The sequence below is a fragment of the Gordionus sp. m RMFG-2023 genome, chromosome 1 (genome assembly GCF_954871325.1).
Source record: "Gordionus sp. m RMFG-2023 chromosome 1, tfGorSpeb1-WG-v2, whole genome shotgun sequence".
Classification (NCBI taxonomy): Eukaryota; Metazoa; Nematomorpha; class Gordioida; order Chordodea; family Parachordodidae; genus Gordionus; species Gordionus sp. m RMFG-2023.
In genome coordinates this window covers 74,792,873-74,844,416 of record NC_088775.1, presented here as the reverse complement: position 1 = coordinate 74,844,416, position 51,544 = coordinate 74,792,873, and the positions used below count along the sequence as shown (strand labels likewise).

At 26.3% G+C, this 51,544-nt stretch overlaps 1 protein-coding gene and 1 long non-coding RNA gene across 5 annotated transcripts; both read right to left on the bottom strand.

The window, feature by feature from the left end:
- Positions 1–13,001: 13,001 nt before the first annotated feature.
- Positions 13,002–17,259, bottom strand: LOC135922699 (uncharacterized). The gene is made up of 3 exons (XR_010571005.1): positions 17,146–17,259; positions 17,018–17,097; positions 13,002–13,182 (listed from the first exon to the last, which is right to left on the bottom strand). It is a non-coding gene; the product is annotated as an uncharacterized LOC135922699 (long non-coding RNA).
- Positions 17,260–24,889: 7,630 nt separating this feature from the next.
- LOC135931118 (zinc finger protein 280C-like) lies at positions 24,890–45,068 on the bottom strand. Of its 4 annotated transcripts, XM_065468002.1 has the most exons (18): positions 44,599–45,068; positions 44,481–44,557; positions 44,326–44,440; positions 44,248–44,286; positions 44,146–44,202; positions 41,393–41,484; positions 40,969–41,133; positions 40,347–40,562; positions 38,481–38,622; positions 38,139–38,297; positions 37,437–37,541; positions 36,356–36,454; positions 34,422–34,525; positions 33,721–33,917; positions 32,574–32,749; positions 26,579–26,733; positions 25,572–25,704; positions 24,890–25,119 (listed from the first exon to the last, which is right to left on the bottom strand). In XM_065468002.1, exons 1-18 carry the CDS (start codon positions 45,011–45,013, stop codon positions 25,019–25,021), a joined length of 2,547 nt encoding a protein of 848 aa, XP_065324074.1. In that variant the 5' UTR covers positions 45,014–45,068; the 3' UTR covers positions 24,890–25,018. The 4 variants fall into 4 exon arrangements, with proteins under 4 accessions (XP_065324074.1, XP_065324071.1, XP_065324073.1 ...); XM_065467999.1 differs by having other exon boundaries at positions 44,146–44,286; XM_065468001.1 differs by having other exon boundaries at positions 44,146–44,286; positions 44,481–44,527.
- Between the last annotated feature and the right edge of the window lie 6,476 nt (positions 45,069–51,544).

The window sequence follows — 51,544 nt, the reverse complement described above, 5'->3', positions numbered from 1 at the left end:
CTTTTAATATAAAGAGTTTAACAATTTGCAACGTTAACAAATAAAATACTATGAGAATTGTAAACAAACCAAAGATGCAGCTATACATATATCTTGTATGCCGTACAAAAATTTATTAATCCGGTTTTTCCTTTTTTTTTTAAAACCCTTTCTTTTTCTTTTTATGTTTCCTTATTAGTATAACTTCCGGTTTTCCTTTTTTTTTAAAACCTTTACAATGTTTCCTTATTATTATAAATTCCGGTTTTCCTTTTTTTCTTTTAAACTGTTCACTATGTTTCCTTATTCTTATAATTTCAGGCTTCCTTCTTTTTTTTAAACCGTTTGCTATGTTTCCTTATTCTTATAATTTCAGGTTTCCTTTTTTTTTAAACCGTTTATTATGTTTCCTTATTCTTATAACTTCAGGTTTCTTTCTTTTTTAAACCGTTTATTATGTTTCCTTATTCTTATAATTTCAGGTTTCTTTCTTTTTTAAACCGTTTATTATGTTTCCTTATTCTTATAACTTCAGGTTTCTTTATTTTTAAACCGTTTATTATGTTTCCTTATTCTTATAACTTCAGGTTTCTTTCTTTTTTAAACCTTTTACTATTTTCTTATTTAAAATAAACTTTTTCCCGCAAAATGTCGGGGTCACCACTATTTAAATCGTCTTAATTCTCCTATATTGAAATGGTTTCTTACTATTATCCTTTTTGTTTTATATATATAAATATATTTTGTTTTTTTTTTATTTTTACTTACGGTAGGTTTTTTATTTCCTTTTTTATTCAATCAATAACATATATCACAAAAAAGAAATATAATATAACAAAAAAACATATAATAATCAAAAAAACATATCATTGCTTCCATTATATATTCACTTTCTACCCCCTCATCGTTATTCATCACAAAACGAAAATCAAAATAACAATAATAATAATAATAAACAATTTTTCCCCTTTTCGATAAAAACCATAATAATAATAATTCTTTCCTTTTCGATAAAAAAAACAATAATAATAATAATTGATATAACTTTCATAATGTTCCTAAATAATGTTCCTCGTTATTTCTTTAATAATGTTCCTCGATACTGTTCCTCGATATTGTTCCTCGACAGGTGGTAATATTATTAAGATAGTAGATAAAATTAAATACTTAGGCATATTGTTAGACAACAAAGGCTGCTGTAAAGAAGAATTGAAAATTAGAATACAAAAAGTGAGAGGGGGCGTTTTATAAATATATGAAAATTTGGAAAACGAAAGAGATTTCAAACCAGATTAAGAATTTTCAATTCTATTATAATTCCTATATTATTATTTGGCAGAGATTTATGGGAAATTAATAAAACAGAAAATAGAAGATTACAATCCTTTATAAATAACTGCCTCCGTACTATAAATGGTATCTTCTACCCAAAAATAATGTATAATAATAATTTATGGAGAATATCAAAACACACTCCAATTCATATTACATTAAAAAAACGCCGCATTCAATTCCTAGCTCACATTATAAGGAACTCAGATCAAAATCTAGTTCATGACGCCATTACATGGCTCTACACTTATAATAGGAAAGAATACACAAAATATAAATCCTTATAGTATTATAAAACTATAAAAGATATTATGGAACTAAATTTAAACATGAAACAATTTATCAAGTTAAATAACTGCAAAAATTCCATAAAGAAGCTTTTCAAAAACAAAGACAAATATTTTAAATAAAAAATATCTGGACTTAATTTTATAATGAACTAGTATTTTCCAAACTTTTTCAGGACATCAGGACAAACCAAAATGAAATTGGTATGCTCAATTTTTTTTTTATCATGAATTTTACAGCTTTAATTATAAAAAAAAAATTAAATTTAAAATCAGCCTCAACCCACCTTTAAAGTAATTAACTAATACTGCAGTTCTTGGGCATAGGCTCTTTTTTTGCCCCGCTCTTTTTCTTAAAGCCTATGGATGTCTGTAACCTTTTTCGAAATGTTGCGCGTACAACCCACAAACGTGTAGAGGGCTCCTCATATTTTTTTAAACTTTCTCCCAAATTAACTTATGTTCCAACTAGATGGAAATGAGGAATACCTAGCGTAGCTCTATTGTTTATTCAACGCCAGAGGGCATATGCGCTATATATCACGGATCACGGAATTTTTTATAATTTTTAGATAATTTGAATATGATTTTGATATACATGAAGATTTTTTACATAATAAAATTTGATACACAATTAAACATTTAATATACAATAAAAGAATGATACACAATAAAAGGTGATACTAATTATTGTAATATATTTTATTTATATATATTGTTTTATATACATGTCACGGTGCCTTATGACAAAAAACAAGGGAATCAAACCAGGAATGCGAACCTGGCAAAATTTTTGCCCGAGTTCGGTTCGGTTTCGGATTAAGGTTAAAAAAATAGGTGGGTTCTGTTCAGCGAAATATTTTTGAACCCGCGTTCAGCTCGGGTTTTAAGAATTTTTGAATTGATAAAATTCTATATTTAAATCATAATTAAAAAACTAGACATAAATTTGGTATAAAAAATGTTTTTTTATTTTAGTTATAGGCAAAATATAGTTAAAAATACAAAGCATAGTAATGTATAGAAAAAAAATTTATTTAGACGTATTTCTTTAAATTAACAATATCCAATATAATAATTTTTAATTTGACTTGTTCACTTTCATTTTCCTTTAATTAATAATCTTTGAGAATAAGTTAAAAATTAAAAATAAATGGCGTAAATGAATTTAATTGTTTAAAATTTATTATCTTTGAAAATAAATTTAAAAAAATTTAAAATTTAATTGGAAATTTGAAAATATTATAAAATGTAAAAGTAAATTATTAATATTTGTATTTACAATTATACAAATATCTTATATTAATTTAAAAAATACACTGTACCCGGTTGAACCCGGGTTCAAATAAAATTCTCGGGTTCGGTTTACGGTTTTGAAAATTTTATAAGCGGAGTTCATGCTCGGTTTGGGTTCAAATTCTTTCCTAAAAACCCAGGTTTTCTTCTCTGGGTTCGGGTTCGGTTCGAACCCTAGAATAAAACACTAACAATTCAAACTAGTGTTGTTAAACGGCTCATTTTGAGCCGATTTTTTAAAACGGCTAACTCAATATTTTAGCCAGAAAAATTATGCCTAAACCTCGAGATTTTGTCAATATATGTCTAGACCTTTGTTCCTTCTATGAGCAAAATCTTCATGTTTGCGTAATATTTTTCTGGTTGGAATATTGAGTTAGCCGTCTTTAGAAATCGGCTCAAAACGAGCTGTTTAACAACACTAGTTCAAACACCGGGGTGTGCGGCACAACAATAGAAGAGGTAATGATGATTAATGGAAGTGGTAAGAGTAAAAAGAGAAATATGAAGACATAATAGGTAAAATTATGATATGTACAAATCTGTGTTAATGAAATTTAACTATTAATTTTGATTTTTATAAATATATAATTTATATATGATATAGGATGGAAATATCAATAGTAAGATTATAGGGAAATTGATTTATTGGAAAATTAGAACCTAATACGGATTAGGAGGAAGGGAATAAAGAAGTTAAGAAATAAAAATATAAGGAGTTAATAAAAGGTTTACAAGACAAAGAAGTTTATCTATAATACATCGGTTGAACTAGAATAAATTTCATAGGCGTACGTCATAGTACACTAAGCCTACATTAGAATTAAGGTAAAGGAAGGAGATTATTTTATTTGATTCAGGCTGATTAATTTTTATAGGCATGCACCAGAGAACAGATACGCCTACATTACTATAATTGTTCTGGTAAAACAATGGAATATGTGTACATCATAGTAAAGATAAGCTTAAATAATCGGAGATAAATTTAGAAGAACACAAAATTTCCAATGTAAGGAAAATGGTAAGGATTTTATATACTTAAATTTAGTAACTTTTAACTTTTAAAAGAAGATTAAGAGGGAAGATAACTTAATTAAGATTAAATTTTCTTATATAAAATTGAATAATAAAGTGTAATAAGAAGTGAAAATCAAAATAATGGATTTTGATAGAATGATCACAATTAAAGAATAATGATTTTAAATTGAGAATTCAAATAAAGGGTTATGAAGGAAGTATATAGATGTAAGGTGAATTTATATAGAATAGGAATATTTTTAGAAATTATGAGAATATGTGAATGTGGTGTTGTGGGAGGGTTAGTTGGATTTTGGGTTATTAATTATTTAGAGAGAGACAAGGGTATGAAGCAAAGAGAGACAAAGCAATAAAAAAGAGAGAAGAAAGTAAGAAAAGATATTAAAGGGATTAATAAGGGGCAACATATAAAGGCTGATAAGAAAAGATCGATAAATTACTTAGTTCACTGAAGATAATACAAGTCGAAGCGAATGACAAAGATTAGAACGTAATTATATTTTATCTATTTTATATTTAAAATCTCCTTTTACTACATCTTAATTAATTAGTTATAATTATTTATAATTTTAAATCATATTTTCACTAGCATTAAAATTTTACAATCATTCTCATAATCAGAGAATAATAAATTATATCCAGTGATTAGGAATTTTTAGTTATATTTTCACTATCTGGTTATTGATTAATTTATTATTTCATTTTTTTACTCATAAATTTTTGTAATGCGGAAAAAATAAAATATAGTAATAATTCTATATACATACACACCAGATAACGTATTTTTAGATACGCAAACAAATTCCTAATATTGTATAATAGATGCACACTATAAAACATATTATTTGTAAAATGAACAAACACAAATAGTTACTTTATTGTAACAATAAGCACAATAAAACAATCCTTAAGGCGACATATCACTATTTACGTATACAAAGGGAAATAACCGGATTAAAGGAGGAGTGAGAGTATATAATGAAAGACAAGAATGGACGCGAAACGAAGGAAGGAGACGTTAAAGTACGAAAAGATGGGAATGAAGTTAAAAAGGGGAAAAAAGGAAATGATAACAATGAACACTAAAATAAATGGTGATGGTGGAACAAATGAATTGTTTTAGTCGTAATACGATGAATGACGAAAGAATCAGAGCATTAATTTACTAGTACATCAGATGCTGAGAGTATTGAAAAAATAAGGAAACAATTGATTACAAAGATTGAATTTGTGTTGTAGGGAATTTGATACTGAGAGAATAGAATGAAGAAAATATGAAAGCTATGAAGGTAACTGATCGAAAAGAAGATGAATCAAGGATCGGAGACAAAACGAAATAAAAAGGGGAGATGTCATATATGAAGATATATTAGGTGATAAATAGAAAGAAAAAAAGAAAGATCGTACAAAAACATTCATTCATTTTTTTGAATTTGGATATTCTTAATTTTTTTTATTAATTTTAGTTAATTTGAATATGATTTTGATATACATGAAAAGTTTTTACACAATAAAGGATTTGATACACAATAAAAGATTTGATACTCAATAAAAGAATTACACAATAAAAGGTGATACTAATTATTGTAAAATATTTTTATATATTTATTGTTTTATATACGTGAAAAATTTGTTAACAAATACAGTAAGATTTGGTGTCAACAGACTTCTTCTAAACTCTTATCATATATTTATAATTTGGCTGAAAAACAATTTATCTTAAATTTAGATAATGTGACAAGCCAATGATTGCCACCGATATCTAGACAGGGTTCAATTAATTATCTTACCTCCCAATAACATTCATTACATAGATAATAAATTGGCCATGATAATTTTTTCCTTCCTGATCGAATTCCATCACCCACATAAGGGTGAGGATCTTAGGGAAATTTTAAACCATTCTTACAGAATTTGTAATAGAAAATACAAGCCATAGCTATAGCTTATGAAAACGCCCGTCACATAATATTAGCTGCCGAATTTATGAAAGAACATTTTATTACAAAATATAATAAAAAATTTATAACAATAGGTGCTTAGCACATACAATTAATTTGATTGTGAGAGAAGATCTGGATTAATTTCAATCAAAATTAGAATAAATTGTTATATTTGTAAAAAAGCTATATAGAAGCCCTAAACCTATGCAAGAATACATGCTTATAAATGGTGGAACTAGAATTCCATTGGACGTTGCAACGAAATGGAATAGTAAATTTTGCATATTCTTTTGTTGATTTCATAATATGTATTTTTTTTTATTTCTAGAATATAGAGGCCATAAACATATATAGAAAATGTTCAGTTAAATTATTATAAACAACGAAGATTCAAAATTCTTAAAGGAACTAGAGGCGTTCCTACATCCCTTTTACAAGATCATTTATGAGATTAGCTCGGAATCTTTTACAACTATAGGATTAGCTGTATATAATGAAAGTATTTCCAAAACTATAGAGCGTACTATGATATCCTCTCGAGTGACATGTTAATATAAAATATATGCAGGTTTTAAATTTTTATTCTGCTTTTCATATTAATTTTAATAACTAATTTGAATTCATTTTTATATTTATAATATTACACAGATCACATAAATACATTCTCAAACTATGTATGTAGTATCTTGGACCCATGTATCAAAAAAATATGTACCCTCTTTTGTTAATCTATCGACATATTATGACTAAAATTATTAAATAACTAATTAGTAATAACCCGTCAAGAATGACGGGGTTGAGGGGTAATTGTTTGTGAATTAATTCTTGGGATATAAATATTTTAACATTAACGGAGAATATCGTTATTATAACATACAATTTTATTTTATATTACTCTTATAATGTTGAAATAAAAATTAAATTTATACTCTTTTTAATTTTAGTTACAATATATATTACATACTTAAACCACATTAAACAGTAACTAATTTTCTAATTCCATATTTAGTTTAAAAATTTAATATTATAAAGCTAATTCTCTTTACTTTATGTTAACTATAAAAAATACACCTATAAATAGTAGTTTTGTGTTGTGAATTTTAATTTAAAATAAATAAATAGAGCATTTTTACCTCTTTTAAAATACTTTTTTTATTGTACTGTTTGTGATTTTTCCCCTTTATGTTTTTAATTAAAAATTTACTACAGATTTTCCAAGATTTTAAGAGGCATTATTGTATTCTCCAAATAAAACCAATCTTGGAAAATTGATGATTTAGGCAGTATTGTTAAACTGCTCGATTTGAGCCGATTTTCAAAAACGGTAACTCAATATTTTATCCAGATAATTATTACGCTAGCGATCATAAAAGGTACAAAAGTTTGGACATTCTATTAACGAAATCTCGAGGTTTAGGTAATATTTTTCTGGTTAAAATATTGAGTTGGCCCTTTTAGAGCCTTTTAACAAAGGTTAATAATATTTATAGATCTGAACCGAAACTAATGTTTGTTCGGGTAGAAATAATAGTACAGGTTTACACTTTGGGGAGTTATAAGATATTAGGATTAGAGTATAGCCAATCTGGATATATATATATTATGTTTGTTTAACACATGCGATAACATGGCTTTACATAGAAAGGGAAACCGAAACAGTATACGAAATACAAATCACTATGGTACTACAAAACTATAAAGGATGTGATGAAACTAAATATTAATATTAAACAATTTATAAAACTAAACAACTGTAAGAAATCTATAAAAAAAAACTATTTCGCATTAAAGAGAGATATTTAAAATGAAAGCTCGCAATCCAAACTTCGCTCAATCAAAAGAAAAAATATTATTATCAAACACATCCCTAGTCAGTTTTACTTACTAAGTCAATTTACTATATAGATTTAGATTTCAAAGGTTGTGATATATTTAAATTCTGGATTTTTATGGCATTAATTTCTTTATTTTTTCAAGAAATCTTCTCAAAACCATTTTTGAAATAATCTAGTACTTACACAGAAATATATTAAACTTAAAATTTATCCACCCTCCCACTCTCGGGTATAGGCTATTTTTTTGCCCCACTTCTTTTTATTAAGCCTATAGACGTTTAAGCAACTTTTTTCGGAATGTTCTGCTTGCCCACAAACGTGTGGAGGGCTCCTAATATTTTTACTTTTACACCCAAATATTAGTTCCAATCAGATTTAAATGAGAAAAGCCTAGAGTAGTTCTGTTGAACTTTCAAAGCTAGAGGGCAAAAGAGCTATATATCACGTATCACAATACATATTAAATAAATATATTTTTTAAAGAAAAACAATATTTTTTTAATAATTTTATAATATTGAAGGCTGAATGAAATTTTGTTTAATATCAATCAGAGACCTGCAGACCCGGCCAGGCACGGGCAGGGCCGGGCCTTATTTAAAATTTTTTAAATATACCCGGGCCGGGCCTAAAAAAATTTTTTTTAAACATATCCGGGCCGGGCCTAAAAAATTTTTTTTTAATATATCCGGGCCGGGCCTAAGATTGTTAAACCCGGGCCGGGCCGGGCCTTAATATTTTTTATAAAAATTTTAACATTATGAGTTAATAGTTATAAGATTATATTATATTATAGTTATGATTAATATAATATTGGGTGATGGTTACCACTACCTAACAACCCACAGATCGATCTAATTATTAATTTTCTGCAAATTTATTCAAAGTATTAATATATATTTTTTATAATTCATATCTAAATTTTTACAACATATTTTACCAAAACAATCAAATAAAGGAATATCTTAAATAAGCACCAATATTCAAGTATTATTAATATATTTTTTTATAATTCATATCTAAATTTTTAGAATATATTTTACCAAAACAATCAAATAAAGGAATATCACTTCTTAAAGTTTGTAATACCTTTCAAAGCGAAAAGGAGAAATAAAATTGATTTTACTTAATATAAAGCATTTTTTAATTGAAAAATTTGTTTTACACAAGTATCATTTTATTTCTCTTTTTCTCTGTCCCAAATTCAAGCAATTATGTAGTCAGGGACAGATCGCAAAATGACGGAAAACTATATAAAAGATTATATTAAATTACAAGAGGCTCAGGAAGTAAATGAAATACCATCGGCCAGTCAAATTACGACTGTTGTTAAACAAACTGAATCGTTTTATGACAAATGGGGCGATGGTAATTCTGGTAATATGTCAATACCCGATGATGAATATTATAATTACATAAATAATAGATAAAACATTTAAGGTGGATAATTTGTTAGAGTGGTGGGCGGCTCATCAAAGCGAATTTCCAATTTTAGCAAAATTGGCAATTCCTGCTTTAAGTGCAAGCTGTGAGCGGAATTTTTCCACTACTGGGAGAATTCTTGAAGAAAGAAGAAGTAATCTCCTGAAAAGGTAGATATGCTACTCTTTCTTCATGATAATTTGTGAATTTTTAATATCTTTCTTGAGTATAGGGTTTCGTCAATCATGCTGGTTTTTTACTTTGCAAACTGTCAAATATTTATTGCATTTATTATATTTACCTTGAGTCATGAAAGTTTTTAATCCAACATTTTTCACTATTTTTTTTTACAATATTATATAATACAATTTTCTTCTTTTGTTAAAAAATTATATTATAAAATAAATTATATTAATATTGTGCAATTAGATTATATTTTCAAAATACTATTTATTATACATGCATTTTTTTAAATAGCGATTTATTTTTATTTTATAAATTAAATAGTAAATTAAATACAATATATTATATTCTCAAAATATTTTCCATTTTTATAAATTAAATATTAGTTTTATTTTTTTTAAATGTAATATAAAATATAGTATATGACAAATATTATTACCATTTTTTTGAATATTAGTTTTATTTATATAAATGCAATATAAAATATAGTATATGCTCAAAATATCCATTTTTATAAATAACAGTTTTATAATTTTTATAAATTCAATATAATATTCTCAAAATATTAGCTTTTTACAAGTATTTTTTAAATAATAAGCGATAATACTCGCTGAAAAATATGGTAAAATACCTCATAGGTAAATTTTGTATATACCAGGTCGAATATAATTTAAAAAAATTCCGAGCCGGGCCTGAAATTTTTAAATCCGGGCCAGGCCGTAAAAATTTTTTTTTAAAAATATCCGGGCTGGGCCTAAAAAATTTAAAACCGGACCGGGCCGGGCCGTGCAAATGGTACCTCTGCAGGTCTCTGATATCAATAAAAGACGCCATTTATTTAATTATTAATTTTAATAAAATAATAATCTTATTTTTGGAAAAAAAAGGAAGGGGGAATGGAAATAAATGTATTTTTTAATCTGGAAAAATAATTTTAAATAAAAAAAAACTGAACAAAAAAAACTTAACGGACTAAGACCTTTCGTAAACGTGCCTCACCCAATTAAAATATTATATCCAGCTTGCAAAAGGCGGAGTTAGAAATTTTTCCTATCGATTTCGATAGAAGCGCTGTATTTGCTTTCTGAATTATTACTAAAAAATAATTTTTATTACTATATTATATATCAATCAGAGACCTGCAGGCCCGGCCCTAAGCCCGGATACATAGGCCGGACCGTATTTTAATTTTTTTAAATATACCCGGGCCGGGCCTGAATTTTATTTTTAAAATACCTGGGCGGGGCCATATTTTTTAAACTTAATATTTTAAATCACCCTTATTACCAAGAAATAATAAAAATAAATATAATATATTTAAAAATCCAGGCCTGAAATTCTTTTTTTTATAGATGTGGTGATAGATGGCACAAGAGTTCGGACATCTATCAGTTAAATGTTGAGGTTCAGATAGTAATAATAATAATAATAGCATTATTCTCAAAATAATACACATAAATCATTCCGATTTAAAAATATTTAAATTCCCGAACCAAAGTGGCTAAATTTTTTTAATATTTTTATCGTGGAGTAAATAATAATAGCAGGCCGATTCAAAATAAAATTTAGCCGACTCATCGAGTCAACTCATGCGAATGAGTTTTGCCACTCCAACTTTAGTTCAGAGTCAAAACTCGACTATTTAACAACACTAACTAGAACCATAAATATTCAATATTTTGCCCTAGATTTGCTCAATTTTTTAATTTTTAAGCCCAAGATTGGCCTGAATTTTTATTCATAAGCCTGAGCTCGATCCAATTTATTATTTTAAATTTAGGCCCAATTTGCGACTTATTTCTATCCATTTGCAGGGCTCTATTGAAAATATATGTTAAAAGTAATTTTTAGCCATTATTTTCCAATCAATAGCCAATTTTTTAGCCATTATTTTTCAATCATTAGCCCTATAAATCCAAAAATTTCGAATTCAGGTATTCCCAAATCAGTGGTATCGTTAGGGTCCCCCAGAATTCTTGCTAATCTCTACTCCAATGTTGGTTAACTTCCTTCCAATTTTTTGAATTATATGCATTATTGCTATTTTTATTAAGTTTTTTAACTATTTACCAGAATTCTCGAGTGAGGATTTGAAATAATAATTTAAATTATCTATAAAGATGATTTTTAAAAATTTTTTATAATCTTATTATAGCAGAAAGATATTTTACCATGCTTTACCTTTTATATTTTTTTAAATTTATATAAATTAGATATAATATATGTCCCACAGGGATTAAAATTTTTAACTGATTGGCAACAATATCGAGATCCCCAATTAATTTTTCTGTTATATGTAAATTATGAATCGTTCAAAACTTCACGGTCATCTAAAATTTATTAAATAGTATTTTACTTATCCTGGAATCCATTTCCGGATTTGGATTTTCTTAAATTTAACCGTGATGGTAAATGATCTAAAATTGGAAGATTTTGAATTCTCACGTGAGGAATTCAGATAAGTCGTTGTTTCAGAAAAAAAAAATTTTTAATTATTGTTTTTTTTGTAACTTAGGAAAAAATTTCCTTTTCTAAACGAACTTTCCCAGTTTAAAAGTATCGTTATGCCACTATAAAAAATAGGTAAAATAGGCGAGAATGCTTGAGAATTAAAGAATCGATTATTATAAAATATCTTTTGAAATAATTGATTTGGGGTAATTTAATATCATTGGTATTTGCATTTTTTTAAAAAATATTACTTTAAAGCAGGGATTTGAAATAGAACTTTGAGTACATTTATAAAACGTGCATTTCCAAACCAATTCCGGGGCGTTTCGAATTATAATTTAAAAATCTTAATGAATTTATTATAAAATTAATAATAATTAATGTATTTATCATGACTCGACTTATAATATCTCTTTGTTTTTTTTAATTATAACTTGTTTCACATAACAATCTGCTTGTTTAGTATTATAGTAAAAACTTTGTATCAAATTCAAAATCTAAAAAATAATTCTGTTCAAATTTATAATAATACCGTATAATCACTCAAATATAAATGATAAACTTGTAAAAATATATTAGAACCCCGCATTGGACCTAATTCAGGCCCGTCTAGATCCTAAAATATTTCACTATCCTACAGATCTAATCCAAATATATATTTTTTAAAGATCTAAATACGATCCAATCCGAAATTTAATTTAGAAATGGGTATAGCCCCATCTATTCCAAATTTTGTTCTATTGGACAGTTGATAATACGATATTTCAATAAAAGCGGAAAAATATTAATGGCTTTAGGAAAATAAAAAATAATTTGTGCTTTTCTTGAAATGAATATTTATAAAAGCTCCAAGGAAACAAAAATAAGTTTAAATTTTGTCAAGATCCAAGTTTGAGTCAATGTTGTTAGTTTAGGTTTTAACACATAAAAAAATTTACACCCCCTCCCTCCCCCTTTTAATAGATTCGCCTCCTTCTCCCGACAATTTTGGCTTATGCTACTCATAGTAGAATATATTATATACTAATAATTAAATTAATTAAGATAATTTTATTAGCTGCTGCATAGATAAACAGCTTTATTATTTTATTGTCCATACATTTTATTTAACATATAGTATATTTGTAATATATTATATTAAACTAATTAATCATTGTTTGTATGACCCATTATCCCTAATTTGTTTAAATTATTTAAAATAATATTTGTAAAAGTATTTTAGAAAAAACCCTCCTTTTGAAATTTTATTTATTTATAATAGATAATATCGGGATATATCATGAAGAACATCCATTGATTTTTGGGATATGTCGCATTAAAATGTTGACTTTGTTTTTATCCAAATTAGATGTAGCATTTTTAAAGTCTATAGTAACGTTACTTCCACAAATTATTAAAACTCTTTTATTATCTCTCATCTATATAAAAAAAAAATAGAATATTTAGTATAGTATATACAATAAGTTATATGAATAATTAAAGTTATAATTTTAAAAAAATTTAAATTCCCTTAAAATTATTTATAAAAAGAGATTTTTTATCTCTAATACGTTGGATTACCAAAAATAAAATAGAAATAATTTGTATGATTAAAAAATTAGTTATGATAATGATTGATGTTATTATTTTGACTTGTTTAATACACTTTTCCCATAAATTTTAAAATGGAGTGTCACCATCTGATTTATTGTTCAATGTCTCTTAGGTATTATATGTATTAAAGAGATCACATGTTTGAAAAAAGACACTGTGACCAAAAGGCTTATTGTTACATGTTTTTGATCAGGCCATATGATAATATCTTATAAAATTGTTTGAAATTTATAGGGCAGATATTTTACACGTGCCTATAATACATTCCCGGTAAAGAGGACATTTTACATTAAAAAAGGAGTTAAATAAATGATTATGGAATGTAGCAAAATAATTTGTTGAGCGAGTTTTTTTGACGACCTACAGGAGTATAAGTTAAGTACCTATCCTATAAATCAGATAACTTTGTCAAAATTTTTTGCTCTTTTTAATTTATATACTAAAATTACACTAATATTGCATGGATTGACTTAGATATTAAGGCTATAAGTTTTTCCTGATGAGGTATATTGCCGGTAATATATACATGTAATGACCAAAATTGAAAATCTGTCATTATAAAACACTTTTCAAAAGATTATTAAAAAAAGACTGAGTTTCAATTCTGACAAAATCTTCAAGAAAGAAACAAGGAGAGAAGAACAATAGTTACAATATGGTCGTATGAATAAAAGTTTGGGGTATAGGCAATTTTTAATAAAACAAAAATACTAAAATGAGTTATGCAATAAAATCTTTAAAATAAAGCTAATGATATATTTGGTTAAATATTTTTTAATAGATAGCCAATTCGCGGTCAAGGACATATAGGGTCCAGGAGGCCATTATACTCCTCTAAGCTACTGATGTTAAATACACTTCTAGAGTACCTTTCAATCTTTATACAGCATGATTATAAAATTTTATACCAGAGTTTTGTACCCGGGTTCTGGTTCCAAAATTAAATTGTTTTATTGAGAGAATTTGGTAAAAATTTTTATAATTATTGATTTTCCATTATGGGTCCGAATTCGCCCCAGTTTTATATTATACCGGGTTTGTATGGTTGTCAAAAAAATTGGTCCCTGTTTGTTCATGTTCAAAAATTTATAACAAAAAATTTTAAAATTTCTGAATCCTAAAATGGAACTCTGCTTGAGACCTATCGATATCGACTCATATCAATAAGTCAATTTTTTACACTACACATTATGGGGTTATAGTATATTTTTTTCACAAGAAATAAAAAAATTATTTTAGCAATAAATATGAGGCAAATAGAATAATTCAATAATAATGTAATAGCCAAAAAAAGATGTCAGTAATAACTAATTAATAGCTATGAAGGAAGAGTTTCTTCTTAACTCAGCTTATTTCTAGAGATAGGGGTGGCTCTTAAAATAGAATATTGACAAAGTGCTTAATTTTTCAAATATCTCGGGAAATAATTAAGCTAGTGAACAATTATTTAAATTTTATATTAGCTTGGTAATAAATAAATAAGCGTTAAAGTTTAAAATATAAAAATTAGAAGTAAACGATATGGTGTAAGAACTATTAATTTATTCCATTGAAGGCATCCGAATCATGTTGGTAACAAGAAAATAAATATAATAAATTTTTAATTCACTGATTTTAATAAGTCGTTAGATTCACTAGATAACAGGGTAATCAAATTGCTTTTCTTAGGCATATTTTTAATAATTATATCTTTGAGAAATCAAATTTTCCTTCATAATTTCATTCACGCTTATAATGTAAAATTATGCACCACCGTGTTAAATTGAGACTTGAATGCTCTTATGTTTTCGTCATTTAGCAAAAGCGTAAATGTTCCGTAACATAAAGATCTTTAAAAAATTATACCAAAAAAATTTTTCCTAATAGTGTTCCCTCCTTTGGGAAAATCCTGGATACGTCTATGTTCTCGTTCAGCCAAATAATTTGGTATTTAGGTCAAATAAAAATAGTTTTTTTATAATTCATAACTTCAAATTATACATGTAAAAGGAAATTTTATCTCAAATAAAATATAATTTTATATAAAATTTAGGTTGAGTTTTATCCTACTTATTGTTTTAATTGAATATTTCAAATAACATCTGATAACCATAATTTATTAATAATTTAAGTAAAGTATCTTGGACATGATTAATTGAACTAAAACGTAGTAAATATAATAAATTTTTTCATTGTGAAAATTTTAAACATAATAATGTGTTTTTATCGAATTGGTTATTAAGGGAATAGATAAGATTTAAGTTGTAAGGAGATTTGGGAAAGGGTTTTAAATAATTTTACTAATAGAAATAATTAATGTCTGATTTTTAGTCACCAATATGTAAGTAAATTCAACCTATCAGACATGCTTGGATCTATATTTTAGTCTTGAATCAGATTTCTTTTTAGAAAATAATTATTTTTAAGCCCGGCTCGGGAATTTTTTTAAAATTTTTGGCCCGATATAATTTAAATTTGAAATATTTTCCTACCCAACTTTTTGAAATAATCTTGGCTATATTTTTCAAATTATATAAAAGAATTGAAGATATGAGCAATATAAATAAATATTAAATTCTCATTAATATGATTTTCCAACTGATTAATGGATATAAGTTAAAATAATTTAGGCCCGAACCATTTTAGGTCAAACTATTTTTGGCCGAACTGGGCCAGGTTTTAAGCCAAGTGTAGAGGTCTCTGATATATAGATAATAAAATTCGATATTTGGGAAAATTGGTAGGGGAGACCGGGGATAGTGTGTTCCCGGGGTAGGTATTTCCTTTTCGAATAATTTAAAAATTAATAAAGTTTAAGTTTTGAAATTTAAGCCAAATATGTATTTTAATAAGGTGCTTAATCCAATTTTTCGGACAAAATTGCTCATGAAAAATTTTAAATGCAAATTTAAATTTTAACATACCAAAAGAAACTTTTTAAAATTTTAAATTTTCACTAATAACTTTTTTATAAACGTTGTTTAGACTTAATATTAATTCTATATGATAAAGAAATATATATTTTATCATATATGATAATATTGACACAATTTATTTTAATTTAATATCTTAAAATTAAATTTTAATTAATTGTGAAGACCTGGGGCAAGTTTTGGCGGGGTACGTATTAGCCATTTTTAAGCAGGGATTATTTTGAATTAAAAAAAATCCAACTAAATTTATAAAAACATTAAAAGTCACTAGTTTGTCTAGACCACTAATGACATATGAAGATGATTGACTTATTTTTTGTAATTATATGACAGATTTAAGTGACAACAAGTACTTCCGGGTGTTATATGTGATATAGATGAACCCTAATAAATTTAACATATTTGACAATTTATTTTTATTTATATACTTAGAATCAACACTTTTATATAAAAAAAATTTTAAATCTAAAAATAAAAAAGCGCTATGACACGCACGTAACGTGAAAGGATAATAGATACCCCGGGTGTTTTTCATAAAGCTTAAATTTTCATTTATTTAAATTTTACATTAATTAAAAACTAAATGATTTTTTTCTTAAATATTAATTTCTACCGTAGAGATATATGTAAAGAATAAAATTACATTCAAACATTTTAGAAAAATTGCTTTGTCTATTTTTTCTTGCACTTCAATTTTTTATGGACAAACTGTCCCCGGTCTCCCCTATTTAATATTTTTTTATATCACTTCATGTCCTGGGGATATGGCTAATGTTACCAAAAAATTTTCCTGTTGCTCCATTATTCTACCATAGGCCATTTCCCTATCTATAAAAATATAGTATTATATATAGCTTTTTATAAAATATATATAACCTTTATCTTTATTTCTCGTTTCCCATTCAAATACAATGAAATTACTGTCATTATAATTTTTGATTATCGTTTTTTTATCTTGTTTCAAACTAAATATTTTAGAATATAACAAAAATCTTTAAAGTTGCTATTCTAATATTTATTGTTAAGACTCATTCTACTACTTAATTACTTAATAATCCCTGTAGGTAGACTAGTCGTTAGCTAGGTGCTATATGTGAGGGGCTTTTATAAAAAATTAGTACCAATTTTAAAAATGTATTAACACCTCATTCATTTTTTTAAAATTTAGCACTATTTTTTTTTTAAAAAAGTAATTCCTTCATTTAGAAGAATCTATGATTAATCTAATTAAATTTTTTTTTTAAATACGTTAATTTTATAAAATATATTTAAAATTTAAGACTTCATCGCGGCGTGATAAATCATTTTGGTAATAATTATAATCTCCTTTCTATTTTTGTCAGCAGTCAATTGGTATAGTAAAATATAATAAAAACAGTTAACATAAATTAAAAGATATTATCTTATTTTAAAAAGGTTGGAGAGGGCATAACTTTTTGCTAAATCGTCTATGATTTCCATAGCCTTTATATCTAAGGAAGTATAAATCAATAGATACCATATACTATTGATTAATGAGGTGTATCACAATTTATATAAATATTAGCATTATTTTGTAAAAGTGTTGATTCTGCCCAACATGCCACTACCTTTAGTTTAGTCAAACCACCTTACCTTGACTTCATGGTTAGCTCGGATTTGCGGCGAAGTATACAAAATATCATATATATATATATAATCATTTTACATTCATTTTTGTATCCTTCGGCGATTTAGTGATGACTGTGAATGTAAAGTTACGAGCTTTCTAAATCATCAAAAGATTTCCCGCCTTATAATGAACATAAATACCATCTTTAATTTTTAAGCCCACAAGTCACCTTTTAATCTGTTCAGCATGTTTCCAGCAATTTTTTTAAATTTCTAAACAGACGATTAAATTTTGTCGAAATAATTTTTTGCATAATATAAATTTGCCACCATTAAATTGTTAATAAAAATCTTTATTAACGATTAAATACTGTAAATTTATTTTGGCGATGCTCATGCTATTTTTAGAAAATTTTTTTTTAATTAATAAAACTTTCTTTAGAAGTAAAAATAATAATAATTAAAACGTGCCTATGAAACCGCTTTAAAAAAACGAATTGTTTGTAAGTGGCCTAATTAATATTTATAGAATAATTTTAACATTTTATTTTTTAAATTATAACTATACAATCAAATTTAGCCAAAATATTTAGTATAATATATAATTTTGATAATTTTATAAACATTTTACATTTTTTTATAATATCTTATTAAATTTGAAATAAGTAATTCATAAAATAACGAAAAATTTAAAATTTTATTTTATAATGATGTATTAGTGGTTCATATTATCCTGATTTAGCTAGCCCGCTTCAGCACTAACTTTACTAATTACGATTAAAATATCTGAATACTATAAATGTTTATAAAACTTTTTCAAATGATAAAAGTAAGTACACACTAGAGATCTGCAAAAATGCAGGTAACTCTAACAAGTTATATTTTAAGAGTATAACTTGTAATTATTTATTTTTCACTATTAACTTAAACAACACTACACATTATAAATGACAAATTATTATTTTATTTTATGTACTTGATAGAACATTTCTTGATATAAAATTTTAAAATGATATATTTTTATTAATTAATATATATAAGTTTATTTTATCATTTTAATACATTATATTTAAAGTATCTAATGACTTTAATTTAGGGGCGGACTGGCTAGTAAGCTTAGTGGGAAAATCTCCCATGGGCCTCGAGATTTTACTAATTTAGGGGCCTCTCCTTAGCAAATTACAAATTTGGGGGCCTCCTTAGTAAAGAAAAAAAAATTTTTCTAAATTAAATTGCCAAAAATCTAAATATGTTTTAATACAAATTATTTTTAAAATATTAGAAATTGAAATAATTATAAATTATTGATTTAATTATCTGGTGAAATAAGCACTATAAAAAATCATTCATTCATTCATTTTATTTAAAGTTTATGTTTATGTATAGAAAACACATAATTATTATAGAAATGGACCGAAATGAAAATAATAAATAACACAAGCTAAACCAAACCTCATAAAAATAATTATATTATTTTTAAATATAAAATATATATGTTTATGTATGATTTATATAAGATAAGATGGATTTTTAATATAAAAAAAATGAAGTTCCTTTCATATTCATTTTATCTAATTATCTTAAAAATGAAATTAACTATTCTAACCCAGAACTAAATATAAGAATTATGAAAATTTATAATACCCCCCCCCCTTCCTCCCCCAACTAAAATAAGCAATGTTTGTTTCACAAACAAAATCCAATGTAAATATTTAAGGATTTTTCTGGGCTAGAGTGGAATCTTTACTTAATATATATTAATTATTAATGATCTTATCATTCAAACATAAGATCAACATTTTATCTTAAATCATTAAATATAAAGAAAAAATATATAGATAACCTTGATAGCTATTTTATTAAATATAAATTCTAATTTTAAATTAAAATCTATACTTTTATATTATCCTGCATAATAATTTATATTAAAAAAAAGGAAATACAAAAGTGGAGCAGATAAACTTCATGATAAATCTTATAAAGAACTTAAGATAGAAAATCCAAAACAAAAAAAGTTATCTTTTTCATTATAACAACTACAAACTTAAAAAATCACCTTCATTTCTAGAAACTTCTTTAGACTCTCCTTTATGCTCCAAAAAAAGTAATAATACAACGTTGCCTGGACATTGAAATTCATATCATAAAAAGTCCACATAAATCACATATTAAAAAAAACATCTATCTTTATGTTTATTACAAGTATTTTCACCCATTATAAATTTTGGTTCATGTTCTAATATAATATCTGATTCTTCTCAAGCTCAAACCACAAATTTAAATTAATTAGCATATTTAACAACAAGAGATATATCCTCTACATCAATTACATCAACAATATGCTCAGCAGATTCTTTACATTTACATGATAATACTTTTAGCAATATAAAAAGAAAAATTATTTTCATTTTGCTTCATTCCTATACTTCAATTTTTAAATACCAAACCTTTTCTGGCCGACGCGAGATTTAGTCAAATGCTATCGATTTTGAGCCATGAGCAACTATATATTATTATTGCATCAAGCTCACTATCAGCAGACCATTGCATTATCAACAGTTTAAATATACTTTTTTTAAAAAATACATTACATTTTTATATTTCGTTTATTATAAAAATATTCCAGAGCTTTTATTTAATTTTTATCAATATTTTATATTTTTATTCTATAAATATTTTGTTAACTGATTTTTTTTCTCAGCCTTCCATATAAATAAAAAATAAAAATATATATAGAACAATTCAGATTTAGTAAATATATTACAAGAAATTCTATGAATTATGATATAAAATTAATTCTAATATATAAAAAATATAGGTTGATCATATTAAATCATTTATTTATTATGGGTTGGCTTGTTATCAGCCAGCCATTAATTGAATGAAATACTATATGTAATAATCACAAAAATTCATATTTTAACGAAGAATAATGCGGTCCACTCAAAGGAGGAGTAATTCTTTTAATGGATAATACATAAATATTAAAAAGAAAAATTATTTTAAATTTTAATAAAGTGTAATAGATTTCAAATAAAATTTTATAATTCTCGGCCGCAGGCAAAGCGGGCCCGCCCGCAAGGGGGTTTGTGGGCGAAGCCCCCCAACTATGGGGCTTCTCTTAATCTCCCACGGAGTCGGTCTTTAGTCTACCAGTCCGCCCCTGCTTTAATTGTCAAGTCTATCACAGAAATAAATTAGTCAACGGTCCAAGTTAGGCCTTAGTCCCAAATTAGAAAAATAAAATTTGTCCACTGAGCTTCTAGAAATCGTGCTTATTCAAAAAAATACATAATATAAAAAAATATATATTGATGAATTAGTTAATTGTTTAGGAAAAATATATATATCTAGTTTTGAACTAATTTATATTTTTAAATAGATTAAAGTATGTTATCTCAAATTCTATTAAAGTAGATCATAGTACAAGATAGTTGATAAAACTAATTTGCAAAATAGAAAAATTTGTTATATACTATCAATAAAAACATGAGTAAAATAGACAGTTAGTATTAGTTAATAGGGTGAGTAAATTGGCTAAGCCTAATTAGATGCAGCCATTTTTTTCACCTAACACTTAGCTGGGCCATTTGGATGCTATAAGTCGACTACACAACATTAGATACAGTTATACTATAATAACGTTTCCTATGAGGAACCAACCAGATATTTAAAATCATGGATCCAAACCGAAACGAATATCGGTTCGGTTCGGATAAAAATAACGTTTCAATGTTCAGGTTCGGTTCGTAAAAAATTAAAATATCGGTTCGGTTAGAAACTCTAAGAACCGGTTTGAATGTATCCAAACCTACATTCGAATTATGTATAGGAAATTTTTTTTTTTTATTATGATTAATTTTAAAAACACATGTAAAAAATCTTCATTTTTATTAATTGCACATTATAAAATAATATTTAATTTATAAATATAAAAATAAGAATATATATCAATGATTAATTTTAATATGAACAATATTTTACTTTTACTTAAAATTTTTTTGTTAAGCCGCACAATTAATATATTTTCAAATTGGTCTCACTCAAATTACACTAAGAGGAGATAGTGTAAATTTAATTGTGAAAAGCATCTTTCCACACTGAATGTGTCATTTATATAATATTTTGGATTTAATTTTTCTCTAAGCATTATAATTTACAAGCTTAAAATATTTTAAAAAAATGTTGTAAAATGACAATATACTAAAGTTTATAAAAATTATAACCGACATCAAATGTTATTGATGATAGTCTTTAAAATAATTTGAATGTAATTGAAATTTTTTCAATATACTAATAATAATTTACATATTGTTTTATAACCATAAAATCATGAGGCTTGAACCGGTTCAGAGACATTATAGAGGTTTGGTTCAGGTTCGGCTAGAATTTTTTTAGCGGTTTAGGTTCGGTTCAAGTTCGATAAAAAATACCGGGTTTTAGCGGTTAAACGGTTCGGTTCAGGTTCGGATCCCTGTTTAAAACCATATAGAAAACCCGGAATATTATAAACATTATATAATGATATAATTATTAACTTACATACACTCCATTATTTAAAATTTGGCAATCTTGAAACAAAAAAAAGTAATGAGGTATATAGAAATAAATTTATGATCTAACAAAGGTAATAGTTATAGAGCAGAGTTGTTAACTTAGTGTCTAGGTATAAAAATGTGTTATCTGTATCTAGATACTATTTTAAAAATATCTTATTTATAGATACATTTTGATATAATTTTATTCACGTTTTTTATATTAAACCGAGTTTATTACATTAAAAAAACTAATCAGACAAATTTTATTTTAAGCAATACATGACAACATGGTAAATTATATATTATAATTTATTTTATTTTTTGTCATAATTATTAGATAAATATTTAGGCATGACCTCATTTGATCGAATATTGGTCCATTTTCGGTCAAAATTCACGATATCATTATTTATAAAAATTTATTAATATGCAATAATTATATGATTTATGCATTTATTAATATATTATATAATTCTAAGTAATTATTTAACATTATTTAAGATATAATCGTAATTTACAGTTATTAACTAAGCCAATCAGAAAAGTAGACGAATTTACGATCAAATGACTTTACGAAAAGTTAGGTAAATCAATATTTCTGAACAATCTGAGAAAAGATTTCCAATAATTTAATATTCGATTTTTTGAAAACCTCTTAAATGATATAAGTAATGCTAACACATCAAATTTTGAATAATTTTTTTAAAAACGAGTGTCGATTCTAATACATTTAATGATTATACCGATATAAAATTGGTATTTATTAAATATAACAACTACTCGCAGTTAATTGTTCCGGAAAAGAGTTTTATATGGCTAAAAATTTAGAGATAAAAGGGAGTGTATAAAAATTTTGGGAATGATTTATTATTACAATCCAACAATTATTTCTAGTCAATTATATATTTTGTACATACGAAATTTGAATTTTAACAACAGAATCCTTAATTAAGCGCACATCTTACATATGTATAAAAAAAATTCTATCTGCATCTATATACATTCGTAAAAATGCATCGGTATCTAGATGCGTTTTAGACGATGTATCTGTACTGAGATATTCATTTGAAAAGTATCTTAGAGCAAGAATTTATTATCGTGAATAGACGGTTTATAAACTAATAATATTTTTATCTCTGCCCTTAATTAATATGAAATTTTAAGCTTTTATAAATCTTCGTAATATAATACTTCTAAAAAAAATTAAGTTTTAAAATCTCATATATTGTTCGGAGTAATGATGTACTCGTCAAACTTAAAACAATCTTTTCTATTTATATAAATGTTAAAAATAAAAAAGCATTGTATCTCAAATAGGGATAGGTTCTAAATCGCTAAAAATTGGGAACCTGGCTTATATCTCCTAGAAAATTTTTAAAGTAAATTTGAAATTAATATTAATAGATACTAGGGGATTAAATACTTGTATTTAAACATTTTAGCCTTTTTTTAAATTTTCAATTTAAATACAAGTATTTAATCCCCTAGTATCTATTAATATTAATTTCAAATTTACTTTAAAAATTTTCTAGGAGATATAAGCCAGGTTCCCAATTTTTAGCGATTTAGAACGGGAACCCTCAAATATTATATAATTAATCATTTGCTTCAAACTAGAATTATAAATAAAAAATACAAATGGAAGAACTTATTTATTTTTCTTACTATTGTGCTGGCCTTGAGTTAGGGACATCAATAAGCAGGAGAACAATATAATCCAAAAAGCATTCATGTTGAAATTAATTTTGTCAAAAATTTTTTCTATAATAAAATTAAGTACTATTTTATGTAAAAATATTAAATAATTTGGTGTTGGCAAACTCAACATACACGTGTATGATTTTGATTTGAACATTATAAGATAACAATAACAAATATGTATTTTTTTAAATATTATTTCAAAATAAATTTTTGCTGTAATAAGCATTTTACATTTAAATTTATATAAGTTGAAAATAAGAAAAATTAAGAAATGGATTTTTTTTCTAATATAATAACTAGCTTTACCCTATAAAATGTACCTAAAGGCATTTATGTTGATGATACAATAATATTAATTATCCTTATAGTTTAGTAATTTCTTCGAAATTATATCATTTTCGAGACTTGTTTTCATTCATTAAACATATTTTTGTTTTCATATATTATTGGCTTCCTTTTTATTGAAATTTTTTCTTAGAAACTGAAAGGGAAAAGAAACTGAATTTTTAGCGGTTATGAAATTGATCGGCGCTTTAAATGAAGGAGAAACTCGACACGTCAAAAAAAAATTTAGAAATGGAGGAAATAGACTTTATAGTGGCAAACTATAAATAAAAACGGGGGTTATAACCTGGGGGTTGTCCAAAATATTAGAATGTGATGAAAAGGAAAAAAAACATACCAAACTACATTAAAGGTTTTTAAACTATTTAGTTGTATTATTATTTATTACAAACAAATTGTTTTTTTTTAAATGAATAAAGAGGATATAATGATATATTTAAATCTATGTGGTAACTGGTAACAATACAAAATAATATAAAATTTGATAAATTATAAATGTAATTAGGAAAATATCTACAGAAAATATCATTTTTTTTACTAATAAAAAAAAATTGTATAAATAAAAAATAAATAATTCATGTGTTTTTAGTCGAAACTGTGTTAGTTGTTAAAGTAATTACATCCCCAGTCACTGGGGCAATCATATGAATTTTATCTTCGTAAATCGATGAGTTTTCTAGATTATGATAAAAAAAAATATTAAAATAATTTCATAATATTCATAAGCTTTTACAAAAAGTAGTCTTATCTGCGTGTATTAGTTTTTTTAGGTAATAAATTAGATCGAGCAAATTTCTATGCATTCTTATTAAAATAGTCAGAGTAGAATTTTCTACTCTGCCAAACGGGTTTGTAATAGAATTTTCATTCTGGTCAGCAAAACGATTTTGTTTTTTTAAATGCCTATATAAATATTTATCTACCAGAAAAGTTAAAAATTATTTCCTGAATTTAAAAAAAATAAAATAAAACAATACTTAAGTTTTTCATCAATTTTTTTTGGATTGGACTTATTTCAAAAAATAATGCGGACAAAAAATAACAAATTTTTTGAATTCAAGCGGTATATATTATTAAGTCTGATGAGGGGCTTTAATTTGTATTTTTCATTTTAAAAAAATCACTGACCTGTGTTAATGTCGGCATTTGTGGTAAAAATGATATCATTTTCAGTTAGAGGAGAAAATTCCGTAATTATTGGTTTAGTTAGGTCTGAACTTTCTTCATTGAATGGGATCGTTTGTTCCAAATTAAATTCAACCTTTTTAATTAAAAAAATTTATATTTGAGATATAAAAGGTTTGTGAACTTGGGTGTAGAATATAAATATTTTAACGAAAATCATATATTTTCTGAAAAAAATCTTAAAATTCTAATCGTAAAGAGTACTTCATATTATATTAGATTTAAAATATTTAAACAATTTCTACTTATTCCCGAATATTATATTGAACAGGATTCGAACATTATTCGAATAATATTTTTAAATTGTTAATATTTTATGTAAAATTGTAGTTTTAAGTGATTTTTTTAAATTTCGGCAATATTATTTATTTTTATATTTCATGATTGAACATGTAAAGTATTAAATTATAAGTATATTTTAATTTTAATATTGTTTAATTGTTTTCAAGGAGAGATAAAATAGTTGATAAATTTATTTTTTATGTGTCTGTGTGCAATGTTTATATATAACTTGGGTGCAATTTATATTTTCATATATAATATTTTTTTTGTACAAATTTATATAAAATGTAGTTTAGTTTATTATTAATGTTAGAATACAATTAAATATTTTCGAGTATAAGTTCATTCTACTAGTAATTCAAAATTCTAGGCGTTATAATTTTTTTTATTTATCTAGTATAATGGAACCAAAAATTTTAAAATTATGAGGATATTTATATGAAAGAATCGAAAAGTCATATCCGAATTTACATTAGCGAATATTATACTAATAAATGAAATATTTTATTCATCTATTGGAGCACACAATAGGATTATCGGCTAAAAATATTCATCCTATAATGCAATAAATAAATACGTTTAATAAATTGACCAAATTGTATTTAATCCTTAAAAAATGTGTTAATATAATGATCAATTTTAAAAGATTATATTGATAAAATAAAAACTCTCAATTTTTTGTTGTAAGGGTGACAAGGTTTTTTGAGAATCGATGGAGGAGTTTCAATTGATGTATCAAGTCTCCTTTTCTTCGATTTTTGCTCATCAACGAGTCTAACGCTACCAATGAGCCTGCAAGGTGGGTTAGAGGCAAAATGGTACACTTAAATATTGTATGTATAAAAAAAAATGGAATATAGAACATAATTCAATAGCCATATTGAATCTTAAAACAATCAAATAGGAAATCAAAATATATATTAAATTTATCATTTAAAAAAAAGGAAAAATATATATATAATGCTAATAATAGTTTCTACCTTCATGTGTACAAGTAACAATTAAACCAATATCAGTTAGCATTCTTTGCTGTCACACCCCATATACATTTAGAGACATAAAGCAGAGCTAGACTTGATCAAAATTTTAGGCCATGACCAGTCAGGATTTGAAAAAAATAAATATTCTCAAGCCCTGCCTGGGCTTTTGATCTTTTGGCCCGGCTCGGAATTTCTAAAATTTTTGGGGTATTATGCAAACTCTTTAGACGGGCAATTGAAAATATGAACAGTAAATGAATAATAAACGTTCTATTATATGATTTTCAACTGATTAATTGATTTTAAAATAAATTAGCCTAAGTATTTTATTATACGACTTTTTCTCAGATATATATTGTATAGTGAAATATCGTTTCTTAACTTAAGTCATGTTAAATAACGATTTGTAATGCTCATAATCTACATGCAGGTTTGGGCAGTAACGCGAATATTTGTATAAAATACAAATACTTTTTTTGTATTTAAATTTATTTGAATATTTTAGAAAGTATTTAGTATTTATATTTTAAATACCAAAAAATAAAAAATATTTATTAATGACTCTTTTAATTTCATACAAATACGTTCTATTTTATATTTATAAATTGAATTTTAGTTGTAAATCAATAATTTATTAATTTATATATAATTTTTGACCCGAGTTAGCGAGAATATTAATATCTCTTCATATTGATAATGGAAAAAAACCAGTTCGGCTGAGTTTTAATTCATTAAGTTATTATATTTATTCTTAACAGGGAAATGAACAAAAAATATAGAATAGGCTGAATTTTTTATTATTGAGTTATTATGTTTATAATAGTATTTACAGGAAATATGTTACATCATCAAAAATTTTCTATATGTAATTTAACCATCATAGATGGTAAATTATCGCCAGTATAATAAATAATATAGTGAGAGCCAAAGGTAATTTGTACCCAACTAAAAATACCAAAATAATTAATGGAACGATTCCTTTCTCCAGCACAGTGATGTTATATGGCTCGATTTGAGCCGATTTATAAAACGGCTAACTCAAAATTTTCGCCAGAAAAATATTATCCAAGAGTTGAGATTTCACATGTCCAAATCTTTGTGCCATTTATGGACAAAATTTTCAGGCTTGCGTTATATTTTTTAAATTAAATAAGGAGTTAGCTGTTTTTAAAAATCGGCTCAAATCGAGCCGTTTAACAACAATACTCCAACAATTTAATTATCCATTTAAAAGTATCAAAATAATTATATGTATCCTTAAATGTATCTATTTTTGCTTCTAATTACTTGCCCATTGTAGTAAAGAAGACTGGCATAATAAATAAGTATGAATGAATATATTTAATTTAATTCACCTTTATAATAAAGGAAAAATTGTAAGAGGTTTCATTTTCAGCACCATAAAGAAATAATTATATTTCCTTTATATAAACTTAAAAATTCTATAAGTATAATATTTCTTTAATTTACAAATTCATAATAATAATAATAATAACCAGTAAAATTATAATAATTAATAGATATCAACGACTAAAATAAGATCATCATCCACAATAACGGAAAATTAATTTTAAAAATAATTTTACATATCGTTATAGACCCTCATATCAATAAATTAATGATTATCAAGCAGAATATAATTACAAATTTCCTTATTGTAACAGATTTTCACAAAACAATTATACCAAATATCCACAACCGTATCAATCAAAATTATAATTATACAGGCGCTATGACAATAATCCAAAAGATAATTTTAGATAATAATAAACAATGGCAAAATAATGAAAATAGACCATTGACAAGTTACAATAATTATAAATATAATGATGATAATAGGAATAAATAAGTTAAACCATACTGAACCAAATACATAAGACATAAAACTGTAACCTAAGTCAGCTTAATATTAAATAGCCGGCTTTTAGGTATAGGCTAAATAGCCAAAAAGTAAAAAGAAATTAAGATTTTAAGCATCCCACTAATTTTATTTTCTAAATAACGATTGCACAATGTACATATCAGTTTAAATTATATTCATATGCGCAAACATGCAAATATACCGTAGAGTAATAGCGAGTCTTTCTTGATTGAATATCTTATATATATATATATGCTGCAAGTGATGCAATCATATAGAATACAATTAAATATTGAAATATTCATAATTGTTCCCTGTGGTCTGGGTCTAGAATAGGATCACAGTCTCCACGATGGGGTGTATAAACCACCTAAAGGGGTTGAAGTCAGGAAGGGCATCCAATTTTAAAAACCTTGATACAAAATTTCCTAATGATTACAACAAAACATGGGCAGGGCACAGCCCAAAGTACCCCGAAAAGGTCGCCTAGACATAAGGAGACATGGTGGTGGAATCCGGAGGTAACGAAAGCTATGGACAAGAAACGCAGGTGCTTCAAAGAATGGTATAATAGTAAAGAAAATAATGATAACGATATTAACAAGGTGGCGAAAATAAATGCTAAGAAATTAATAGCGAAAGCTCAAGAAGAAAAAAGGCAGGAGTTTGCTAAAGAAATGAAGAACGGAATAAATGGGAAATGTGATCCGAATGGCAAAGAAGATTGTAAAAAAGAGGCAGGTTGTGGTAGGTGTTAAATGTTTGAAAAATATGGAAGGAAAAATGGTGATTGATAGTAGTAGTATTAAGACCTGAAAGATCTACATGGAAGGACTTTTGAATGAAGAGAATGAATGGGATAATGATGTTAGTTGTGCAAAGGTAGAAGGTCCATGGTGTAAATCTGGCAAGGACAAAAGAGATCAGTAAAAAAAAATGAAAAAAGGGAAGGCAGCGGGTTTAATTAGGGTTGTATCAGAGATGATTAAAGGTTCTGATGATTTAGAGATTGAATTAAACTCTTAGAACATGCGATGAAAGTTTTTGAGAGGATGTCAGAGAAAGGATAAGGGAACAAATTTAAAATGATGAAATGCAGTTTGGTTTTACATTGGGAAAAGGCATGACAGATGCAATTTTTGTGTGAGACAAAACAGAAGTATCTTGCGAAGGAAAAGAAATTGCATTATGCGTTTGATGATTTGGAGAAAGCATTTGACAGGGTTTACAAAATTATATCGCCAATAAATCTAACTAGCATTAACAACACTAATTAAATTTTTAAAAATTATACAGTTCACGTATTATTATAAAATTTAGTATCAAATTCATTTTTAAAAAAATGTGAAAAAATTTCACCTTGCTAAATATGAATCCTAGCTTCGGATTGCTTGACAGACATTAACAGTTAACAGTACTGAACTAGGCGAGCTATTAGAATAAAATTTTATTAATACTTATTAAAAAAAGAAGATCTTGTTTGTATTTAAAACAAGCCAAATTAGGGTCTTCTTGTTCAAATACTTTTTAGCCTGCACTAAAAAGCAAATAAGTCAATATAGGACACAGCTTAACAATTTTTTACATAAATTTTTATTGTAAAATATTTTGCAAATTTTATAAAATTTCATAATGATAAAAAATTTAATTCAAAACTTTTACATTATTTTATAATATATATATACACATAATCCTATATCATGTATAAACATATAAATTTATAGTATGACAAAATAAACTTTATAAACATTTCAAATTAAATTATCACCAACTATTCTTGATTTTGCTAGTTTAGAACCTCTTATTGCATAAGCGATTTGCCTAAATGTTTTACCTAAAATATCTAACAATTTGAAAGGTAACTTTTTGAATGTTTTAATAATGGATTTATCAAAGAAGATAATAAAAATGAATTTTGTCACCTGGCAAAAAAATTGATGAATACGAAATTTACAATACATCTATGTAAATTTCTGTCCCTTTTCTCTTGATTAATATCTATTCTTCTAATAATAAGTTGCATACATAAAAATTTCAGATGTTGCATTAAAAACACAATTAATGCTTCCATTAAAACAACTAATTTATCAAATCGAATTTCGTTTACAATGCTTAGACACCGAATTAATTAGTTAACCAAATTCGTAACTAATTAATCAAGCTAGAACAGACATAAGTAAAAAAAAATTACAACTGATACTATAAAAATCGGTTTGCAAAAAGGATATTTGCAATTTAAGTATTTTTTTTTGAAAAAAATTGTGGGTATTTTAGTATTTATATTTTAAATATCTTTGTTAAAAATGTATATGTATTTATATTCAAATACTTTTTTTAGTGTGTATTTATATTCGAATACACATTTTGAATAAAGGTCGGCACTGACCTGTTCGAGTTCTAAAGTTGGACTTGATTATTTCTATTTTAATAATCTTTCTAAAAAAAATTTACTTATTTTCCTCTGGCTCTTATAAGTTTTCTTGCTTTCTTTGAAAGAAAAAAATAGTAAAAAATTTTAATAACTAATTTTTTGGATTGGATTATCAGACTATAAGTGGAATTAGATCTATTCTAGCATTTCAAAATGTTCGAGCTATGACTGAAATAATTTTCTTTTAATTTAGCACAGGCCAGGCCATACCTGAAAAATAAGGTTCCATCTATGTAATATTCTACCATGTAATATATTATTGAAAAATAAAAATAGAGCCTTATAATTGTAACAATTGATGTGTATTAAATTGTTTTTTTTGTAAAATGTTTATTATTATTATTATTATATATTTTGAGATTAATTTGAATAATAAAGGCGGAATTTGATTTTACATTACAAAATAAAAGAATAAGAAAAACTCGTTTACTATTAAAATACATTACAAAAATGGCTCAGTCTAAACTTATAGACTATATACAAAATCTAAGAACATTAGCAACGACTTGTGATTTTGGGGAATATTTAAATACTGCATTTAGAGATAAATTTATATTCGGAATAAAAAATCCAAAAATTTTACAAAGATTACTATCCGAAGACGATATAGACATAAATAAAGCTATTCAGATAGCTACTGCAGTAGAAACAGCAATAAAAAATACAAAATAAATACAAAATGATGAAACTAAAATCGATCATTTAGAAGAGGAACATAATGATAATATAAATAAAATTAAAAAAGTTAATGATAATGATAAACAAACAAAATCATATAATAATAATGATAAACGATTAAAATCACATTAAGGAAAAGAACCGAAAATGTATTAATTGAAGAACACGAATTAGAAGAGAGTACTGAAGTAGAAGAGAAAACCGAAGAGATAATAAACAATGAGGATGTAAAAAATAACGATGAAATGAATCCAAAGGAGAGGGAGGAAGAAACAAGTCAAGATCGATATCCAAAAAGGATACAATCGAAACCAGATTGACTGGGGATAAATGATGTGTATTAAATTGTTGTTTTTTGTTATTTTTTGTAAAACGTTTATTATTATATATTTTGAGATTAATTTGAATAATAAAGGCGGAATTTGATTTTACATTACAAAATAAAAGAATAAGAAAAACTCGTTTACTATTAAAATACATTACAACAATGGTAAAACTAAAAAATAAGAGCTGAGAATAATAGAATAGTCAGATAACACTTAATGCTATAATCATTTACAAAATTAATCTTTCTTGTCAACTAAGACTACTATAAAGTTTAAAAAAAAATTATCAATCAATGAGGTCTATCTTTGATAGTTAAAAATTTCCCCTCTTCCAAAATTGCTGGTACGTTATTTATGCATATGTGAGGAAAAAATGGACAAAATTACTTAATTCATTCTCTCCGACAAAATTCCTATCACAATTCGAACATTTAAGTACTAAAATATCGATATGATTAGATTCAAAATTATTGACATCGTGGGCTTTTGCGTTTTTCTGATGTTTGTCAAGCGCTCTGTAACAACAAGTAGAATATTCACATAGCTTGCACCTTTTACGTCGCCTTTTTTTATAAATAAATATAGAATATATATAGTAGTTTGTAATGTTGTAAACAAACGCGTTCAAGTTTGTTCTTTTGAAAAAGATGATGAACGGAGTTTTTTTATTTTTAAACATTGAATGTGAACGACGAACGCGTTCTCGTTTAATTTTAGAAAATCTTCTTATTTTTATTCATTTAAAAAAATATATATTATTTAATAGTAATCCTAATTTTTTTAACAAAAAAGAGTTATTTTGTTTTCTTTATCACATTTGAATTTTTTTAACCATTAACATTACAAAAAATATAATAAATATTTTACAGTAACATCCAATATTCAATAAAATTCTATCCTTACCAAATGTAAAATGTGTACAAAAAATATATATTATCAATTTCAAATCTTCAGGTTCTAATTTAAATAGCTATTTGATTTTAAAATTTATTATTTTATATAATATAACTATATGTAAATGTTTCCTGTTAATAATTTATTTAAGATAATTGTATTTCATAGGCTTATTAAATTATTATGATTATTATAATAGATACATAAAGTAAAAATCATTAAATTAAATATTATATATATATAAGTATAAAATAATTAATTCCTTAATATTATTTGTTTTGAATGTTTATTTAAAATTTAGCTATTAATTTTAAGTTAAATTTATTTGATATATAAAAGTTTTATACATTAAACATTAATAAAAAAACATTTTTTTATTTATTTTTTATTGTGTTAAAAAATTAAGGTATTAAAAAAAATTTATTCATAGTTTTGAATGAACGTGAACGCGTTAATGGAGATAAACGCGTTCCTTTTTTTTGAAAGGGAACAATGAATGTGAAAGCGTTCTATTTTTGTCAATGAACGTTGAACGCGTACGATTTTTTTAGACCATTTTTTTATAAAAAACTGAATTTTTTGTAATTAGGATTAGTTGATAAATAATTCTCATTTTTATAATAGAAAAATAGTTCTGTACCTGAAATGATCGGTATTTTTGACCAATTTGCGACATTCAAAGCAATTTTTGCCTATGATCATTTCTGTAGCCATGAAAAATCGGGTATTCGAACAAGTTCCATTTATTGATTGATTACTGGTGATAGCAATAGACTGCTCCTTTGGGGTGCTCAGTTGAGGAGATACTTTTTTAATTGGAGGTGACGCCGTATCCAGCTGAGAGAGGAATCAAAATTTTGTTTTAGAATGTATTTATAACGAGATAAGAGGCAGGATAATCATTTAAAAATCATTTTTTTTAAAAATAGCCTAAATCTGAACACATTTATATTATATTATTGATCCAGCATAAGAATTATAATCACCATCGATTTTAGCATCTTTAAAAAAACTAAAAGCTGAGAGTAAAGGAGGTGAATTTCGATAAATATCTACTTGCCTCGAATATGAAAAAAAGTAGCATATTAAAAATAATGTTCCAAAATACATTTATAATTATCATAAGGAATATAAAAATATTTCCAATAAAACTTTCTTTCCATCTTCCATTTATTAAATAATAATAATTAACGATAGTTTTGTGGTTTATATAGACTCGTATAAACATTTTTAAAAACATATTCCTTAAAAGGAATGAATGGAAGAAAAAAGGCATTTGTTTTTAATTGAAATTGCGGGGAAAAATAGAATTAAAGGAGATCTCGTTGCTTATATAAAAACCTTCTTGACTGGAGTCTTAATTGGAGTAGTTGAAGCAGGAACAACCTTTTTCTTCTTGTGGGATACACCCGATGATGGTTTTTTGGTTTTCTGGGATATGAAACCTATAAAAAAAATAATATAAAATAAAATGTAAAAATTTTAAACTCGTAATTCGAAAAAAATATTCGAGAAAGATAATCGAATGAAGATTAAAAAATTTAAAATAATAATAATTGGGGACCAATAAATTAAAAATATCTAATAAAATAAACAGGTTAAACTGTATTACTCGGGAATTTTGAATAGTGTTGACAAAAATCAGAATTTATTTATTAAAAAAATCGCTTTGATTAAGTCGCATTTTTTTAATTTAAAATAAAATATAAGCTCCGGAGGAAAGTAACCGAGGCAAAGTTATTAATTAAATATGCAATCCTTTTTTTTCACATAACGTCGAAAAAAAAAATTTATGTTAAAAATGTTAGATTAGTTTTAGGGATGTACCGATATTTTTATCGGATCGGGCCGATATTTCATCTTTTTTAAATATAGGTTATCGATCAATATTATAAAATTTTCCGTTCCGAGCAGATAAAATGGCGTCTTCATTTTTTTATAAGATTAATTTCAAATTTATATATTTGTTTGTTACTTATTATGTAAATAGCTTAATGTTATTATATAAATAAGTGATTTATCAATAAAAAATTTTTATAAACTTTCAGATTCATGGATATGAACTATAACTGATCATTATAATATATTTAAATGACCTATGTTATGGTATAGTTGAATTATAGATATTATCATAAAGTATATGAGATGAGATGAGTAGATGTATATAGTAAGATAAAATCGCTCCATTTGAACCGATTTTTAAAAACGGCCAATTTAATATTTTAACCAAAAAAAATATTGCCTAAGCCTCGAGATTTCGCTAATAGATGTCCAAACCCTTTTGAGCAAAACCTTAGGCTTGCATAATATTTTTTTTGGTGAGTTAGCCATTTTTAAAAATTGACTAAAATAGAATGATTTTGCAACATTAGATGTATGCATTAAAAATTAAAACAATGAGTATGTTTACAGAATACAAAATTAGATGTGATATCGGATCGGTAATTGGCTGATATCAATTTAATATCGGTAATAATTATATTTAATAGATAAAAAAATTTTGCATAGAATTTATATTTATAAACTGAATCTGAATTAATCTTAGCATCAGCAAAATATAGAATAAATATTTATTGAACGGAACAGAAATACTTATAAGAGGTCCTAATTTTAACGATGTTTATCATATCAAAATAATAAATTTAGGATAAAAGCATTTAAATATCATATAATTTGGCATTTTCATGAAAAAAAAACCAAAATGAGGCATAATAAAACGTTTTATTTGAAATAAATAATTATTATTAAAATACAAACAAAGAAAGTGAATTGATTTAAATCAGGATTTTTAACATCGATTAAAATTGTGATTTATTTATGCCAACCCTAATTATCAGTCACAAATTACATATATACAATGTCTAATAAAATTTAATTATTATATTATCTGCAAAAGAACAATAAGCCAGATAGATGATGGAATCCGTTTACTCTTATCCCCCTCAAATCATTCAATCTATATACCTTATATATATACGCCCATTTCAAATCTGCAGCTATGACGATTATCATGTACACGGATTTAAGCAATAATAATCTCTATAATTAACGTATTAAACAAATTCTCTTACTTCACAGATATTCTATTTTGTGTATTTAAATAGTTCTTAAATTTTTTTTTGAAAATAACATTCATTTCTCTGTACCTTTTTACATAAGAATTAACTTTGCTTAAATATCAACATTTCATTTCCTTAAATTTTTATTACCAAAGAGTCAAATCTAACATTCACATTAAAATAACTCTTAGAAAAAATATCACATAAATATTATACTTTTAGAAACATTGGCATCTTGCACATCCTCTTCTGTCATGTACGGTTTTAAATCAACATTGGGTTTACGTATATAACCAGTGGAGGCGAAAGACTTGTCTAATCGATAAATAATTTCAGAAATTTTAATAAAAATAAATAATTTTTGTTATAGTAATGTTATTGCGAAAAATAAGATCAAGATTATTTAACTAATTAGCCTTGGTTTGTTCACTTTCTTGTTAAATTTAATATCTTGTTGCCTTTTTTCTTCCTGTTTATTATTTCCTTTCCTTATCCATATTTTTTTAAACGTATTGTTAGTTATGTATAAGTATTATTATTTTCATCTTCATATTAAATTTCTACTCAATTGATTATTTAATTTGTGACGATTTTTCATTATAGACATTAGGCTTCTTAAAATTAGAATTAGAATTTATATAAGCGATCTGCATCAGGCCTAATTTTTTAAACCCGGCCCAGTCCGAAATTTTTTTAAAAAATGTTTTACCGGCCTGACCCGAATTCGAAATTTTTTTTAAAAAAATTTACCGAATTAATTTAAATATAGATATTAATTTTTATAGTTACTTAAAATAAAAGTCATATGTTATATGGCATTTAGTTTCTATAAATAAAATCAAATATTTTTATTTACATAAAAAATTCAATATAAAATTGATAAATTTAAATATATTTTAAAAAAATTTCAAGGCCCAACCCGACCCAAATTTTTTTAAAAAATATTAGGCTCAACCTGGCCCGAACCCGATATTTTTGAAAAAATTAGGCCCAAACCCGGCCCGGGGCTTCAAGATGGGGGACCGGGCCTACTTTTGCAGATCTCTAATTTATATATTGGAGGAAGATCATATTTTAAAAAGTCACCATTTCCCTGCCACAGGGCAGGGCATTAAGTAAATAACAACTCTGGTAAAATTAATTCTCTACAATCATCATCATCCAAAAATTATTTATTTATTTAAATCCAGCCCCTTATAGTTGTTCTTTTCAAAAAGTATCATCAAAACTATGAAATTTTCTAAGGGTTTCAAAAAAAAGAAAATTTTTGAATATATTGTTAGGTCAATAATTTCACTCTCGATTGGTAAATTATCCATGTCCTCGATTCCTTCGTCTAGATCAGAATATAAGGACCATAAATCGGCTAGCTTACGCGGTATTTGAACGGGCTCAATAGTAGCTATAACAAAAAAATTGAGTTTTTAATATGTAGTTACTAAAAATGATAGAAAAAATGACTGAAATAAGCGTAAGATAGGCGATGGAAATGTAATTTTAAAAATATATATAAATAAATTTTAGGCCCTTTTTTGTTTGCGTATAGGTATCATTTATTTTTACCATTTCCATATGTATGAAAGAAAGAAAAAATAAGATATAAATAGAAGTAAAATGTAAAATTTTTAGGGGGAGGCTAACAATATCACTAATATTTAGTACATTGGAAATTGATTTATTTTTTTTTGTAAAACGGTTTTCAAAATGAGAATCAGAAACATAACAAATAATATTTTTAAAAAATTGATTATAAATAACAGAACCTTTTTCTTTTAAAAAAAATGAAAGTTAAATAATTTCTGTTTGGGAAATAAAGCAACTGGTTTTTTCTAAAATGGCTCTAAGTGCCAAAAAGTAATGGTAATAGAAAAGATATAATAAATGAGAAACAAATTTAGAAAGACAAAAAAAGAGTGGAAAGTAAAGAAAGGGGGAGATTATTAAAAACAGAAAATAAATGAGAGATAGAAAAAAAATAAATAATGATATGAAAACTAACCTTTCCCCTCGGAATTGCCCCCAAAAGTTTCATGGTGCTTAGAGAGATGCTTATCGAATTGTTCAACGTGACAAAAATTGAGCCGACACAACCCGCACTGAATTTGCTTGCGTTTATCCTTCACTGACGGGGCGTTAGAATTTATAATGTCCTCAAGGGCTGGAAAATAAAAATAGTTTGTCAAATATAAGATTTAATTATTGATGAAAACACGTTTTAAAAAATTGAAAATTATTATCGTTTCCATTTTCCTTTTCTCCCTTACTCTTCTAAACTTGTATTACCATCCATATTATTTTTACTCATTCTCTTTAAAGGTAAATTTAAAAATATGTTTTTTACCTGGTGTAGAAGGGGAAGGGGTCATATGTCTCGCTACGTGGTTGGCATACACATCCAATGGTGAGCTAGCTTCTGTATGCCTTGGTATTTTAATGACGACTAAGCAAAAGGGGCATAAGGCAAAATGAGTATTTCTATGTTCCTGAGTTTTATTAAGGTTATGAAGTTATTTAAAAATCGTATTTTTACATTTACAAGAGCTCAATAGGAGTTCATATAAAATGCCTTACATTATTGTAACATCTTTTCCTTTATAAACTCTCACTTCCCGACTCTGGTTACAGTGCAAAATATGGGTTTTTAAAAAATTGAAAAATTTCTTGTATTTTTGATAAAATATACCTTATTTTATTTTAAAATATCCTTGTAAAATAATTTAACTAGAGTACAAGCCTTTGTATTTATGTCTATGTATTAGGCCGCTTTAAATTTATACAATCCTAGAGTGATAGTGCAAATGTTACAGTGGCGTATCCAGGATTTTCTTATGGGGGGGGGGGGGGCTCCTTAGCTGGCCTTCGGCCGGGTCTTATGTTTTAGCTTTTCTATTAAATTATTCATAATTTAATAATAATTATATATCTATTTTTAACTTTTATTTACTAATTTGTGCATATCGATATTACAAGCCTGTTTTTTATTATTTTAAGTTAAGTATGTTATATTTAATAAGGTTTTTGAAATGTAAAGTTGAAATAAAGTTTAATGTCATTTTATTTTAAAATTTGCTTTAAAAACTAGCCTCCGCTTAAATTCTCATGTATCTCGATATATTTTTAGAGGTATATCTATATTTATTTATAGATATAATTTTATTTTGCGTTTTTTATATTAAAAAAAATATTTGAAATTAATTCATTAAATATTATGTCAGATTCCAAATTTATTTCATTAAAAGCAAAACAGACAAATTTTATTTTACACAATGGGTGACGACAACATGTTAAATTTTAATTGATAAATTATTAAAGTCAAACTAAATTGCAAACAGATAACTTCTGAAAAAAAATGAAATAACTTAATATCAAATATTTTCGGTACCCCTTTAGAGAATATGAATGATATAAAATATAAATAATTTTTTACAAAAATGAGTGTCGGAATTTTAGTATATTTAAGCATTATAACCCAATATAATGTTGTTATTCATAAAATAACACCCCTTTTAAAGTTTTCCGCTAAAAGACTTTTTAGGATGGCTAAAAATGTCTATACAGGATAAAAGGGGATGCCTTAATGATCAAAATTTTGAAGATGTTCTTTTATTAAAATCTAACAATTATTTATAATCATCTAATTATATATTTTTTAATATTTATCACTTAATTATATATTTGTGCAAAGGTATCAACTCAATAAAAGAATTTAGTACACTTTAAAATCAATTTTAAAAAGAGAATCCTAAATTAGGTATTATGCTCACCTATAAATATAATAAAAATGAATCTCGGGAAAAGTTATCATATAGATTTCTAGCAATCTATATAGATATCGATACATTAAAAAATATATATTTAGTGAGCCAGGTTAAAGATCGGCTTTTATAAGTTGATGTGTCTAACGTTTTCAAAAATAATGAATTAATATTATAGCGCATAGCACATCAGACCCATTCTGAGATAAAAAAGTTATATATTTTTTTGAGAAATAACGTAGTGGGATAGGAACCTTATTTCAAAAAAAATTATCAGGGATACGTTCCAAACTTCCAAAATTTTATGGATTGTCAGAAGGTTATAAATATGAAAATTTGAAAGTAACTGTAATATTAATCTCTAGAAAAATAATTTAGCCGAACAAAAAAATGGCATTTGAGTCCCTGAATATTATTAATAAACGAGATATAAATTAAAGTGTGTTTAAAACCTTTTTAAAATGAACCAAGATATCGATATAGCAAGAAGATTGTGTTTCGCAAAGTTGACACCAGAATGGCATCTCCTTAACCGAGTGACTCCTATTGGCCTGACCTTCTGTGGGGCAAAACTTTTCAGTCATGTGCTGAATCAAATCGTGTAGGTTCGAAAATTGGAGCTCACAAAACATGCATATGTTGGCCGGGTCAAAGGTGGATAAGTGCACCTTTCAAATAAAAGACGAGCACGAAAACTACATTATCATCTACTTTTTCTTAATCCCCCCCCCATCTCTATATTTATTTTCACCTATATTTTTTATATTCGTTCTTTCTATCTTCTCACCCTTCCCATTTTATTTATTTATTACTTTTCAATATATTTTGTTATGGTGTCAGGTAGATTAATGAAGAATTGACAAGAATATTGGGCAAGGTGAAATTTAAATGTTATTTCCAATCTCTCTGAATGGTTAGCTAAGCCTTTACTACCTAACTACTCATCTATCCCATGATCCCCATCTCAGACTTGGTAGCTAAACAAATATGCAAATTCAACAGAATTTATTGTTTAAAATCCATATCCATCAATCCTTCTAACCTTGCATTACTAATGTTAAATAATGTAAAAACTTTTAGCTGATGAATTTCCTTATCCTCCACAGTATCAAAGGCCCTAAAACAATGTCTACATCTATACTCTTCCAAACACATTTTATCAAATTGTGTTTTGAAATGACCCAAAACATGCACCATAGCCTTCAGGTTGTCGTTGAAAATGAGAGAACATTTTGAACACTTATAAAAAGTAATATTGGAAATATATATTGATAATGCATAAAATATATTTGTATATTATAAATGTGATATGATTTAGCAATAAGAGTCTGATTTCATGAATTAATGACAAAGTGCAAAGAAAACCCAACCACAAATATTTAAATAATTATATCTAATATGTATTTAAGAATGATTTTTAAAAAATGAGACTTTGATGTATTAAGATTATATTTCCCTATTAACCATTTATGAAAGTAAAATAAAATTACATAATAACCTTCAATGGCGTAAGCAACCGATTATTTAAGTTGTTTTGATTGTACTGAATATTATAATCCACTCGTTTCCCATAATATTTAGATATTATATCTAAGGGGCATTTATATTTAAAAAAAGTATAACATTAAATTTACAAAACATAAAATTCAAATCGACAAGATAAAGTACAAAATAAACTGTTATTATTATACAAGTAAGCTATGAATTTTGGGTGCTAATTTTAAATATTTTTTATCCCCTATATCCCTTGGAGGTTTAGATCAGGTAGTCACCACCCCAAATTCCAACCGATATCCTTATTATAATCCAATTTCTGAGCCATAGAGTAGAATAACTAATATCTATACTAAATAATAAATGAATGAATATTTTTAAAAAATTAATAAAAGAAAATAAGATTTTTATGCTGTGCCATTTTCAGTGACATTCCTAAAGAATTTAACTGTCCTTTGGATTGATTGTCCTACAGAACTTACTTATTATGAATGGGTTTATTTTACTTTAATTTTTTAAACAAACTGAAACCAAAAATTAATTACTCTATTTTATTTTTTTTAAACAAACAAAATTATATTTTCAAAAAAAATTATAAAATTTATATATATTAAATTTTACAAATTTTAATAAATTATTTTTATATTTTGGAAAATATTTTTTTAAAGACGAAGATGAAAATAAGTATAATGAAAATAATATTCAATTCAAAAATACGAAAATGCAAATATTTGTTTCGATTTGCATTTTATACTCATGGCCAGTATTATGGCAAATTTTTTTCTCGCACTCTCCCCTTCATCTTTCAGATTTTTAGTCTCGATATGTACTTTTATACTCCTTTCAATATATGATCATCTACAATTAAACGATTTCGTGAAATACACTCATTTCCCAGTATCACCTTCCCATTTTCTATACCATGTCTCCCTTAATAAATTCTCCTAACCAATAAATAATACATTGCACTCCTTACATCACCAAGTCACCAACTTCTTTATGTCTTTCTTAAGAAAAGTGTTACATACAACCATTTCTATTTATCAAATTCTAATATTCTTCCACCTTAAGAATTTTTCATGCCAAAACAAATCCATAGACTTCTTTGTATTCTGAAATATTCGGCCCAACATGATTATCTTCTCTAGAGGTATTCCTGATTTTAGTTCTTTATCCCAAAATACCTCTTATTCTTCAGCTCTACTTTTTGGGATCATATAACAAAATACCGAAAATACCATTTTCATAATCATGACTTATTACTATCCTTCCAACAGAATTTGCACTTTTCATTCATCATACCAATCATTCTTGCACTTTTTCCTTCAATTTGTATTAATACCTCTACTGTGGCCCTTATTTGTCACAACCAGATCAGTTTCCCCATAGCAACAGGCCATTTATACGTCATATGTCTCATTTTCATGAATTGTAGGTCGAATGAATATTATTAATCTTCCTTTTGATTGTCACAGGAACCTTTCTACTATGATGCAGCCATATTTTGTTGAACTTTTCATAAAAGGTAATGAAGCAAGTTTTTCTGATTGTTGACCATTCTGTGATCAATATTAATTGATTTTAGATGATCATATTTTATTCCAAGTCACAGTGAACCTAAAATCTCCATTAGCCATTTGAAGACTTGTCACTCCTCTGTGGCATTAATTTGGAAGCTAGAATTGATGGTATATAGGAACTTCTATATCCCCTTATAATGACAATATTACCAACCTCAAAATATTACCCCTTACCCCTATTCCTACCTACTCTAAATTATGCCCTATCACTCACCTATCAAATTAGGAAAATTTTAAATCATAATAATTAGAAAAGTGGACAAATCAACATTACCCCCCCCCCCCATTTTATTCAAATGTAAATGGTGTTAAAAATTTTCTCAAATTTCAATAGAAATTTTGCTTCATACCCCCCCCCCCCCATAGTAGAAACCCTGATAATAAATATAATTATACAATATTTATATTTAAATAATCATAATAGTAAAATTATTTAAAGGAAAGTAGCTAAAAATTTGATATTATTTTATGTTATATTATTTACAAGAAAAGGATTCTAAATATTAAAAGTAAAAGTCCCATCTGCATAAATATTATCCATATTTTAAATCAAGATTGAGGAATAATGAAAAACTTAATTATTCATGATAATAATGAAAATTTGTGAATTGGCACAGCTCTAATGATTTATAAATTTTTGATTATTTCTTATTTAAAATTTTTTTCATTTGTAAAATGTCCAATATCTAGGGAAATTATATCTAGTAAAAAAATGAGCCATCAAAGATAATCAATGAATTGGAGTTATTTTGACCCTTTATGGAAAAATGTTAAAAGAAGAAATCCTATCTAGTTTATATGGTAAACCTAGTTGAAAATTTTAAATCACATTTAAAAGTTAAAAAGTATCACATCTGCTTGATTCATAGTTAATCTGGTAGATTTGTAGTTTACTTGTTGATTAAATGTTTACCAGGTCAACTCACATTAACCATTTGATATCTTAATCAGATTGGAGTTTAACTAAAAACAAGATAATCAAATTAGAACTTGCAAATTGGTCCAATACTTGGCCCCTAATTTTTTTATATTAAATTGGGCCAGTGTTTTTTTTATATTTATCTTATAAATTGTGTTAAATTAAAAATTTAATGTTAAATTTTCAGGGCTCTAAATCTATTATAAATTAATGTATTTCATTATATATTTTAAAAAGAGTATAAAAATCTTAACATACCATTAATCGAGGCTGTTGTCTGTAAATTGTTTTCAGCAATTTTATTTTCAATAACTCCTAAAGGCTTTTTAGATTTTTTACTACTAATAGTTGAAGGTGAACTTGACAAAAGTTTTATCTTTGGGAGAAATGTTTTTTTTTCTATTATAAAGTATAATATAATATATATATTTTAATTACTTTTTGAAGAATATATAACATCTTCAATCAAATCATTAACATTAGTTAAGGAAGAATCATCATCAGGAATATAATTGTATGTTGAAGGTGACGAGTGTGGGGGAGAATAAATTGTCTTGTTACATTATATATAATATTTATATAATTTTAATTACCTTTGGCTTTCTAATTCTTTTGTTAGGATTAGAATCTTTAATTGATTCTTCATCATATTCAGAAGAAATAGAATAATCTTTTAAAATTTAATTTAATTATCAATCATATATATTATACCAGTTTTTAAACTTTGTGGATAGGAATTGTTATCATTTTGCTTTCCTAAAATATTATTAGCAATTTTTTTGTTCAGACATTCTAATTCCTTGATAAATAATTCATATATTTCCCATTGTTTTGATAAATGATCAAGTTGAGTTTTACTTAACTTTTCATCTTGACAAACTATAATAAAAGGTTCCAAATTGCTCATTTTAAGAGATGTTCTTGAGTGAACTCCTTGATCCATAATCTCTTCAATAGGATCGATCTCTGGCTCATAAACTATGGATATCGGCTTATTAAAATCAGAAGCTAGATTCTTTCTTTCATTCGATTCTTTGTTTAATTGGGAGCCATAACTTGTATATGTCACTTTTCCAGTACTTTTTTTAGCTCTATTAACCTTTGCATTAGAATTGATAATTGTCATTAAAAAGACTATTAATTTAGTTTTTTGGACAAAAGATAATTTTACCAAACTACTTGTTAATACTCGTATAAATATTTGACAGTTAAGCCTCGTCACTCAAACAATTCTTAATTAATTGGTAAACGTAACAATATAATTTAACATGATGTATTTGGTAAATCTCGTACGCTTGAGTAATATTGGGGAATTTTATTTATAATCATAATAACAATACAGCAAGTGTTAAATAAATCGCAAAGCAGACCTAATATTCGGTATATTTTTTTCGACCACAGCTAGTCGAAACATATAAAAAACATCAACTCAAAACATTGGTAGGTTCCCAATTCAAACCTGGTCGAAACCTTAAAAATGATCTTAGCTATACAAAAATATGAGTTGTTTTTTTTTAACTCCGATCTAAAGTCAAATCGACAATAAATGATAGCCCTATTTTTCAACGCAAATTTTACTCGAGCCCAATTATGAAATATGATTATAAATAATAATAAAATTATCAAAAGTTAGTATAAATAATCTATATTATAATTTCCCGAAGTGTTCTCTTCGTCATGTCCTCACTACCCCAAGTCAATCAAACCTTTAAAACGTTGCATTTAAAATATATGTCATGTATACAGGGTTGGGCAGTATCGCAGATATTTGTATCTAAGATACAAGATACTTTTGTATCTTGTATTTTTTTAAAAATTTTGGAAAGTATCTTGTATCCAGTATCTAAGATACATATTATTTAAAAGTATTTGTATCTTAACCAACTTTGTATTCAAAAAGATATAGATACTTTAAAAAAAAATTATATTGGTTAATTTAAATAGTATTAAAATTTAAAATGATATTGTTTTAAGATTTAAATGAAAAATTTAATCAAAATTTAGATATTTTAAGATAATTTTTGATATATGACGTTGGTCGTCATATAGCAATTTGCTAACTATTAGAACTACCATATTTGAATCGATTTATATCTGTCTATTTTAAAATTATGGAAGAAGAAAATAGAATAATATGTTTATCTTCGTCTTCAGATGATTCTTCAACCGAAAATTATAACAATAAATTTAAACTAAGCATACTTAATGGTAAATTTTTTGAAGTACTTCAAGATGATCATAATAAAGTTACTGCAGAATGTAAAGAATGCCACAAACCTATAAAGGGTTCTGCGGATTAGTCATCAAATTTTGTCAAGCATCTAAAAGTATAATTATATAATGAATCACATTTATAATCATATTCATTATCATATTCCATATCTGTTGCTAAATTTAGAAGTATTTTAAAATATATTTTCATATTATTGATAAAAATCATTTATGAAATGAATAAGAAATCTAATATTGATAAAAAAAGAGGTTGTTAATTTGAACACTAGGCCAAAATATAATCCAAATATTTGGGGCACCATTTTTATATGATAGAATTTAATCCAACATGTGTTTTTTTTTTAATTTTTACATATATGCTTAAAATATATAATTTTTTATTCCTACAAATGTATTTTTTTAATGATTTTACAAAAATTATTTATAAAATTTTAATGGGTATTAATTATTATTTAAAAATAAGACAAAAGTTTCATAAATATTTTAATATAAATATATTTCATCTAATTTTATCATTAAAAGTAGAATTTTTTACAAAAAAATTAGTAAATATCTAATATAAAATATTTTATTATTTGTTTCACTTATAGAGACGTCATCTGGAATCATAAAAATTATATGACCCATCATAAAATATCACACAAACAGAAAAAACAAAAAGAAATAGTGAAAACTACATCATTAACTCAAAAAAAATTAGAATTTTCAAATGATAATAAGAAAAAAATATAAGGTAAATTTAATAATTTATTAACTTCATTTGTTGTAAAAGGAATGCATCCATTATCCATAGTTGAGCAAAAGGAATTTGTCAAAATGATGGAAGTTAAATTCAATTTTTTTTTCTCTTATCCTTATTTCTTCTATTTGTCAATTTATTAGAAATATTATCCTGTATTGGAAATCCAATTTAAATTTTTTCTAGAAGATTTTTGCAAAGAAAAATTGATGAAAACTTCATACATGAAACTGATAATTTAAAACAGTTATTGAAAGCTCAGACATACATCTGCACTACTGCAGATATTTGGTCTACTAAGACTAAAAGCTTTCTTGGAATGACTTGTCACTGGGTAATAAAATAATATGCTATTTTATTTATAAATTCAATTAAATAAATATTTAAATAAGCTCTCAAGTGATAGTTTACAAAGAAAATCTCGGGCCCTTGTTGTGGGAAGATTTTCAGGAAGCCACACCTATGATAAAATAGCAGAATTAGTTGATGAAATTCATCGTGACTTTGGTATTGACGGAAAAGTTATAGCAACTGTTACAGATAACGGCTCTAACTTTAAGAAAGCTTTCAAGGAGTTTGGATATTCTATGGAAGCTGTAGAGAATGACTTTGACATCAATGATGATGAATGTATAGAATTCAAAATCATTGAAAGTATTATTTAATACTTCTTTAAAATTTATTATGATATTGTAAATTTAGTAAAAAATTTTATATGCGAGTTTTCTTTCATTTATTAGATTCCTGTGTAGTGAATTCATGGTTGCTCTATAGACGCCACATGAAACAGGAAAATAGTAAACATATATCCCTTTTAGTATTTAAAGCTCAGATAGCTAAAGGTTTGATGATGGTTGGAAAGGAAAATGATGGAAAAGAAGGTAGACCTACGTTGGAGATTAAAGGAAGTTGAATAGTTTTCATCCAATCCAGATATCAGATAATAAAACAGGGCATTGGCCATCAGCGGTTAGTAGACACAGATGCAAGTACTACAAAAATGGTTATTCAAGATTTGAATGTATAAAATTTAAAATATCTTTATGTTTAAATAAAAATCACAATTGTTTTATTTCTTATCATTCAAAATAAATTATATATTTTTTTACATATGAATATCCCAATGATGACAATTGGTAACATTTCATAATTCTCTATATATACACTTTTTTAAATAAAAAACGTTGAGAATGTGTTATTTGTGTCTTGTTTAACTCAGTTTTAGAAGAAAAAAAATTTTTTGTTCACGGGAAATATTTCGCGCGCGAAAGGGTTAAGGATCTAAAGAAGCCTAACATTGCCTCAACACATTCGTTGTTTGTGCCATACGATAAGTCTAATTGCCACAACAGATGTCGAGAGAGCTATTAAGGATTCTCCTAACATTTCTAAAATTCATCATCCTGCAATAGCTAAATGTACTAAGCTATGGAATACAAATAATAGACCTAAAACTGCAGAACTTATAAAAGCAGTTTTAGGAAAACAATTAGTTACACCTTGTTGCACTAGATGGAATAGTTTGTATGATAGTCTTCATAGTTTATTAAAATTTAAAAGCGAACTTACTAAATTATGTCAAAAATTAGAATTTCCTAAATTAAGAGATATTGAAATTCAATATTTAGAAGAATATTGCAATATAATGGCCCCATTGGCTATAACGATTGACAAAATACAAAGTGAAATCAACTGCTATTATGGAGAATCAGCTCCAATTTTAAATGTCGTTAAAAAAAATTACAAATTTAATTCAAACCAATCTACAATTTTGCAAACCATCAGCTATTGATTAATTAATGTTTCTGTTTTTAAAAAAAAAAATTTTTTTTAAAACAAAATTTCACACAACAAAAAAAATTAAATGAATTTAAAACAAAAATTAATTAATGTTTATGTTTTTTTAAAAAAAATGATTCACAAACAAGAAAATTAATTAATGTAAAAAAAAATTACTGTTTATGTATTTAAAACTTTTAAAACACTGACTAATTTACCAATAAAACAAGAACCAATGCTTGCGTTACGAAACATAAACCCATTTTAAATCTATTCATATTTCCTTTTAAGGTCTTCCAAACATACACTGGCCATTACATTATAAACAAGAGAAAAGGGGGGGGGGGGGGGGAGGAAAAAAAATAACTCGAAAAAAAATAACTCAAACATGCAGCACGTGCTAACAAAAAAACTCTTTTAATTTCTTTTTTTATAAATACCTTCCCAGTACCAATACTAATGTTCAACAGCCATGATTTATCCTATAAGGCTATAAACAAAAATGTACTCACCAAATGAATTACAACTTCTCTATCCCTTTTCCTTTTTACAATAATTACATCACCACAATTTCAATCTCTTTTCCTTTTTCATTACCGACAGCCGGAACATTAAACCAGTTTAACTTAACATTACATATACATACGTAACATTTACTTTAATTCCTCGTAATATTATCGGGATAACCTCTTTATTCAATTTCTCGCTTTCACATAAATATTTTTATCACCTCTCTAAGATGAGCCCCTCTCCTATTTGATCCCTTTAACCTCCCATTCCCACGTACGATACATTACCCAAATCTTCATTTATCACATAACTACATTTTATATCGACTCGGAGACGAGTCTAATCCTTCGGGATGAACCTTCATTTTATTTTTATATATATTTTCATATTTGTATTTGGCATCTACGCTACCTCAGGCCTATTCCCGGGGTCATATATGATCGTTGTGGCGCATAACTGTGCTGCCCATTTCCAACTGAACCAAATTCAACTTTGAACCTCTGTTTTCCCCAACAATGACCTTGGCCCATTTCTTGCCCCTCCTATCAAACAGACGAGTCCATACTTTTTCTCCAACTCCGATCCTAATTTTTCGGTCTTCCAGAATTCCCCTCTCGTGACTCTCGGCCCTTAGAAAATCTAGGGGAACCCTAGTCCTCCTGCCAAAAAAAAATTCGGTAGGTGTCATTCCCTCCTTATTCCTGGAATTAAGGTAATACAATTGGGCCAAATACGCCCCATCCCTGTGATTGCCGGCTTTCCTTATCCAATTCTTAACAATTGCTACCATCCTCTCAGCTTGTCCATTCGGGCTGGGATGATATGGTGGAGCAAGAACGTGTTTTGTCTGTGACTCAACACAAAACTGTTTAAAAAAACCAGGGCCTTCTCAATGTCCCCGACCCTGTCCTCCTTCAACTCACACTTCCCATTATCAGACACTAATCGTGATAAAATATCCGGCAAACAATTCTCTTTGCCCCGACGATATGGAATTTCCACATTAAAACTGCCCACAAGCAACAACCACCATTGCAACCGGGGGGACATCATTAACTCCCGATTGTCCTTCCGGAATAAGTGGATTAACGGTTTGTGATCGGTAAAAATTACAAATTTTTTTACCAATCAAATATTCACGGCATTTTGTCAAACCGAAAATCACTGCCAGGGCCTCCTGTTCAATCACAGAATACCTGGTCTCCAACTCACGAAAAACAAGCGAGAAAAATATAATAGGTCTTTCCAAGCCCTCCACTAAATGCAACAACGCCCCTCCAACCCCTTTACTCGAGGCATCAACCGCCAAAATGATCTCCCAGTCGTTAAAACACACTAAAATTGGCTCTTTTCCAATCTTTTCCTTTAAAATTTCGAAAGCTGATTTCTGTTCCCTTTTCCACTCAAAATGAGATCCCTTCTTCAGTAATTCATATAAATGCGCTGCCATCTTGGCGAAATCCTCCACAAAACGAAGATAATAATATACCATTCCCAGGAACGACTGTACCTCCGCCTTATTATTCGGCTGTTTCATATTTGTTATATTTTTCAAATTTTTATCAAGAGGTTTCACCTAATACCATTTATCCGATGCCCTAAATACTCTACCTCCGTTACGCCCAGAACGCTTTTCTCTCTACTGGCTCTCAAGCCCTTGTCTCTAATACTCCTAAAAACTTCCTCCAGGCGCTGGTTGTACTGCTCCGGCGTCATTCCCGTAATTAGCATATCGTCCATATAGTAAAAGACCCCTTCCATTTCTTGGAAAACAGACGCCATGATACGTTGAAAAATGGGAGCCGATACGCTCAACCCAAATGGTAATCTACAAAACGCAAACAACCCCTTTGGAGTCGTTATCGTCAATAATTTACGGATTTCCTTCCTCACAAGTAACTGCAAATACGCCGACGAAAAATCCACCTTGGAAAAATATTTCGCACCCTTCAAATGAGCCAAAATCTCCTCAATCCGAGGCAATGGATATTTAACCTCCACAACCCATCGCTTTACTGTGACCCTTAAATCCGCACAAAGTCTCAATTTACCATTTGCCTTTTTAACTGGCACTAACGGGGTTGCCCATTCGCTATATCCCACAGGAATAATAATGCCGTCCTTCACCCATCTATCTAATTCCTCATCGATCTCCTTCCTCCATTCGAAAGGAACTCGCCGACAAGCCAAAAAGATCGGTGAAAAACCTTCCCTAAGTTGAACATCAACTTGATAATCATTCAAACAACCTAATTTTTCATCAAAAATGATGTCATACTGCCTCACTAGAACAGAAATAGCTTGATTAACTTTACTCCAATCCTCTTTTCCCCCGACCATAATTTGCTTCTCATTTATCTCATCATTAAAATCCGACTTACTCGATTTATCCATCAT

Excerpts from the sequence above, each read along its gene's own strand:
- LOC135931118 (XM_065467999.1), bottom strand. The coding sequence starts at position 45,013 with ATGACAATTATCAATTCTAATGCAAAGGTTAATAGAGCTAAAAAAAGT. Across the intron at positions 40,563-40,968 it reads AGGAAATTCATCAGCTAAAA|GTGCACTTATCCACCTTTGA; the intron begins GTTTTTACATTA and ends TTTATTTGAAAG. Across the intron at positions 38,623-40,346 it reads TCTTGGTTCATTTTAAAAAG|GAACATAGAAATACTCATTT; the intron begins GTTTTAAACACA and ends AATAAAACTCAG.